Raw genomic sequence first — 72,089 nt, 5'->3', positions numbered from 1 at the left:
AGCAGCGACTCGGCGACTAGAAAGAGGCAACAGCATTTAAGGGGCTGGCCGTGTGCGGGTGTGCAGTCTCCACTGGACCCTTGCGCTGTGACAGCAACCGCGTCCTCCCACACGGCCACCTCCTCGCCTTCTGCAATAAACCATCACCTCCACGAGCCACTACCGTCATCCACAACCACCCCGGTCAACTGCGACGCTCTGCCAACAAGCCCTGGCTTTTAGGCAAAAAAACACGCCGTCTCGCTGCAGAGGGGGTTCTCAGCGGAACGATTCATCGAGCAGAGATGACAACTGCAGGCGGTTTGGCTGGAGATCACCACGCAGAATGCCTGCCTCTCTGGGAGGGCGCTGTGCATCTGAATTGTGTTACGATTTCGAGACGAGACGCGCTCAGCGACGCCGTTAACCATCTCGTCGGCTCATCTTTTCTCGCGAATCATACCGAGGCTCTCACGATGATCACAACGGTGCCGTGGTGGTTAATGAAGCAAATATAAAAACGGAGAGTTTACGCCTCAAAATTGTGACCAAAAAAATAAGGAGACATGGACGTTGGGGACACCCTGCTGTCGCTGTTCATCGTCGTGGTACTGATCGTGTCTTTCCTGTCGAACCTCGTTGTGTTGGTATGCTACGTGTACAGCTCGGAAATTCGCAGGCAAGTGCCCAGCATATTCACCATTAACCTGACCGTGTGCAACTTAATAATGACGCTCTTCAACATGCCGCTTACACTGGCCGGGGTCATCACTCAGGAACAACCGTTCGACGACTGCCTGTGCCAGGTGCTGGGATTCACAGAGACCTTTCTGACCACGAACACCATGCTGAGCATGGCGGCGCTCAGCCTGGACCGCTGGGTCGCGGTGGTCTTCCCCCTGAGCTACACCACAAAGATGAGCTACAAGGACGCGGCCGTCATCATGAGCTACACGTGGATCCACTCGCTGTGCTTTCCCTTGGTGGCCACATATTTCAAGTGGTTCGACTACCATCGGAACTATGCCTCGTGCACCATGTGGGCCAAAGACAGCGAGTGGCTGCCCTTCTCGACCATGACGGTGGTGTACCACGGCACCACCTTCCTGCTGTCGCTGGTCGTGCTCTGCGTCACCTACATGAAGGTGCTCAAAGTGGCGCGTTTTCACTGCAAGAGGATCGACATCATCACGATGCAGACCCTCGTGCTGCTGGTGGACATCCATCCCAGGTAACGGCTCGTCCATTCGCCCCACCCCCCTCCCCCCTCCTTCCCACCCACCCACCGTGCGTAATAATACAGCGAGGACGTCACCTCAAGTCACCACCTCGCGCGCGACCCCAGGCGAACGCCAAGTGCGCGTCCAGGCGATGTTTGGTATTGGGGTCAATGTTTTCTGTGTTACACAACGTGTTACCATTGTCTGCGGGCCGCATTGTTGAATATTGAGTGCAACCCGACGCGACACCGTCACAACGATTCAATCCTCACATCTCGTGGTTCCATTCCAGTAACAAGCAAAATAACCGCATGCTTCAAATAGGCCTTCAGTGCAACTATTTCAATGCTCTCAATTATTGCATAATGTGGGATTTAGAAAATACAGTACAAACGTAATCGAAAGCCGGCTTAACCAACTTTTATTGGCTTGAGCTTTACGCTTCACGGAAGACAAATTACCCTCTTCACCGATTATGAGGAACGTATATTTGAGGGTTAGCGCATGGCTTCAAACAATGCAGACCTTCAAATGGACCCCTGCTCCTATGAACGAAACCCATCAACCTCCGGGTCATAATTGTCGGAGGGAAAAGTTCGACGCATTTTGTTTCTTTTCGGATGTGTCTAGTTAGCATAAGTATGATGTGCCACAACTAACAACTTTATAGATATTCCACAAGTAACATTGACATCAAGCTACACATTTACGTCGGTCATTTAACTTAGTATAAATATTCAGCCTTCGACGGTATGTATAAGACAAAGCACATATGCCCTTTGATTTGCGGTCAAATAAATTCCCTTGTCGATCTCATTGTGTCGGATTAAACGTTTGACTCAAAGCATGGTTTCGTTTGAAAATGCACGTACCGACGTCACCAGCAAGTCAACTTCCATCGCCGAGATTTAGTTTGATAGGAAATCAGATACACGGGCAGACCAAACAAAGAACACAATCACGCGTTATCTCACAACAAGCGTCACGGTGCACATCAATTAGTTATCAATAAAGGTGGAGCCCTGCATTTGCTTGTTCACGCTACTGCTGCCGAAAGGGCCTGCTCTAGGAATCAGCTCTCAATAATCCCTCTTTAGGGCTCCCCTGTGGAGGATATTTTGCTTTGGCTTTCTCTTTCACGCTTTCCAGAGAGGTCTTGGAAGGAGGTGGGGGAACCCACGCTTTACCCCATCACCATTACGCGACCTGCCGATTGACCAACTCGTTCATACTGCTGGGTGGACAGGCGGGGTACATAACAAACAAAAACACACGCATTGTCATAACTGCCGCGACTGGAGGACGAATACAACAACCGGCGAACTCTGGATTGCACGTTCATTACGCTCACAACCATCAACACCACGGCAGCGTCCAACAGTTAATCATTACTCATCTATCAAACCTCACATTTCTCAATACAGCGAACAGGTGGGCGATTAAGAGTGCGTTGAAGCAGGGGGTGGGGGCAGGAGATTGCGCGCGCGCTAACGACTGAATGCGTGCGCAGTGTCAAGCAGCGCTGCCTGGTGGAGCAGAAGAAGCGGCGACAGCGCGCGACGAGGAAAGTCAGCACCTTCATCGGCACGTTCGTCCTTTGCTTTGCGCCCTACGTGATCACCAGGTTAGCGCGATTTCACACTGCGTATCGCACCACCGCCCCCCCTCCCCCCCCTCCCCCGATGAGCACGGTTGGCTTCGTACGGCGCGTAAGAAGTTCAGCATACGTACGTGTACATGTTTCTCTTCCACATGCGTTGTGTTCACGCTTATCAATCGCCGGCGGGTGATGGTTGCCACCCGTTCTGGTTTTCCCAGGATCGTACCATCCCCCCCCACCCCCACCCCTTTTTCTGTTTCAGGTGAATAATTTTTCGGGTAATATTTTCATTGGCAGGCGTGCATGAGCACAAATGACAAAAAAACCACATTCGTCAATAGCACGGCACTAACAGGGGGAAAACATGTACAGTATAATAGACTTTTCGGCAATGTCCCTTCATTGGACATATATCATGTGTGAAAAAAAACCCGGTTTACGTTGGGAATGCGTTCCTGAAAGGTGGGACGAATATTGAAACGAAGTAAATTAAAGTCATGTTTCCACGAGAGTCCAACAAAGATAACAGAGGGTACGGTGAAGCTCGTGTGTTAATGCGCGCATCTTCATCCAATACGTATCTACAACGTTACATTAATTATATGTTGTACTCAACAGTACATTACATTTCTTTAAGAGTCTGCATGTTCTCCCCGTAGTTGTGGATTTTTCTCCGGGTCCTGCGGTTTTTCCCTCCACATTTAAAATCAACGTGCGTGAAGGGTATTTTTGGCTGCTATAAATGTCCACGTGATGAGCCACTTCGTTGAGCTATCATTTATGACCAGGTACCTTACGAAAAACAAAAAAGCTATATAGCTCAGTGGACCTTACCTGGTGAAGTATTTCGTGTCCAGGGCAGATGAAGGCAAAAGGCGAGAAAGGAGGGATGATGCCGTCAGTGACGTTTCAGTTTTCAGTTTCATGTATTAGGTATAACCCTGTGAGCCATGCGGCTCTTGACTCGGGTGCAACCGCAACAAAACAAAAACATGAACAAGAAAACATCTTAAAGTGACTACACGCAACAGAAAAATCCTGGAAAAAAACAGCAAAGTCTTCCAGGAAAAGCACCTATTTCAACGCTGCGTGCAATCCCAGTGGGATGCAAGTCTAACAATAACAACCATAAGACAATGTAGATTAAAGTTATCAGGCTAACTCTGTACTACAACAAACAAACATGGCTAAATCAAAACGTTTTCAAAATCACCAAAATGAAGCTATAAAAACAATGTAACATTGATCATAGGAACTGTGATTCAAATTTAACAATAAACAGTGACATAAGTGTGGAGACGAGGCGACGCTAATCAGGGAGTGTGATTTAAGAAACTAACGACGCATTCACGAAACGACGTAAACGGAGGGAGACGTGAATCGTGGTGTTACTGTAATATACATTTGGGAGCAGTGCTATTGACGAATGCGTTGAGTTTTTTTTGTTACTGGTCATTTTGCGGGAGCTTTTCTGGGAAATCCCACGTCTTCCAGAGGTGTTGAGTCCTTTGTCATACGCGTAAATCATCCAACACTCGGGACGATGCCTGTTTTAGATGCGGTTCTTCACGCTTCCTGTCGTGAGACATCCTTGTTCCCCACGATGCATCCCGCTTTTTGTTCCATCGCTGGTGGCAAATCCCACGGCAAGTCCACCCACGTGATGTACACGTGTGCCGGGGGAAACGTTTCCTTCCCCGATAGCACGTCTTTAGTCGTTGCGTCATGAATAATTCAACCGCGAGAACATTCATTCCTGCGATCGATTTAATCGCTGCAAACTTTACGATTGTTTTTTTCTACCGATAAATGTGTCAATGTTATCACTCCCGGCTCGCATGAATGTCATCGGCTGCGTTTTTAACAAAAATAAACAAATAAAAAAATCACCCCGATAGCGTGTTCTCTCGTATTGCAATAACAATACTAACAGTATAGAAATGAGGGCATTTGGCCACGTGTGTAGATTAGATCACTGGAACACGTCTCCCTGGTGGACTGACCCAGCGATGGATGTATGCGGCCTCGTGTCTAAGCGAGGCAACAGAACGGACACTCTTGGGCCCTACGACGCCCATCCCCCCCCCACCCCCCGGGACACTCCACATATCTTTCAGGCGATAACTAGCAGCTCACTTTAAACATGTAGTCTTTCGCAACCAATATTATACAGAGGTTTTTTTCTTAGGGTTAGATTGCGTAAATATAAATGTGTCGTTAAACCCGCCACCATCCGACACAGCCAATTTGTAAGGTTTAATCACATAAACAACACATGACAATGTATGTGCATCGCGCATGCGCGTTGTGCATGCATGTTATGTATGTTGATTACCCTATTAATATGTATGTTGATTACCATATTAATGACCCAACCGGTAATGGACTTCCATTTTAATTTATATGCATCGATTACCCCCCCCCCCCCACCTGGTCTGCGCACCTTATTAGCTCGCTAATGAGAACACCACATTTATCCCTCTATTTAAGACCGAGACAGGAGGATTGCTCCACAACTTTGGCTGTCACCTGAGGATGCTGGTTGTAATTACCGGCGAAACGCCGTACTCGAATTGTCAATGTTGTGGGTTTACTCTCTAACACACCGGTGTGCTGCGCTAGAAACGAATTCCCATATATTTTGTTTACGTGACAACCCTTACTAATTGGCTGCGTCGGGTGGTGGCGGGTTTAACAACACATTTCTATTTACGCGATCTAAGCCAAACCACCCCTCCCCCCTATATTATGGATAGATGCTCCCTCGAGATGGAGGGCCCGTTCCGCCGGCAGTGACGCGAGCAAGACATTGCGGGGCTGAAACTTCGCGCTGTGACTTGTGTACCGTCGCTGCTTTTGTGGTCACGCCGCAGGCTGGTGGAGATCGCGCCCTCTGTCACAGTGGGGCACCACTGGGCGCTCTTCAGCAGATGCCTGGCGTACAGCAAGGCGGCGCTAGACCCCTACGTGTACTCTCTGCTTCGCCGCCAGTACAGGAAGGTGTGGGAGAAGCCACTCGACAAAGTTCTGAGGCGAGAGCGCCATAAGTGCCACGCGCACCCAAGCTCCCAGGACACGGAGAACGACAGCGCCTGTCAAAGAGCAAACTTGAGATAACGCATTATTATTATTTTTTTATATAGAGTATATTTAAGAGAATAATATATATGTTGGGGTGGGGGGAGCGGCGGGGGGGGGGGGTCAGGATCAAAGATAACTGCAGTGCCATGATGACACATTGTAGAGAAGCAAGGGTTTTTCAATATTCGGGTCCTCGCGACCCAGCACATCGTGGGTGAGTGCACTGTACCACGTGGGACCCTCGCTACCCCCACGTTAATGATTGATACGCACGTGACGAGGAGCGTGCCGTGTCAAATAAATGAGGATGCGTGTTATCGGTAATTTCTATACCACGTGGGACACACGTCCAGTCGCATAACGGTCGATCTTGGTTTTGAATCCGCTTGTTTACCCAAATGAGACGCGTGCAGCGTGTAAAGACTTCGTCTTTGTAGTTGGACGGAAGAGGCAGGGCAAGGTGAAGAGGTACCGTAGAGGGTCGTGAGTTTTGAGACGCCACGATGTAGAATAGCACATACGAACTACAGGCGATGGATGGATCACAAACGGACATCAGTGCACGCCACGCAACTCCGTGCATTATGCTGAATGGTCAGTGGCATAGCTATCGAGTGTGCAGGCGGTGCAATTGCATCGGAGCCCAAGACTCTTAAGGGTCGGGTTACGAAGAAGTAACATTGGACAGGATGTACCATAATTCATTCCTTACACCAAAACCCATACCAACCACGCTACCCCACTGTAAACGAGTGTCCATAAATGGGTCTGTGGCACTGGTGGGCAAGGATGGCTTTGCATTATCATTTAGACACACACCACCAGAATGAATGAATTATTTATAGGGGCGTTGGCCCCTCGCCTTGTGGTGCAAGGGGCTAAGGCGTGACGCGTATACCTCTTGGTGTGTTGAATGTGCCTTGGTTTGGATCCCAGCATTAGGTCTACCGAGGACGTTACACACAAGGGCTTAATTTCCCATGGGATACTTTCCAGGGCTTAGCCCCAGGCGGATTTGGATGAACTTAAGCCCTGTTATTCAGGTGACTTCATGTTGTAGAAACCACACGTCCAAGAGGAGGAAATGTATCCTGTCGTGGCCAAGAGAGGGGCACGCGATTCGTGTGGCCGCGTGGCTCAGATTGCAGGCGACGTGCGATTGAGATTATGGAGGTGTTTTGCGCACAAAAAAAAGCCTTGCAATCAAGCCTGGGACTGAGTGACTTTCTGGGGAGTGGGGGGAGGAGTGCTGGATCATGCTATCACCACAACTTGACACGACGCGTTGCTGCTCCTTTCAGTTCGTAAAGACGTTGCCAACTAGATGATATACCTTTTATTATTTAGACGGCTGGATCGTCTTTTGTTCTCATGCTCCCGAAAGCCGGATTTCACGGAGCCAAAATGGTTCAAATCCTGCCCTAGAAATAGACGTTAAAGACCGCCACCCCTCCCCCCCCCCCCCCCTTTCATAACATTCCAAAAATACGACTCGGGCCAATTTGTACCAAGGATATATATATTTTTTCCAGAGAGCCAATGTCACCCAATGCCGAAAATCCAAAATTTCCCAGAATGCGTCCGATCTTTGTCACATCTCGGAAGCCAAAGCAGAGTTAAGCCTGGATAGCGCTTGGGTGAGGATGGAGGAGGGGGTCAGCAAACACAATAACAAAAATAGTATTTTTTTTTCAAATTTGGTAACAACCACGACAAAAATAAAAGCTCAGTATTTCAAGAACCGCAATGCATGCGAAGACGAAATTTAAAAAAACGTCACGAAGCGGTCCGTAAAGAGCCGCGTGACCACCGCGCATAAAACATGCGTCATGTGCTGCTCCATTGCGGGCAGTAGAGTGCAGTGCAACAAAAAAAACATTAGTCTGCTGTACTTTTATGCTCCCATGTCTTTCTCCGCCTCCCCCCCCCCTTCTTCACCATCCGGCACTGACCCATCGTAGGGAAGTTTGGTCAAATAACCCCCCCCCCCTCCGCCACAACCCCTCACCCCCACCAAACACTGTCCCTCATCAAGCAGTGGATTGACAAAACGCCCCGAACAAAACACACAGCTAAAGTTTCTTCAATGAGCTCTCGCCTGGATAGACATCACACATACAGGTAGACATTATACATACAAGTACACACACACACATACAAGTAGACACACACATACAGGTAGACATTACACATACAAGTACACACACACATACAGGTAGACACACACATACAGGTAGACATTACACATACAAGTACACACACACATACAAGTAGACACACACATACAGGTAGACATTATACATACAAGTAGACACACACATACAGGTAGACACACACATACAAGTAGACATTATACATACAAGTAGACATTATACATACAAGTGCACACACACATACAAGTAGACACACACATACAGGTAGACATACATACAGGTAGACATTATACATACAGGTAGACATTATACATACAGGTAGACATTATACATACAGGTAGACATTATACATACAAGTAGACACACACATACAGGTAGACATTATACATACAAGTAGACACACACATACAGGTAGACATTACACATACAGGTAGACATTACATATACAAGTAGACACACACATACAGGTAGACATTACACATACAAGTACACACACACACACATACAAGTACACACACACATACAAGTACACACACACATACAAGTAGACACACACACACATACAAGTACACACACACACATACAAGTACACACACACATACAAGTACACACACACATACAAGTACACACACACACATACAAGTAGACATTACACATACAAGTAGACACACACATACAAGTACACACACACATACAAGTACACACACATACAAGTAGACACACACATACAAGTACACACACACACACAAGTACACACACACATACAAGTACACACACATACAGGTAGACATTATACATACAAGTACACACACACATACAAGTACACACACACATACAAGTACACACACACACATACAAGTACACACACATACAAGTAGACACACACATACAAGTACACACACACATACAAGTACACACACACACATACAAGTACACACACACATACAGGTAGACATTATACATACAAGCAATAGGCATCACGTGGAAGACGACCCAACCGATTGGTCGGTGGGGAGCGGGATAACTGCCTAGGGACCGCGGTTAGGGGACCAGGTGGGGGGGGGGGGGGGGCTAGAGGTCGTGGGGGTTACGAACACGCGCAGCCAGTCCTTGTGGTGTACTAACTCGATATGGTTCGTGTACTCACACGCGTCGGGGTGTCGCTTTGTACAGCACAATGGTGGTTGGCTGAGCATTGCCAGCCAATGTTAAACTTTTTTTTTTAAACGCAAGCCCGTCATTCCACACTAAGTGAATGACGTCACCACTGCGCTTGTGCCAGGCTAGGTGCACACAGAGCTCGTCGTGGTCCTCCCACACTGGCCGTTTAATCGTCGTCGTTACCGATGTTGAACTTTTAGAACTACTCGTTTTACATGGAACATGTGCAATCTTCGTCGTGCGCAGATATATATACGAAATAGGTGTCGTTTATACGTGGAGTTTTATAAAAACTATTATTTTCTTTAACCGCTACCGTTGAAAGTAATAATGACTTACTATTATTATTAAATGTTTTACAAAAAGTATAACTGTACGAAGCTCAGATTCTCATTCACTACTGTACAGTATTTATATATATGGAGATGTTTGTGTGTGACTAAATGGACACGGAATAAAACGCGCTGCGTAAAAGTCTTGAGTCTCGCCTCTCGTTCAAATGTCGTCTCTTCCACGTGCCAATAAAAATCACATTTCAAGGCCACCAGCGCGTTGGCTTTCTGCACGAGCGCCTTGCAGCATACATCTGTTTAAGACTGAACCGTTTTGTTTTTAGTTCGTCGTCTAAATCACCAATCAACTGCTGAAATATGTCCACGATGCCCATCATCACGCGGCCATGCTCTATCCACCGTTTGGATGAAGGCCATCCCCACCCCCGTCCTCAACCCGCACGGCGGTTCCTCCGATGCCACGAACCATCTCAGCCTCGCACGGGAGCCGCAGTGGTCGTCCTCTCGGGGGACAATTCCTCTCCTGGCTGTCACTCCTTCACGCTCCTGCATCGCCTTAAAGGAGGCCCTTCCGACGGCGATGCGTCTCGCCCAAGTTACGTCCTACGACGGGTCAGTGTACGAAGTCCGACGCGCTCATGGAATACCGTTGTTTATTCATTGACGCAGACAAGACTATTGTCAAGACATTCGTGCCATTGCTCGACATATTTCCACCCGTCGCAGACGGATGGCCGGCGCAGGAGGAATCCTTCGCGACGGCATGCACACGAGCTGTCGTGAATCCTTGAACTTGACACGCAACGCACCGTAGGGGGCTTAGAAGAGCGGTCGCCAAAAGGAAGAAGGGGAAAAAAAATCCTACACGGTTCACAGGGAGGACCTTTTAAAGCCAGCTCTCAGCGACGTCACACTGTTAAACTCGACATGTAAAATTTACTGCATGCCAGAACACGTCAAATCAAAAGTGCCTCTCTGGCTAAGAAACGGCTAAATAAAGAGGCCGCCTAGAGCTCACCTCTAATATAGGCAGACATATTGGGAGGTGCGAGTACCCACACTTTAGCCTACCAGCTACCACTCACGTACCCACACTTTACCCTACCAGTTACCACTCACGTACCCATACTTTACCCTACCAGTTATCACTCACGTACCTACACTTTAGCCTACCAGCGACCACTCACGTACCCACACTTTACCCTACCAGTTACCACTCACGTACCCACACTTTACCCTACCAGTTACCACTCACGTACCCACACTTTACCCTAACAGCTACCACTCACGTACCCACACTTTACCCTACCAGCTACCACTCACGTACCCACACTTTACCCTACCAGCTACCACTCACGTACCCACACTTTACCCCACCAGCTACCACTCACGTACCCACACTTTACCCTACCAGTTACCACTCACGTACCCACACTTTACCCTACCAGCTACCACTCACGTACCCACACTTTACCCTACCAGTTACCACTCACGTACCCACACTTTACCCTAACAGCTACCACTCACGTACCCACACTTTACCCTACCAGCTACCACTCACGTACCCACACTTTACCCTACCAGCTACCACTCACGTACCCATACTTTACCCTACCAGCTACCACTCACGTACCCACACTTTACCCTACCAGCTACCACTCACGTACCCACACTTTACCCTACCAGCTACCACTCACGTACCCACACTTTACCCTACCAGCTACCACTCGCGACCAGATTGACTTACTGGCCAGGAGGTGGGCTGGGGAGGATGGTGGGGGGGAAGGAGGAGGGGGGGGAGAAGGAGGAGAGTTGGAGGAGGAGAGGGGGAGAAAGGAGGGGGGAGGGGTAACGTGCCCATTATTTCAACGGGCTCGCCAGGATATTTTCCCGGCAATTGCGAGCCCAGTGCGCCAGCCGTGACACCACCGCAGCATCCCGCAGTCAAGTTGAGCTTCTTGATCGTGGTGCTGTTATATGTTTGAAATGGCCGCAGCGCCAGAAGGCCTGTGTTTCACCCGCATAGCCATTCACAACGCGTGCCTAATCGTTCCCGTATGCTGCAAGTGCACACGATCGTCTGCAGACAAGCTCTTAAATCCTTGAGCCATTGGCCCAATAACAGGATTATCGGTAGAACCCAAAGTGACAAATGCTAACAATGATTGTCTTTAAAAAATAAAAATTGTACCTCTAGATCTCAACCATGTGTGATAGCAAGGTCATCATGACAGCTTCTTTGTGATAAAAAAATATAATGACATTAAAAGACGACCGTCATGGTTTTCTAGAGTATATGGTTTTTGAAAGAAGAGAATACCTTATATTAAAAAAAACATATGGAGTATAAAGTTTAAAAGTGTGCATATACAAACTGACAGTATTGCGTATATATTGAATTATACGTTAAGATTTCTGCCCACGGTGGACACTGTCAATGGTGCACATTACCCCAGGGTGATACCTTCCAACTAACCCCATTGGTTCTTGGGTCGTGAACGGGCTCACGTGTTAAGTGGTGCTTGGGGGGGGGGTGAACCCGATCTTTGTGTCGTGACCTCCCCCACAAACCCCCCTTTCTCTGCCCGGCTTCAAGACGATGGCACCAGAGTTGAGAATCGTAACTCAGCTGTTGGGGAGTCCAGCGTCGCTTCTGCAGTTGGTCCCAGGAGCCAAAGCGAAAAGGTCGAAGGGTGATGTTACACCAACGTCAAAGAAGACAAATCCCAGTTTTACACGTAGCAGGCTTTCGTGAACAATATCATCCATAATCTTGGTTCTTTCGGTAAAGTCACGTAGAAGGGAAACAATAAAATAATACAAATCTAAAACAATAAAACAATACCTTTCTACGTGACTTTACCGAAAGAACCAAGAATATGAATCCCTGCAGTCACGAAAGCTTTAAATCAAAATATCATCCATAATACAGGTTTCTTTTGGGGTTAGATCCCGTAAATATATAAATGTGTCGTTAAACCCGCCACCACCCGACAAAGCCAATTTTTAAGGTTTGTCATGTACACAGAACATGCCAATTCATTACTCGGTGTGTGCTGAAGCGAGTTATAATTATTGGCAAAACGTAGTACTCATACAGCACGAGGCCGAGTAGACCTATGGATGACCCAGGACCGGTTCAGATAATCATCACTGGTGTTGGCCGTGAGCGGGAATTGAACTCGGCTCGACGGGTTCGTAGCGCGGCGTAGCGCTAACCGCTGCACCACCGCTCTATCGCTCCCCACACACACACACACACCTGCAAGGAAACATCATGCAGCAGAAGTCACCGGGAAGAGACGCCATCGTCAGGCTTATCTACAGGAGCAGCAAAGAATGGTGTCCGTCGTACGGATAGCGGCGAAATGGGTCGCCCACCAAACCCGAGGCGCCCCATCGCAACGGCACGGAACCGCTCGATTTCTAGAAGTGGAGCAGGCGGCTCAATACGCGACCCCCCACCCCCCCCCTACATGGAAGTTTTGAACTGAAATAGTTTTCGATGGATTAAAATAGACGCATAAATACACTGCGGCTCCCACAGGTGGCACGTGCGCATCATTATCGGGTTGCTTGAACACCCAATAATGTGTAGACGATTCCATTGAACGGCTGCATTGCAGCAGGTGACGGTCACAGCTTGTGGTGGTTCGATGAGAAAGGGCCCTACGAGATAACAGTTTACCTTGTTTGGATCTGAACGGGCAATCGTAATATAAAAGGGCTGGATCTCGTTATAGTATGAAATCTGAAAGATAGATTATGCATGTTGTGCGTGGCCCGGTGGTTTACAAGCTACAAACCAGGCAACCTGAAGTCGATTCCCCGCCACGGCTAATATCAGGAGTGAGTGACATCTGAATCGATATTTTTCTCAATCTCCCACCACTTCACCAACCGCACTGATCAGAATGGTGAAGTATGGTCAAGTTACCGCTATGGCCGGTTGCTTTACCTAGGGAGGTTTTCAACCAACAGTCTACTGACAACGAGCTGTGATTTTTGTAATTAAAAACAATCTTTTTCACATGAGCAGGACATGTCCGTTGTGCAGCTTTATGTAAACAACCACAGGTTTTAAAATATTGGCGCACATTCAGCTCCCTTCAAAATTGCATAATTCCGTGATATTCCATGTTAAGCTTATTAATCTTAAACGTTACAGCACGGAAACGTATAATAAAACGTATTCCGCACCACCTATTACATCGCGGTTTTATTGCTTGCAATTCAGTGTAATTTAACATAATTGCTAAAGCGGCCGCTGTGGCTCTACAACACAAACAACGTGTTCCCAAAAACGAAGCAAGCCCCCTCCACGATGATAGGCTCTGTGAGTAATCACGACGAAGAGGACACATTTATTCGTGCTGTATTCCACAGCTACGTCTGTGACCAAATGAGCCAAAATTCACCCAAGCTCGAGAGCTAAGCAGGCTGGAGCCTATGCGGTGTGTCGATGAGTGCCCGCAATGCACGCCAAGTTGTCATAGGCGGCTCCTGGTTCCGCGGGATTACGCGACGTGGTGATCAACAGGGGACAATGCAAGAATTTAAAAAAATTGTTGTACGGTGACTTTATCCTCTCACGTCTATGCCTCCCCCCCACCCACCCCCCATCTTGACCAATCTGTGTTAACCGGCGTGGTGAAGTATGGTCAAATAACCACCACACACAAACGGCGTGGTGTTGGGAGGACTTTATCCAGCAGTGGATTGACATGTGTTACTCTACAGCTTTGACCTTTAAGGGTTAGGTGGAGAGCCACGCTTTACACACTTTAACATTGCAGATGATAGGGTGAATTGCCTTAGGGGGGAAAGTCTTTCATCAGCAAAGCGTTCTGAACCTGGCCAGCCGTGAAACGTTAGGGCGAATAAAAGTCAAAGTTTTCATTGTGCGTTTGACACTTTTAAACGGTTCCTGTATGGAGAAAAAAATTCCGCTTTAGGAAAAAAAAATCCGCATACCCTCCTGAAAACGAGGCGTGTAATTTCCAACGCACGGCTTTCATTAAACCCAATCCGCGGATAGAATGCAATGGGCAGGCGCACGTGCGACATCAAAGCAAAATGGACCATTAACATGTGAAGCACGTTAGATCTTGCGCCGAGCCAAGTGTCTTAATGGAACGTAAAACAAAGAGAATGTTTGGCTCTTGGCAATATGTGACACTGCTTACGTGCCGCACAATAGCCTATTAGTGCCATATGACCGCGGTGGTTTGCATGAATACGGCGGTGGCTTCTGTCCCAAGCTGTTCCGAACGGGCATTAGCGTACAGACACCGAGAGAGGCACGCACATGATGCCGAAACGGGCCATCACCGCGAGTCTGCTGCGCCTTAACGCGAAAGCGGCCTGCAGTGCGACCCTAGCTCTGGTCCTTCTGCCACTGCAGCTGCTACTGCTGCTGCCGGACCTCGCCGTTTCCTCCCCCGCGGACGAGCACTTTGACTACTACCTGCAGGAGATCCGCAACAGGGAGCATTACTACGCGCCCGTGCAGGAGACAACTGACAACTCCCTGCGAGGACGCCCGGCCTCTCGGGGCGCAATCAGCTCCGGCCAGGAGGATCTCATTACCGCGGCTGCCACATCCACGGGGCTCCGAGTCGGCGCCTCGCGTTGGCCCGCGGAGGTGCGACCAGCCGCCGTGATCGGTGGTGCCAACGTGGCCAGAGAGCGGCACGATCTGTACTCAATTAAACCGGTGCGTCCTGCTGCAGAGAGCCCGGCCAAACGGCGCGCGGGCGCCCAGGGAGTGGAGGTTGTGAAAGCCATCAAGAAGGGTAGGTGGAGGAGCGTGGCGTGTGGTGCAAGGACGATTGGTGCGGGTAGGGAAATTTAGTTGTTGTGCTCGTTTTCTTTAGATTTTCGCATCATCATCGTCAACGGCATTAGAAGCCATGTTCAATGGCTGGTGCTACGTAGCACGGTTGGCTTCGTACGGTGCGATAGAAGTTTAACATACATACATCAATCTCCTGCTGAGTGAAGGCCTCCCCTAGCTATTGCCATCCCTTGCACGTCCCGCGATGCAATAATTCACTGTGCACCTTTGGCAAAGTGTTACCGCATCATAATGTGGCTGTGTGCGCACAAGGGTTAGACGCTGCAATTTAGAGCCTTCATACAAAGTTAGCATTATTTTAAAGTGCGAATGACAATTGTTTGTTCATAGGAAAAGATGCGGCTAAAAGGCAAACGACTTCGAAACCTGCATCGCCCACCTGTAAGTGATGCAAAACACACTCACACACTCACACGTGTAGCCTACACTATATATTGTAGTTATAGTGTGAAGATATAAGCCATTATATTCGTGCTCGTACTTATTTATGAAAGCCGTGGTATGCCTTTACCAAAATCACTTAACATGACAATGAATCACAAGATTGTAATGGCTTGTACCTTTTTCAAAAATAGCCTAACCCGCCTTCTACGTGTCTCTCTATGCAAGCGTGACACGATGTGTAATCTATATTAAACATTATTTTAATTTATATATATACCCCTGCAAAAAAACATTTCAACACCGAGTTATTTTTGGCCTGCTGCTTATCGTCAAATAAAGTACGTAGCGGAAAGAACATATTATATTATAACTCCTACACTGTATATATAATGTGTATATCTCCCATTGATCTTTCTTCTCCCCCACCCCCCCCCTCTCTCTCTCTTCTCTCCCGACTGAAGCGTGCCCGCCGCTCGGGATGGAGTCCATGCGGATTGATGATTTCCAGATCCACGCGTCAACCATCAGTCGTTACGGCTTGGGGGCTCACAGAGGCAGGCTCAATATCCAGGTGCGCCCTCTCGCAGCAACGACACTTAGCGCACACGTGCTCACGGCGGGGGGTGATGTGGCCACTATTTAAATGGATGGGAATATTCATCGCGAGCGAGTCCATGACTCCTCCGTGAGGATTGTCTCAAAGTATCATTGACCTGGCACTCTGGACTAGGGCGCAATTTACTAGTTAGATTCATACGTATGGCGTCTGAATACAACCGCGTCTAAATCTGGATTTGGACATTGACAGGGAGTCGGCAGCACGGATGGTTGGGGAAGGGAGTCTAGACAATGAGGCAGTGGAAGAGCGTGTATTGATATAGGGAATCTATGCACGTCTTAGTGTTTAAATGTTATTCATATGACGCAATTTGTCAGTTGCGTAAAGCAACTTGCAGTGATCGGTTTTAAATATTAACATTGTACTTTTAGTCCTATAAATGACACTTCAATGTAACGTATGGTGATGTTTTATGCAATAAGTGGCAAAACTGCACGGTTGAGGAAAGAGCCCTTTAATTTGATTGTAATATATCATCTTACGTTATGGCGATGTGCTGTGCATGATGATGCACATAATCATCACACTTCATAACCGTAACGAAGATAAATACAGTATCATTGGTGATTTTCTTGAGTCATGTCAGAAATGATATTGCGTCATCAAAATGATTAAAATGTTTGTATGTACCTTTATGAATGGCAACAGGGAGGGAGTTAGCGCACTGCACTACAAACCCAGCCGCCTTGAAGAGTTCAATTCTTTGTCACGGCTAGCATCAGTGGCGACTGACCGGTCCCGACAATTCTCAATCAGACCTGGCCCCTCCCCATCAACAACTCACACTGATCGGTGAAGTATGATCAATAGCAACACAGCTGCGATGTGACAAGTAACTGTAAATTGTTGGTATGACTATTATTGTACCAATGGCAATGTTTGTCGTACCAAATACATCATCGTGCATATACATATATGTCATCATCATGCACATGACCATCATGATCATCCTCGTCGCTGGCGTCATCATGAACATCACCACCATCATCATGCATATCACATCATTATCATGCACATCATCATTATAATCCTCGTCGTTGGCATCATCATGCACATCACCACCACCACCACGATGCGTATCACATCTTCATCATGCTCATCGTCACCACCACCACCAACATCATCATCCTCGTCGCTGAAACCATAATCACGCACATCACCATCATCCTCATCGCTGACATCATCATGCACATCGCCACGAATTATCATCCTGATCGCGGACATCATCATCATCATGCACATCATCATCATCATGATCCTCATCGCTGGCGTGCTGCTGCTGTGCAGGCTGGCATGCTGGAGGATGATCAATATGACGGGGCTTGGTGCGCGGGTCGCCACGACGCACAGCAGTGGATGGAGGTGGACGCGCGTCGCATCACCAACTTCACTGGCGTCATAACGCAGGGACGCAACTCCCAGCAGACGTGAGGACAGCACTGCCCGAGACACAGTGCAGGCAATACACGCGAGACACGGGACAGAAAGTACACGCGAGACACGGGACAGGCAATTACGCGCCAACCAAACGAATCAATGTGTGAATTTAATCGTTACCCCTAAGCGTGCCAGTTCATCGAATATAATTACTGGTCATACGCCCAACATGCTCATTTTACACGAATTGTATACAGACTTCAACGTTGTCTATACCTTAATGGTAACCTTGTAAATGCCATACATAAAGTGCATACTGCTTACGGCGCATTAAACACCCAAGATCCGGCTAACATCAGTGGCGAGTGATACCAAAACGTGTCCTGTCTCATGTCTGCCACCCCCTGTTCACCAGGCCAGACGGACGTGTGTGACAAAGTATGGCAAAAAAAAACCAGCCACCATGACTTGACTGACACATGGGTGGGTGGTTGGGTGGAGAAGCCTTCACCCAGCAGCGGTTTGAGAGAGATAGAGGGGTGGGAGGCCTCCGTGCATTACCACGCGTTATTTAATTGGCTTGTGGGTGTGCTATGCACGTGGCAGTGAAATGTGAAACGTATTTGGAATTCCACGGAATTCACTAAAACCTTTAGGATTAACCACGGGTATGTGTTGTCTTGTTTAATGAGCATATTGTACCGGGGAAAAAGCTGGTCCATTTTCTTTACGTCATTTAAATGTATACCATTAACAGATTACATATCTATACTTCGAGGCCGTAATTATAATATATATTGGGGGGGACACATTGGGGGGGGGACACATCCCCCCCAATATTCAAATATGCTCAAAATGTCCCTCCCCCAATATATTTCTATAAAATAGATTTCTGTTTATATGATTGTGGTTATGGTTGTACTTTATTAATCCCTAATCTCTGCCATTACATACACTGAAACAAGAAAAGGTAAAAAAGAAAAAACAGAGCAATGTAATACAATACACTATTATACATTATTGTAAAAAAAAAGTCCATCCTATGTGTTAGGAATATTTTTTTATATTTTAGGCAGAAAATGTCAGGAAATTAGTTTTCAAATTTAGATCATTTTTTTCGGGGGGGGACTCCCAGACCCCCTGGAAGATTTGGTCCCCCCCTAATGTTGACGCCATGGCTATTAATAACATACAATTATTTTTCAATACAATTCTGCAAGAGAGCCTCCCTCTGCTGTGACAGTGAGTCGTGAGGATTTTGCCATATTTCACCACGTGGGACCGTGGCGATTGATAACAAGGAGGCGGGGGTTAGGGTGAGGGCATGACCAGTCCAGAAATATCGCTCTGATCCACCGATCTTATACGTGACCGTGAATTTGACCCAGGTTCACATCTTCTGCCTTTAAATTGGTTCAAATTGGTTGCAATTTGTTTATATTTTTAAATCATATGACCTATTCCTTTAAAGTCATTTTATTGCTTTCACTCGTTGATTCACGAAACTATGCACGTGGCCAATCATGCGTGTTGACGATGGGCGTACGTGCATTCGTTAAATCTATTCTCATGAATTTCAGCTAATGTGTATACATTTTCTTTTGTGTAACTTAAATTGTATTGATGTAATGTGATGTGCTTACTCGTGAAGACAATTTTATTTTGACGAGCTCTACATTCAATGAAGGTTTGATTGATTTTGGCTGCAACCCACACTGACCAGCAGTGGTGAAGTATGGTCAAAACAACGTTCTACGCCCGACACCGACGGTGGATTGACAAACGGCTGTAAAGCAAATTAGATTGGTTTAACGCGTAGGTTTTCGCGACCAATATCCTCCACACTATAGGTTTGCTCTCCAACACAACGGTGTGCTGTACTCGTAACGAATTGGCACGTTCTATTTACGTGACAAACCTTACTAATTGGCTGTGTCGGGTGGTGGCGGGTTTAACGACACAACATTTATATATTTACGCGATCTAACCCCCACCCCCCCCCCCAAAGAAACCCGATATTATGGGCAAATGTAATTGCTTGCAGCTATATGCAGTGAAGCGATGTGACCACCAGGTGGCGCTACTGCCCTTATGGATAACTTGGCCACTGCAGTTCATGAATCCTATCACGCCAATAAAACGGGAGCGCATCCTAACGACGTTTGTTTTAGTAGCGCGTTAGGTTAATTTCCACGTTGTAAAAAATGTAGGTGTCTGTGTAAATCAATACCTCCTCAGAGTGCCACCCCACTGCTATCAATGCTTCGCTTACATTATCATACTCTTTGGAACTTTCGGTAAAGTCACGTAGGTAGAAATAAAATTAAACAAACCACGACGTTTCGATCGCAACACAAGCAATCTTCATCAGGTGGAACAACCACAGCAAGAAAGTGCTTTATGTTATTTTTACCTACGTGACTTTACCGAAAGAACCAAAGAGTATGGATTCCTGCAGTCACGAAAGCTTCAAATCAAGATTTTACATAATCATTTTTTTACAAATCGCCGTTGCTGTGAACATAAATCTATTTTCACTTTGTGTATAGTCGCACTTTGAACAGTGGTTATTGTATTAATCCCGTGGATATTTAAGGTCAGTTGACGATGCATATTTACAATGTGCTGTTTACATTCACGTCTGCAAACTTCTTAAGGATTGTTACGTGGTGTGCACCGCATGCTTAACTGTATACACTGTATATATGTATGTGCTATGAAGAAGGTCATATGCCTGAAACGTCGCCTAATATAATTATTCCCTTTAAGGCCGTGTTGTTGACGAATGCATTTTGATATATGTGTTCTACAGTGGCTTATATAGCGTATGGAGGCTACCGCTGACAACCCGCACTGACCATCGTGGTGGTGAAGTATGGTCAAACAACCCTCGTTAGGGGACAGGATGAAGGGCTGTGCATTGCTATTTTAGTTATCATCAATCGTTGTTGTGCAGTGTATGTATGTTATGCCAATTCTTCCCCTAATTATAATCAGGCACGCTTGGATCACGTCCTATAAAGTGATGTTCAGCAATGACAGTCACTCATGGATCACATACCAGAACGGCGCAGACGAAAGGGTAAGGGGTATTGAACATTTTTGACACCCACCGCATTAATGCAAAAAAAGTGGCAGTCATTTAGACTTCGCGTTGACACATTTCCAAACGGAACTATCATTGTATTGTCTCCGAAATACACGGATTCATGCACGCTTCAACACCTGCTGCTGTTACATCAGAGAAGGTGGTGTGCTTGGAATTGCACTGGGAGACCGAAGGCGGCATGTGTACATCAGACGGCAAACACAAGTTAGAGACATCAATATCGACTGTAAAGCAGGGTGAGCGCTCCTGGGCAGGACACGTTGCTCGAAGCGTTGTTGGCCACTCGTTGAGGCTAACTGCGGAGTGGCAGACAAAGGAGTAAATTTGGCCGAGAGGACATCGTGCAAAGACATGGAGCGATGGAATCAACGCATAGTGCATACGCTAGATAGATTGTTGCGTTGTTAGACTGTGAGGAATGACAGTGGCTTGGAGATGTCTTCATCGAGCAATGGATACATGATGGCTGCTGCTGATGATTATTGTATCAGAAATAATATCAGGCACTGCATATGGTTCAACTACTCCTGCATCCATGTTTGGCAGGTATGAGATGCCTGGTATTGATATGTAAATGCGTTCAATGAATAGAATAATTATACATTCAAATCATGCACGCATCACTGTTATTCCTGCACAACATCAGCTGCCACATCAACTGCCACATCAACTGCAATATTAAAAAGATCCCTTTTCGTTCAATCGACAGCAATCAGCATATCCATTTCACAACTCCCCTCAAAAGTACATAACACGAATTTTAAACAACATATCCACTCTCGCATGTGGCTGAGTGCAATACTGTCCGTGCATTTGCTTTCGGAGCCGGTATTTATGTTTTTTTATCTCTGAAAAAACAAACTTCAGCGCTGGCTCTTTATGTGTGCTCCATCATTATGCCGTATTTGCTTAGACTGGCTCAGACAAAATGACACAGTGTGTGAAAATTTACATTCTCAAGAGGTTATATCTGCAAAATGGCAAATGCAAATCAGGCGCGTGTGCATATTTTTTGTGGCAAATAGAAAAAATAAAAAAATCGCCAAGGCCTGCCACGAAACCGTGCTGTAAATTCCACTGCGTAAATATTTCCATAACTTTTTCGCGCAACTAAAAAAAATACAGTTCAGTCGCTGGAGAGTGCCAATCGCAGACCTTGACGACGGACACGTCAAAATCTGTTCTAAAATAATGTGCTGCCACAATGAGAGCTCTGATTTACAAGGTCCCACACTGTGTCATAAATAACACCGCTAAAAATTGTGTTTTTACTTGTATTATTTCCTATTCATGCAATCTCTCTGCATATGAATGCCCAAACACTGAAATGTTCCACAGCATAAATACAGTCTACAGATGTTATATAAGCTGCACTAACGTATTTTTTTCTCTCCAGATTGTGATAGAAAATGAAAGCATTACTTGAGTCAAGGTCATGCATTACCTAGGGCAGTGGTTGTCAGAGTGTGGGACCCGGGTCCACCAGGTGGCCCACGACGGTCCTCCAGGTGGTCCACGGGATTCTGATGCAAATGAAGGTTGATGCGGACAATGCTGACAACCTTTATTATACCTTTTGTTTCAGACATTGATTAATATTTTACTCATGATATTTAATTAAACAAAATAAGTCAGAAAAATTACCCTGAGCCTAAGATGTAGAGGCCACCCCTGAAAAAAATAACCTTTCTGCTGCGTTTACAACAAAACAGTCTTCTATGTTAATAATGTTGTATAGCTGTTATTTAGAGATAGGCGAATGCCTTTTATCACCAGGGTTGGGGGGGGCGTCCGTGGAAATGTTTGCATCGGCTGAGTGGTCCACGGGCCAAACAAGTTTGAGACACGCTGGCCGAGAGGGAACAATTGTGCCTTTCCTTAATTTGCTCCAAGAGTGACATTAAATAGAGATCTATTTTATGAGCTCAAAATTGCTAAGGTCTACATAATAAAGGTTTTTGGGGTTAATTGCGTAAGTATAAATTCGTCGAAACCTTCCACCATCCGACACAGCCAATTAGTAAGGGATTTGTCACGTAAACAAAACGCAAAATAGTCACTATTTTTAGCCCACCGGTGTGTTGGAAAGTACATACACAACATTTATAATTTTGAGTACGACGTTTCGCTGGTAATTACATCCAGCAAAAAACATTTATTATGAATGATATTGGTCGCGAAAGCCTCCGTGTTAAACTTGCTGAGGTCTGTACGAGGTCTGAGCGTGTTCATGTTGTTGTGCTTTTTTTTTTAGCTCTTTGAAGCCAACCATGACCAGGATACGCCAGTGGTGAATGAGCTGGAGATAGCTGTGGTAGCCAGGTACATCCGCATCAATCCAATTACATGGCATGGAGACATCTGTATGAGGCTGGAGGTATTAGGCTGCCCCATGAAAGGTGATGTTTGCAAACATTTCACTTTTTTTTTAATGTATTTTTCTATATTCATTATTGGAGTGTAGTATCGATTAAACCACGCATATATTTACATGTACAGCTCTTTTGTCAATCCACTGATGGGTAATCACCTCTGCACACTGTGCGGGGCCATGGGAGTTATTTGACCATTCTTCAATACGCTGGGCAGTGCAGATTGTGGGGAGCATACATATTGGAGCATTGAAGAAAATAGTAGTACGTTGCCACAAGCGATGTTGATGCACTCACCCCTTGGCTGCCGAAATTTAGTCCCCACAGCCTATAACAACCTTTTTGTGCATAGTGGTTACCCATCCAAGTACTATCCAGGCTAAGACCTGTTTAGCTTCCGAGATCTTACGCATTGCAGGCAACCGGGTCGTACACCACAGTACATTTCTATCACACAACAACATTGTATTGCATATTCTAAATTGAGACATACATTTTTGCAAATTCTTCGTGACTTGTAAAGTCTCAAAGTCGCTAAAAGGAAACATGGAATAATGTGGAAAAGGTGTGGGGGATTTATAGTATTACAAATTATAATGTGTGCCATTCGTTGCTATGAAAATACCCGCAGCGCACCCAGACATTTCAAAATGGAAAAAAAACTTCAATCCAAGAAAAAAACTGGAAATAACGATTCCCTTGAAATGCTTTAAAAATTTCTATGAAAATGAATGCTTTATATTCTATTGCCTGATGGAAATACTTTTTTTAACAAATGTTATGAGTTTATGACTTTGGCATACTGACTTGAATGAGGGAGTTATGCTAAATGGGTTGAATACCCCCTTTCAGACCAATTTTCAGTGGGGATTATAACATGTTTATTGGATAGACTTCAACAAGAACATTAGCTCGAAGAAATAATGTTTTTGGCTGAACCATATTAAATTAATTTGTGCATTAGGCAAAGTACACTCTATAAATGTAATGTGTTCTGACATGTGTGCAACAGATTCCAACAATTATTACCACAGAAGAAATGAAGTAACCACCACAGATAACCTTGACTTCAGACACCACAACTATAAAGAGATGAGGCTTGTGAGTTGTTTGCCAAAGAGTAATTAAAATTACGAATTGTTTCAGTAATTCAATTACATAGCAAATTGTAAAACAAATGCTGATAATGCGTGCGTGATACATTAAACATAGTTTGTCACGAACGATCTTTAATTTGCCACATTAATTACTCGATTGAATAATAGATTAATAAATAAAAGACGTTTCTCATTAAATCACTGTATTTAATAATAATAATTTAAAAACCACGGGCACGATAACTTTGAACAATAAAACACCGCTAATGCACCCGTCTAATTCCACCCTTGTCTTGCATTAGTTGATGAAGATCGTCAACGAGAAATGCCCCAACGTCACCAGAATTTACAACATCGGAAAGAGCCACGAGGGGTTGAAGCTGTACGCCATGGAAATATCAGACAACCCGGGGGAGCACGAGATCGGTACGCTGCGGCTAGGGCGAGTTCACGCCGCGTAAAACGTGCAACGGGTAGCGCATCACAAAAGGGCCGCTTTGTGGCCGCATTCCTTCAGAGGCCAATCTCACCGCGTGAACGCGAATATTATAATCAGTGCGGTGTGGCTGTTGGTGAGGGTGCGGGTGCCGACGGAGCTTCTGCGTAAGTGGCTGAGCGCTGAGCTCAATGCGCCCAGCCGCGGCTTGCACTGTAACCATTAGGCCGAATAATTTATGCTTCTGGAGCTGAAGAAAAGTGACAGCCAAGCCCCAGCAAGCATGAAGTCGATATTCATTTGTTGTGCTCAAGGAGATAGGACGGTTGCGTGCAGTGACATTTTTTTGGTGAAGCCCTTGGATGATGGCTTTTGAGGGGCACTTGCAAAGCTTAGTAAATATTTTAGGACACCGCCCGTTTTAAAATTGCAGCGCCAATGCCGCGACTCTGCTCACAATTTTCTCATTTTCAATGGTCGGTGGGATACACAGGTTAATTGCTTAATTGGACAGTGATGGTGATATATCATGCACTGTAGCTGGGCTCCCGCAAAGAGAGCCTGTTCGTTTGGACTGCTGCCCTCCGCTAAATGAGGCACGTACGAAACAGCCAGCGCTGGCGGAGCCACTGCCATCGTATTCCAATCAATCAGTTCCTTTACTGAATTCAATTAAGCACGCCACCTGCACACCCTGTGCTAAACTAGGAGGAAGCGCATCTGCGAATGGGCGTCGCGAGCCTCCGCCACTCGGTTATCGCCCTCCGTGGAAATCCGCAGGCGAGCCGGAGTTCCGATACGTGGCGGGCGTGCACGGCAACGAGGCCCTCGGGAGGGAGCTCACCCTCTTCCTTATGGAGTTCCTCTGCCACGAGTACAACAGGGGCAATCCACGCATCAGGAGGCTCGTGGAAGAGACCCGGATTCACCTCCTGCCGTCGGTCAACCCCGATGGCTATGAGAAGGCATACGAAGCGGTGCGTACGAATGGCTGGAGCAAGCACGTGAATAGTTTGACGCAGTCACGATGGCAGGTATACTCGATGTGGCATGCCAGGTCGCCAAACCCGGGCAGGCCTGGCTGAAATTAAGCAGCCTGCGTACTCCTCCAAAACGCGTGTATTTAAAACGTCTACAGAAGTCGTCATCAGTGGCTTGGCTATCGAGTGTACAGGCGGTGTAACTGCACCATGGCTGACAGGACGGAGAAGCCCAGGCGCTGGGCAACGAAGAGGAGAGCAACTTGGACGAGGGGGGATTTTATTTCCTGCGCCAGGGCTCATGCCCAGCCCACTATGTATTTTATTGCATGTTATGCTTTCCCCCACGCCCAACTATACCCCAATTGTGCTGCCATTTCATTAGTTGTTATTTTAACTCTTGCAGAGGGTAGTGCATCACCCTGCGTTAAAGTAAAGAATTGCCCTCAAAAGATGTCACGGAAAAAATAGGTCTGAAATAATTTCAATCGGCCTCTTTATCTGCACTCGTGTCCATACATTGTAATGTCACGCGCAAAGACTGTTGCTGACATAGGCCAAATGAATTGGAGAAAAAAATAAAACCATTCGGTATGATTTTATTCGTGTCATTGGTGAACCGTGATGAGACCATCAACTCTCGCTCCACCTGGTAACTCTGTCTAACCATGAGAGGCCACCTCCATTCGAACACAGGATCGCCCCGCTTGTCTGATCCCCTGATCCTCCCAGCCACCTCCAAGAAATGTATGTAAAAAAAACACCCCCTTCAAATCAAAGATTGAACATCCGGCAGGGCAAACGTTTTCAGTGAGGATTTCAAATTTGGCTGAAGCCATTGTTTTATTCTCTGAACTGATTGAATACCACAGCTGCAATCATTGAACTGGTTCAATGTAGTTAAAATTAGGTAAAAGGAAGTGTTTTTTTTTTCATTACAACGTGTGTCCCTGTGTAAACCTGTCAGCCTATGTATATATATACACATACATTTCACAACAATGTGCTGCATTATAGATTATACTTAATAATTTACAATCCATTATCGGTCCATAGTCGGATGAAGGGGTTCCCCCTATGCTGTGCCGGTCGTTGGGAGCGGTTCACCAAAAATGATCAATCTGGTCAGTGCGACTTGGTAGCGTGCCGGCTCGGGGCCAATTCCAATATCCCTCGCCACTGATGCTGAGCCGTGCCCAGGAATCGAACTCAGGGCACCGAGTGTCGCAGTGTGCGAACCGCAGCACGATCGCTCTACCCCGATGTTGGGTAATTTTACTATTTCTGATGATATGCTGTAAGTACAAATGGTGAAGCAATAGAAACGCAACGCTGACCAGCATAGTGAAGCATGGTCAAACAACATCCAACAATGATGAAAACCCCCAGCAATTTGGATTGATTCCCAACCACGGCTATCATTAGCGATGAGTGACATCCGCACTGGTCCTGGACCCCTTGTCAATGCAGTGAAGTGTTGGTCCAGCATCCCTAATGACTTACATAGCTTTGGAGGTAGCCTTCATCTCACCGTGATTTGACAAAGGGCTGTAAATTGTATTAAATTTGAAATCAATAAATCCATGAGTAAAAAAAAAAAAATTCAAATATTTAATTCTGTAAGAAATTCACCTTTTCCACCTTTAATCAATTGCCTAGGCGGGCTGGTGCGCACTTACGATCAGTGTGTGTGACACGTGGTGCGTGATACACGGCGCGTGGCATCGCGCTCCGTTGAGCAACGATGGGATGTGTAGCGGTCCGTGACGCCAGCATGCGACGTGCGCCGTCGCCCCAACAGGGCTCCGAGCTTTCCGGCTGGACCTTCGGCCGTTGGACTCGCAATGGGATCGACCTCAACCACAACTTTCCGGATCTGAACTCGGTGCTCTGGGACGCGGAGAACCGAGGGCACGTGTCGCACGGGGTGCCCAATCACCACCTTCCTCTGCCGGACTGGTTCCATAGCCGCAACGCAACGGTGCGGTGGCAACGTGCAGACGAAGAACACAAAACAACCACGGCACACTGCGTTTGCTGCCGTGCACGAGCACTGCCTCTAAAAAAAACATTGGGTGACGTTTTTGGGGAATTGGCCCTTCTTCGTTTTTTTTATTTATAGGAAAGATATGTTATATTTAAATCCATTAGAATTTGCATGGATTATGTAATTATTCCCGAAATACATTTATTTTTGGATATGTTTTATTCGGTGTGTGAAAGCTGATAGATAGCGGATCGAGAAACGAATAATTTGCATATCTGAAAATAGTAGGGTTTTTTTTTTGCGCTGGTTTGTCTCCAAGTTCTCTAGCAACCCTTTGATCAATTTGACCGTTTTTAAATAGGGCAAGTCCCTACTAATAGCAAGACAACTTTATACTTCGGCTTGCTTCATATTGGGTTATATTTAAGAAGGTTATCATGCCCTCCCTCCCCAGTAGGTATATCCAGACAGACAGAACTAATGCATGTCTGCTTTGAACCTTTGTTGGAAAATGTTAAAAACTCATTCTATCCATCCTGCCATGATCATCACCAGCCATGAAAAATCCACTGCTGGACGAAATCCTCTCCAACCCGCTGCCACCTCTTACGATCCAGCGATGTAACAATCCACCTAGCACCCGCACGCGAACCGATTTAATCGCCTGATTTCCTCAGAGAGGACGTCCGCCGAGGAGATGGAGCGATGAAATGATGAGCATTAGAGAGTGCTATATTATGTTGATAAATGCAGGAGACAGATGTCGGCTTTCCAGGGGGGTCCACAGCACAACGATGTCTACTACTCACCGCGATGAGCCCGGGCTGGAAGAAGACAATTAATGAGCCCCATTCGGCAAGATCCAATTAACTTGCGGAAACATCATAGAGACATATTTAGGCGTATGGCTCATTGTGTTTTTAATTGTCGATCTCTGTTCACCACACATTTGTCAACTCCTCAAATACTTGTATTTGGAAGCATACTCATCATCGTCGTCATCAATCACCATGAATAAATAATCACGAATCATTGTCCAGTCATCAATCACCAACATCAATCATGGGCACCATGAATAATCATCAACTGACAATCGCCATTAGTAAACAATTATCAATCATTGTCCATCAATCGTTTCATTCGTATATTCCTCTTTTAATTCACAACGACAAATGTGTAAGCGCTGCTAATTAGCCAGTCCTGTCAATTACATTATCATGTCTTTTCAGATGTAACCATTTACTCATATTGAAACTTAATTTGCAATGTCATTGCACAAATGAACGACAGTATTTTAATTTAAGCCACTAACGTGTAAAAGACGCATACATATTATCCAGACACTCAGCAAGATGAAAGATGCATCAAAGTAAAAGTATGCATTTTAAACATGCATTACTTCAGCGCCATGTCGTCCTTGCACCTTGGACAGCTAATGAGAGAGCAATTACATCCCATAATATGGATGCTAAATTAAGTGGCCATTAGGATAAACAGATATTAAAGACATTAATATCATCAATTACCAGTGGTCAGTGGAGTTGCCTTCCGAAATAAGTGCATGGGGATCCTTGGAGATGCTCTTATTTTGTGCGAATTTATTAGCAAAATATAACCGGTGAGTATACATGCTGTTGTGTGATCGTGTCTATCTGTTTGCATAAATTTTGCATGTGTGCTAGTGATATATTAAAATATATGGATTGTTGTGCAAGTAATTAAGCGAACTTAGCAACACAATATCGGCACATTGCTCAATCTGTATTTATGATGCAAAATTAAAACATTGTATTTGTACGGTTGAACTTAGTGTGGCAGCTACTGTATGTGCAACTGGAATAAAACAACGGCCTCTATAAAGTACTGGTAGTATAATTGGAAACACTAAAATATAAAGGTTTTTTTTCTTTCAGTGAATCAGGTGTTTTCTAAAATTACTATATTAAAAAAAAACTCATTGTACCTAGCATTGGGAGAATGAGTTGCTCACCAAACATCGTTATCATCAGCCATGACCTCTCCACTGCTGGATGAAAGCCTCTCTAAGCAGCGGCCATTTATCTGGTGTCACGGTTGCTTTTAAATGATGCAGCTCCGTGAAAAACTCGCCAACGCCTTCTTTGGCTGCCATTCCATCATCAGTCTCGACCGTCGGCCATGATTGCCAAAAGCACTCCAACCAGCTCTCGTCCGCCTCTTGATTTCCGCATTCAATAACTGCCCTGGGGTATGCAGTTGAATTGACTCACAGATGCCCAGTAAAAGCGAGCGCGTGACGGAACTCGCTCAAGGAGAGGTGCGACGTCTCGGCCCTGCCGCAGGTGGCTGTGGAAACGCGAGCGGTTGTTTCCTGGATGGAGAAGATCCCCTTTGTCCTCGGCGGGAACCTGCACGGCGGCGAGCTGGTCGTCACGTACCCTTTCGACGCGGCGCGCGAGCCGTGGCGCGCGCGCGAGCCCAGCGCCACTCCCGACGAGCAGATCTTCCGCTGGCTCGCCTTCCTCTACGCCTCCACGCACCGCACTATGACCGACGCCAACCGCCGCGTCTGCCACGGCCAGGACTTCACCAAGGACGAGGGCGTTATCAACGGGGCCGAGTGGCACGCCGTCACCGGCAGTGGGTCGCTCGCTCGCCCGCCCGCCCGCCCGCTCACCCGCTCGCGACGTCAATGTCACCCATACAAAGGGCGGCAACTCGGTCGGGCTGCCGTGTCTGATCGTTTTTTTAACCCAAGGACCGATTTTTCACAACGTGCTGCTGCTGCTGCTGCCGTGGGCTTAATTTCTTCACTGGATATTTTATGGGCCCGTTGATAGAATGGAGTGTGTGGCCCGTGACTAGTAGCCACAGCCATAGCGAGAGGCATACTGGACGGGGTGTGCCGGGGATGGAAATAATTTTACGGTTCGCCAACCCGGACGCACCCAGCTGAAATGATACCCTTGTAGACAAAGTGGCCCTAGAAATATGGTGTGAATGTGATGTTTTATATATTTTTTATTGTCACGAGTCTGAAATGTTTTATCGTGTTTTTAACAGGTATGGGCGACTTTAGCTACTTGCACACCAACTGTTTTGAGGTCACGATGGAGCTGAGTTGCGACAAGTTCCCCCACGAGACGGAACTGCCCCAGGAATGGGAGAACAATCGCGAGGCCCTTCTTGTATTTTTAGAGCAGGTAAGAGCTTTGTCTGTGCCTCCCACACAAAGCTTTGAATTCTTGACATTTGCATTCCGCCCGTGAACACGTTTAACCGTCGACGCACGCCATCCAGACCGTGACATAAAATCAGCGGTGCAATATGTGTGCTGAGTGACAGAACCTGATCTCCTCCCCCTGTGCATTGTCCATTATGCCCTGAACGTGCCAACAGGGCCGCAGAATAGCTCACCCTCCGTCTGCCAAACTAAAGGCATGAAGAAAACTGCCAATTGCATCAATGAACAAAACCACCCCCTAATTTCACAATGTATAGACGTTTGCCAATCCACTGCTGTATGCTCTACGCCGTACTGACAGCGGGGAGCTGTTTGACCATACCACACTGGACTATACCACACTGGTCAGTGCATGTTGGCTAAGAGGGAGGTGGGTGAGACCCAGGACCGATTCAGATATACCTCGCCACTGATGTTAGCCTTGGCCGGGAATCGAACTCAGGGTGCCAAGTTCATTGTGCGGTGCACTCACCACTGCACCACTTAACAATACAACACGTCACATATCGAACTCGTTGGGGACTGAGGTGTAGGCAAGGTTGGATGAGGGAACGTATATTGAAATTGTCAGTTACTCCATGCACAAACACTACAGCGGTCCATTGGTCAAGGCAAATATGCGATGGTGGGATATGCTACGTTGTATTATACATTGTAACAAAAAGCAGCACATGCAATGCGTTTTGCCCCTCTCTGGCGCTGTCTTGCAGAGACAATGCCCAATGCCCCATCTGTGCACAGCGAACACGAGCTCCGATTTCGCTCTTGCTCGTGAAGCTGTTTGTTTTTCCCCTGCACGCAAGGTCCACCGGGGAATCAAGGGGATCGTCACAGATGCCGATGGTGAAGGAATCCCCAATGCCATCATCTCAGTGGACGAAATCAACCATGATGTGACAACAGGTAGTGAGGGCACGACATTAATATCTTATTCACTCCATTGAGATATCACACTTTCGCTTTGAGCAAGTCATAAAATATTGCATCTGTATTCTCACGGGATGCATGTCAATAGTGTGCGAGCAGCTTTTCATATATATAGCTTCCTGTGCACAGCAAGGGTTAAAGCTCCAGAGATAACATTTATGGGCATAACAATGAAAGAGCCAAGAATTTTTATTTATTTATTAATTCTACGTAATACTTTTTAACAGTCGCAATTTTTTTTTCTCTCCCTCTCTCAAAACCGCCAAAACCGAATCTTTAAACTGAAACTCGAAGCGAGCGGAGGGGATTACTGGCGGCTACTGAACCCAGGGGAGTACCGCGTGACGGCTCGCAAAGAGGGCTTCGTGCCAGCCGCACAGAACTGCCAAGTGGGGTACGACATGGGCGCCACTCGCTGCAACTTCACGCTGCACAAGACCAACCGGCAGCGCGTCCGCGACCTCGCGGGGCTCTTCGGGAAATCGCCGCCACGCGGCTCCAGCAGAAGGTTCAGCTCGCAAGTGAAACGACGGACGTCGCGAACGTAAACACGGTTGGCATTACACCAAACAAAACGACAATACAATTGCTCGCTTCCCCGCTGTGGCCGGCTAGGGTGGGGGGGGGGGCCCTCCTTTGAACGAGTGTTGGCTGCTCCGGGGTATACAAGGTGAAGCAGCCGAGTTGTAGCTTGGAGGTAGGAAGGATCGGGACAGCGTCTGCACGTGGAGGTTTGCTTGCTTCTTGCTGTTTCTGTTAGTTGCCGTCGTTCTATGAATGAAAATCCTCCTCTTTATCCTTGTTTTAAAATCCTGGTATTTCAATGTGTGCACATGTAATGTATATACTACCAAATAGTGTACTATATGTATACAATTGGTGATATATGTATAGATACCCTGCTTTGCTAACAGGGAGACATCATACAGAAGAACATTTAACATTTAAAGCATCTTCTTGTCTCCCACTTATTAAGTCATTTAACTCTTGCCTGGCATACATTGTCCAACACAGCCGATGTGATATGCTCACAGCATTCAATGATGTGTAAGCTAAGGTCAATTGATATCTCAGTGGGGTATCTATAATTGGATAATTGGATCACCCTCTGCGTGTGTGTATATATACACACAAGCAAGACAAATATCCTCCGTGTAGCCTTAACAGACTTTTGGGGCAAGCGCTGTTAGCGAGCACCAATGAAGGCCGGTACGGCACACGAAGGGATGAGAGGCCAGCACCATACACACACATTGGGTAGAACAAAATAGGAGTTTGTCAGAATAAAAAAAAACAATAACACAACAACCACGATATCGGTATAATGCCGCCTATTATAAATAATTCAAATAATGCATAGGAGATGATTGATGGTCTTTTAACATCAATATTTTATCGCAAACATAAATCTCCATTACACCACGGCAACAGGATTTCTATCGTTTCACTTGCACACAGATCTGGAACAAGGAAACACCCGAGCACAGCACACACAGCAGCAGGCAACATGAAGATGCAGAGTACGCTTATTTTTCACTTTATTAAGCAGTCCTGGTTGGCATTTGATACTTAATTTTATGAACTAGCCGAGTTAATTGTCCACATTCTACTTAAGCGCACAGCAACAGAAGGCTTTTATAAAACACCTTGCATGTTGATGAGCCGATTGTACCCTGGTGCCTTGTTCTGAAGAAAAGCAACAATAAAAGGAGATATGTTCCACTGGTGGAACACTTACTCCTACATGTCGCTATCAGGCATACCGTTATTTCTCGCATTGTGTGTGCTTAGGACGTACGAAAGTCATTCTGAGTGCGAACAGTTTTTTTTTTGTTTTCACGTGGTGCAAAAGCATAGTATGAAACTGTTGTGTTTGTGAATACGCCGCGATATATATTCCACTTCTTAGACGTGTATCTACTCTTCCGCGATTAATGCGGCTCTTAAAAACTAAATGGTGCATTAAGGAGCCGACGAAAAGAAAGCACATGTGCTCAGCACGAGATTGTCTCTTTTACATTCGTTAATGCACCGCAGTGCTTAACAGAATTAATCTCACTTAGTACTGAGTGACATCCTCAAGTATCCATATTGGAGGTTTTTGGGTTGGATCGCGAAAAATATGTGTCGTTAAACCCACCACCACCCGACACAGCCAATTAGTAAGGTTTGTCACGTAAATAGAACGTGCCAATTCGTTACTAGTGCAGCACACCGGTGTATTGGAGAGGAAACCCACAACATTTACAAATCGAGTACGACATTTCGCCAGGAGTTACAACGAGCATCATCAGGCAACAGCCAGAGTTGTAGAGAAATCCTCCTGTTTCGGTCTTAAATAGAGGGATAAATGTGATGTCGACACTTGTGAGCCAATCAGGTGCAAAGGCCGATGGCTATGTCGGGAAGTGGCGGGTTTAACGACACACTTATATTTACACAATATAACCCAAAACCTGTATTATGTATAATATTGGTCGCGAAAGCCTACATGTTAAACTGATCCTCCAGTATAATCATCATTGTCATTATCATATCTGTCATAGGCTGTGCATCTGTCCTACGTGGTGTCGAGCAGAAGACAAATATCAACGTTGGACTGACCAGCGAGCTGTGCTCATACAGTGAGGGAAAAAAGTATTTGATCCCCTGCTGATTTTGTACGTTTGCCCATTGACAAAGAAATGATCAGTCTATAATTTTAATGGTAGGTTTAGTTGAACAGTGAGAGACAGAATAACAACAAAAAAATCCAGAAAAACGCATGTCAAAAATGTTATAAATTGATTTACATTTTAATGAGGGAAATAAGTATTTGACCCCCTCTCAAACAGAAATATTTCTGGCTCCCAGGTGTCTTTTATACAGGCAACGAGCTGAGATTAGGAGCACACTCTTAAAGGGAGTGCTCCTAATCTCAGCTTGTTACCTGTATAAAAGGCACCTGTCCAAAGAAGCAATCAATCAATCAGATTCCAAACTCTCCACCATGGCCAAAACCAAAGAGCTCTCCAAGGAAGTCAGGGACAAGATTGTAGACCTACACAAGGCTGGAATGGGCTACAAGACCATTGCCAAGCAGCATGGTGAGAAGGTGACAACAGTTGGTGCGATTATTCACAAATGGAAGAAACACAAAAGAACTGTCAATCTCCCTCGGCCTGGGGCTCCATGCAAGATCTCACCTCGTGGAGTTGCAATGATCATGAGAACGGTGAGGAATCAGCCCAGAACTACACGGGAGGATCTTGTCAATGATCTCAAGGCAGCTGGGACCATAGTCACCAAGAAAACAATTGGTAACACACTACGCCGTGAAGGACTGAAATCCTGCAGCGCCCGCAAGGTCCCCCTGCTCAAGAAAGCACATATACATGCCCGTCTGAAGTTTGCCAATGAACATCTGAATGATTCAGAGGACAACTTGGTGAAAGTGTTGTGGTCAGATGAGACCAAAATTGAGCTCTTTGGCATCAACTCGCCGTGTTTGGAGGAGGAGGAATGCTGCCTATAACCCCAATAGCACCATCCCCACCGTCAAACATGGAGGTGGAAACATTATGCTTTGGGGGTGTTTTTCTGTTAAGGGGACAGGACAACTTCACCGCATCAAAGGGACGATGGACGGGGCCATGTACCGTCAAATCTTGGGTGAAAACCTCCTTCCCTCAGCCAGGGCATTTAAAATGGGTCGTGGATGGGTATTCCAGCATGACAATGACCCAAAACACACGGCCAAGGCAATAAAGGAGTGGCTCAAGAAGAAGCACATTAAGGTCCTGGAGTGGCCTAGCCAGTCTCCAGACCTTAATTCCATAGAAAATCTGTGGAGGGAGCTGAAGGTTCGAGTTGCCAAACGTCAGCCTCGAAACCTTAATGACTTGGAGAAGATCTGCAAAAGACGAGTGGGACAACATCCTTCCTGAGATGTGTGCAAACCTGGTGGCCAACTACAAGAAACGTCTGACCTCTGTGATTGCCAACAAGGGTTTTGCCACCAAGTAATAAGTCATGTTTTGCAGAGGGGTCAAATACTTATTTCCGTCATTAAAATGCCAATCAATTTATAAAAATTTTGACATGCATTTTTCCGGATTTTTTTGTTGTTCTGTCTCTCACTGTTCAAATAAACCAACCATTAAAATTATAGACCGATCATTTCTTTGTCAGTGGGCAAACGTACAAAATCACTGTATAACACCCACGACCCACGCAGCTTGAGGCAGACCCTCATCCAGAAGTGTTTTGTCAAAACGGGCCGTATATGTGCACAGGGGACACGTATATCTACCATTGACGAGAACAAAGCCGAGAGCCACTCTCTTTTGAGTGCAGCGTGCACGAAGGCAAATTTGCACGTTCACAAATGGGTTCACCTCGACCTTGACGTTCCTTTGCGTGCATTGGGAGGAGACACTGCTACAATGAGGCCCATCGTCCTCCAGCCTGCTTGGCGCTCTGACAGCAGAACTCAGGGCTCAGATCAGGCATGGAGCCAAACGCCTACTCGGGTATTATTGGCAAGTTATCTCCGAATTATTTTGCCAATTAAAAAAAATGCTAATTACAATTGGCTTTCTACAGCTTTCACCGGAGGTGATTGATATGCTGATGGTACAATGGCTGGCTGAGATATTGTGTCAATTTAGCTTTATATAAAAAAACACATAAGTAATACAATGTGTGTTTCTTTTTAATTCAGCAAGAAAAAGGAGAGCATGCAAGGCTTTAGAAATATGTTATTAAAAGTCGCTCAGATGCACCGTAAGGTTTTACTTAGAAACCTCATACTCATGCATTAAACATAAAATATGTGCATGGAAGTTGGGGCGGGATTCTATATTGAAAATAAATAACGACAAATATGCTCAAACTTTTAATATCCTGTTCTTAAAGCAGGATATTGTCTCCTATGTACACCTTCCAATGCATTATGTTTTGAATCAGGAAGCAAACAAAGTAATTTTTTTAATGAAATGATGGAAAACTAATATTTTTCTTTACAGATTGCATCACGCTGCTGCATACCACAGTGAGCCGGCACTTTGTAGAGCGTGTCACACAAGGTAATGAAACTACAGTAATTAAATGCATTCATCCTCCCTGATTAAAACAAATCACAGTAACCATTTCATCAGCACATTTCCCATGTGTCCTCCGTGCATGTTGGTACAATTCGCAGGCGCACAAGCGGGGACATCCTGACCTTTCAGATTATCAACGAAAACAAAACAAGACCACGCACAGCCCAGTGGTGCAATGTGCTTTGCACGGGCCATTGTGCAAATAACATCTTGCCACGGTAGCGAGATGTTAACTAGCTCACCTGGTATACAGGAGGTTGTGAGTTCGATCCTGACCCTAACGCCTGTTCGCATGTTCTCCCTGTGGTCGCGTGGATTTTTCTCCGGGTCCTCCAGCTGTTCCCTGATTTAGAAACATGCGTTTAGAGTATTTGGCTGCAATACATTTCCACATAAGCCACTTCGTTGAACTAGAATTTTTGACCAGGTCGCTTTTGAAAAAGAGCCTTAAGCTGGTAAAATTTAAATAAAATGTTTAGTTGAAAGGTTCAGTTTAATGAATGAAATGGGGGCCTCCGATCAAATTTCACCCCCCTCCTCTTCATAGCGCATTGCCTGAGGTCGGCCCCTCTGGTCCATGGGCCCCGGTGCAGTTTCACCCCCTACACCCTCTATAGCTACGCCACTATGTGCAGGCTTCGCCACGCAAAGCGAACGAAGAGGCGTTATGGACAGCTGAAGCTGAAGGAACACTGCAGCTATTTTTCCTGGTTGGTGATTCCAAAGTTCGGTCACGTGGGACAGGTTTGAAGTGCAGGGGAAGAGAAATATCATTAACAGTTGCAAACGAGATGAAACATTAAAATATTCACTGATTCTTTTTATAACACAGTAATGATGATGTGAGTGGAGCGGTGGTGGTGCGATGGGTTGCGCGCTGAGCTATGCATCCAGCGACCAGTGTTTAATTCCCATCCACAGCTCACATCAGTAGCGAGTTATATCTGAACCTGAACCAGCCATGAGCCCCCGACCCCCACTCCCCCCACCCCTTGTTGTTGAGCGTGGTGAGAGTTATCAAATAACCTCCACGACCGATTCGACGTCGGGAGGCCTTCATCCATCAGTGATTTGTAAAAGGGCTGTATATTACCAATGATGTTGGTGATGATGAATCGTTGAATGTGAGCACATGCAATGAAATAGGCAAGGGTCGATTTATTTGAAGAGCTGAATGTTACACAGTTGGTGGCACAGGGATTTGGACAAGCCACGCCACATTACAAGCCTGCTTCTCGTGGGCACAAGTACACAACAATCCCCCAAAAGGCACTGCAGGCTCACGATCCCACAATAAATACATCTCAATACAAAACAATCAACCTCAACTGTCAAACAATGAAGAGAATACTTCTCCTGTTTGCACTCGCCAATTATCAACATTGCATTTATTTCTTCTAACAACTTGAACAACAAAGCATTTCGAAGGAATCGTGTTCCAATAGTGCAAGCACAAGTGTAATAAAGAATAAGAACATATCCCAACAGGTAACAAAAGGTTAATGACCGATGAACCATGCTGTATTTACACAGTAGCAGAAGTGTCGCGCAGTTGGCATGATTAACTACCTCGCATGGTAAGCAGGAGGTCGCGGGTTCGTGTGTTCGATCCTGACCCTGATGCCTGCTGTATATTTGGAGTTTGCAGCTTCTCCCCGTGGTCGCGTAGATTTTCTCCAGGTCCTCCGGTCTTTCTCCTCCACATTTAAAATCGACATGCGTTTATTAGTATGTGGCCCCGGTATATTTCCACGTAATGATAGGCCACTTCATTGAGCTTTATTTTGTGGTCGGGTCGCTTGTGAAAAAGAACGTAGAGCTCAGTGGGCCTTATGTGGCAAAATAAAAATAAAAAAAATTGTTTAGTTTAGTTTTAGAAATTGGGACCCCTATGCAACTGCCCTCCACCTTCTCTTGGCAGCCTAACATGTGGGCCCCTCCGGCCAATGGTCCCCGATGCAGTTACACTGCCTGCACACTCGTTCGTTAGCTACGCCACCGCACAGTAGACTTGCGAGAGTAGTATTTTTTTTTGTAATCATGTTTAAAATAAAGAAAATAATTCAATAACCATTAAACAATCGTTTAGCTCAAAAAAAGCTAAAGTTGTTTGTTTTTTTTCACATCAGTTTTCCCATAGGAAAGAGTTATCATTTTGTAGCTCTGCCAGTTTCTTGTTGAAGGGGGCATACACGGCATTAAGGATGAGCCTCGTGGCTGGCAGCATTGGACCCAGGATTTTGTCGGACAGACGCCTCGAGTTGTACGGCGGGCTAGCGAACATTGCCGCTTCAATGTGCTTGGGTACTGCCCCTGGAGGAGGGAGGAAGAGGAAGAAGAAGAAGAAACATCAAACATTACGACAACACGTCAAAGGCAAAGATGCAGCTGTGTAATTAATGCCCCCCATCACTGCTGTCACTAAGAAGTGACTCCACTAAGGGAATTCCAGAGATCCTCTCCAGGAGGTATTTGGCCTCGTCTTCCACGCTTGCCAGAAATCTTGGAAGATTGTGAGAGACTGACGAAGGCTTGGGAATGCCTTCATCCACCAGTGTATAGATCACGGCTAGCCATTGAACAAAGATGGTTACTGCGTCGTGTGGCACTTTCAGATGCACGTCTGCGACCGTCTCGAATGCTCCTTCTGGTATTAGGAAGTTGCTGGAGCTACTCACATTTTAAATCAGAATTGAAAACTAATTTCTTTAGAACTGCTTTTTGTATTTAGTTTATTGTCCTTCCTCCGCACCTCTGATTAACACGGTTGGCTACGTATGGTGCAAAAGAATGTCAACATACGTACACACAAGTGGGAGTACCCACACTTCACCCCACCACAAGCAGACTGCCGATTGACTCAGTGTGATGTACCCATTTATACTCGAGGGTGGATGGCAGGGTGGTGGAGGGGATTTGATGTACTTGTTTTTTCAACTGCCACACCTGGGTATGAAATCGAACCGGTGCCCTCTAATATTCCAAGTGCAGTGTGGGAACCATTACAACCACGGCAGCATCTACTAACGATGCATAAACAATGGGCAAAGCAAGGTCATTTGTAACACTCCAGAAATAGGCTGTGATGTCAAAAGAACAGCACATTCTCTGAAATCATATTTAATCACCTGAAGATCCAGAGCGAACAAGAAGAACATAATTATCTCATTATTTATTATCTTTATTTTCAGTTTCACATTTTATACTGAAAACATTTGGTGTTTTCGGTTCAGCTGCACACCTCTGTTTGTTAGGACATGAGTGCAATGTTTGAATGTGCTGCGATGAATTGCTTAGCATCGTTAGTGCCAAAAAAAATAATGACTGCGCATTTGATCAGTCTTATGCCTAAAAGGCAAAAATAAAGATCTCCCGTATAGCCTTCAACAGACTGTTACGGCAAATGCTGTTACAGGATAGCCATTAAGGCCAGCACAACACACGAGGCGGTCATGGGGGCAGCACGTACAAAACCCGACCGCCTTTGTCTCCTCAGTACTGATGTTATATGGTCCACACCAAGTACTCATTTAAGGCTGAGTCGGCTCAAGACCAGTTCTGATATTGCTCACCACTACTGTTATCCGTGATCGAGAATTGAACTCGGGCCACAGTGCAATATCCACTCGACCCAAAGCTCTCATGCACGCATTTACACATCACATCACGGAGATAAAACATTTTAATGAAAACTTTGCTTGCATTCCATTTGCTTAAGTATCACATCTCATAAAAAACAAATTACTTGGTTCACCGAAGATGGGGATCATATATTATTAAGTGTTTAGCATGTGCAGTCAAGTAATGTAGGACATTAACCTGTCGCTGCCCTATGAATGAAACAACTAACCTCTGGACCATAATTTTTGGGCAACCAAATTGAAAATGTTGGCTTTCGGACATTTTTAGTTATAAAAAGACTCAATTATACATTTGGGCCAAATTTCAACTTAAAAATCCTTGCAGAGCATCATTATAATTTACACCAGTCACTCACTCAGCCAAGATGTAGTGGTGGTGTAGCGGTGAGCACAATAATCACGCTTTAAACCTGGATACCTATGTGTGATTCCTGGTTACGGGTAACAGTAGCGATGGTTCCTCCCTTACCGACCGGCGCTGACGAGCGCCGTGAAATGTAGTCAAAACAACCTCTACGACCCACGCTGCGTGTGCGGAGGAGGCCCTCATCCAGCAGTGGATTGACCAATGCCTGTAAATGTACGTAACTCAGTTGGTCATGATCGTCGTCATTGTACAAGCAAATAATTAGCAGCACCCACATGAGCATGGGGGTGGACTCACCGAGCCCCAGGAATGAGAAGACCTTCTCCATCGTGACGCTCGGATGCCGAGCGTGGTCCTCCAGCTTAAGGATGAGGATCTGGTCCTGCCTGAAAACGCTCAGCCACTCCAGCAGGTACACCACGTAGAAGCCTATCCTCAGCCGCACCTGCATAGGCACACACAATTGCGTCCCATTCACAATGCTCCCTGCAGAATCCTACATTCCAGGCTGCAGAATACTCTATTATGCTGTGTGCAGAATAATAGAGTATGTGTGTTTTTGTTATGCTGTTTTGTATGTTTTTTTTTTAATGCATCCATAAGGGGGAGTGGTGGTGCAGTAGTTTGTGCACTGCGCTATGAAAATGAGTTCAAATACCGACCATGGCTAACATTACTGACAAATGATATCTGAAATCATCCTAAGCCATTTTCCTCCCACTTCACCAATCTGCACTGACCAGTGCGGTGAAGTATGATTAAACAAAACCCCGTGAGCAACATGGCATGGGGAGGCGACCATTCAGCAGTGGACTGACAAATCACTTCAAATAATTATTTTAATAAATTAATGTGTCCACGACAGCATTCGACAGCCTGGTCTTGTGAAGAGTGTCACATGGGAGTCGGCTTGCTGCGGACCGATGGGACAGTGGACCTTATTATCACGTTCACTGGAATGACATTAATGGTGATTCTGACTGCAGCACTGCACGTGCACGCACGAGGATGAGCAAAAATTATTTTAGGCAAAAAAAATCGGAGACATTTAGAACTGACGCTTTTGAGAGGCCACAAAAGAACAGTGCAATGAACACCAATGTAAATGTAATAAAATTAGCATGAAAATAATTACACATCATTGCAGCAATGTGGGAGAAAACAAAATCCTTTGGCTATTTTAAAGTTTATTTTGAAAATAATATTTTAAGAAATATATACACTCATTTAAGTTTGGCAAGGCCCAACATATCGTGCTAAAAATTAAAACACATTCGTGGAATCTGTAGATAAATTGCAGGTACCGGCATGGCGAGGCTGAGGTCATAGTTGTATAAGCACGCCCTGAACGAGATGGATTGTGCACATGCCAAAAATAGCTCCACAGACTCCACGACTTTCTCATGGAATGCCTCTGCTGACTTGTTGGTCTCCATGAAGTATAAGTAATCTGAATACAGCCTGAAAAGGACAAACAAAACCATTACATGTGATCATGCCCCGCAAACATAATAATAGACGCCATTAGTATGGCGTTCACGTCGATGTGGAACAACGTGCAGCCCTCAGTCAACAACAACTACCGCACAGGAGGCCTACCCACTCTGTGAGGTGTCGTGAGGTCTATTTTGGCCATACTTACCCACGCTAGTCACAACGGGTCGGTGGTGAGTATAGACACAGGAACATAGAAGTATAGCAGACCAATGGATGTTTGTGCATTGCCCTCCGATGCTCACCCCATAGCCCCATAGCCTAAGAATGTGAATGCATGTTGATCGCCCATCCATGAACTATCCAGGCTGAATCCTACATAGCTTCTGAGATCCGACGAGATCGGGGCATTCTGGGTGGTCTGGTCATAAACATAGCACTCATATGCATACATGCATATGATGTAGTATGCATGAAGCGTAACATGGGCTTCAAACTTAAACAATAATGTGAGATTACTTCATTTGGGCATTTGTGACATTCCATATCATCCCATGCACAGTCACTGGCGGAGCCAGTGGGGGGGGGGGGGGCACGTGCCCCTCCAATGATCCGATCTAAATCCATAATTTCGATCGGATCATTGGAGTTTATTAATCATAGGTCGGCATTTTGCGACCCCCACTGCCGCTGTGTAGCAAATTATTACGTGCAAGGGACTCTATGAGATGATAGGACAGTAGTCTGAGTTCATAATTGGCAATAAGTAACGGCAAATCAGTTATAAGTGACTCAGAATTGTGCACAGTTGCGTATACAGTAGACGACTTCCCTGAAGGCATTCACCTTCAGCGAGCGCGATGCAGATCACACAACGCGGTTCGAATTCGACACCTCGATCCATGGCTGCGTCATCGCCGCACACGCGTCGAATAAAAATCAAGGGACAAGTCCTTACTAACAACTATCAATTTTCATTGCTGGAGGGGTTGCCCCCCCTACCTGAAAATCCTGGCTCCGCCATTGCATGCACTGTTTTGTAATTGCAATATAAGTGTATGAGATACAGCCTGAGCAACAATCACAGAGAACACAGTCTGGAAGAATCACACATTAAAACCGATTACTGGTAAGGAAATGGAACGGTGATATAGTGGTCAGTGCCTACACTGTCAACATAATTTCCTGAACTTGATATCCAGCCACGGTTAACATCAATAGTGAGTGATATCTGAACTGGTCCTGGGAGCCTCCCCACACTAATTCATCAGCCCACACTGACCAGTGTGATAAAATATTCTATCACTAACTATTTTTCATTTTACCAGGTAAGGCCCACTGAGCTATGCAGCTCTTTTTCAGAAGTGACCTGGCCACAAATGATACAAATTGAGCAATTATTGAAAGGATGTTATTAACCAGGTAAAGCCTTAACTGGTTGTGGTTGTTTCCATCATACCTGCCGGGTACTCGTAGATTTTTCCGAGTCACTTTCCCCCCGTGTCCCCAGCTTCCCACTTCTAGCCCCGCCTACTTCCCCCCCCCCCACAGCCTCACTTATTCCCCCCCAAGCGCTCACGCAGCCCCACCCTCTCTCCCCCCTTGCTCCTCCCCCTTTCTTACCTATATAACCTCTTGCCACGGCAGCTCTCTCGCCTACTTCAGCATTTGTTCTTGCTGTGGTTGTTCTGTCTGATGAAGATTGCTTGTGTTGCGATCGAAACGTCGTGATTTGTTTTATTTTATTTTATTTCTACCTACGTGACTTTACCGAAAGAAACAAAGAGTACAAATGATAGCTCAACGAAGTAGCTTATCATCTGAAAACGTATAGCAGCCAAGTACTCTAAACGCACGTTTCTAAATGTGGAGGCAAAAACCGGAGGACCCAGAGAAAATCCACGCGACCACGGGGAGAACATGCAAACTGTCAGAGTCGAGATCGATCCCACGACCTCCTATATACCAGGCAAGGTGGTTAAGATTTCGCCACCACGGTGCCCTTGGTCAAACAACCCCCATGACCAACGGTGTGGGGAGGTCTTTAGTATTGGATGGTAATTTACAAGGGGCTGTGATTAATGTTTCAATATTACACGTGATGGTAAGAAACAGCTCTGCATGAATAGCCGGATGCTTGGAGCTACACCGAGACAGAGGAAGATGAACACATGGATATAAGCACATACACATTAAATACATAATTTGGGTTGTTAAGAATAGTACGTTTGCTTGGGCAGGGCACTTCACTAGATAAGAGCAGCTGCCGCCGGGAGATGGAGCAATTAAAGAAACGTGCATGCAAAATCTAGATAGATAATTGCATGCTGAGATGGCGAGAGATGACAAACGAATGGGAATGCCTTAATCCAGCAGTGTATAGATCATGTCTAGCATTGCGTTCTTTCAGATGCACTTCTGTGGCCGTCTGGAACGCTCTTTCTTCCGATTTTAGGAAGCCACTATAGCTATGCACTTATAAATCTAGATTGAAGACTACATTTCTTTAGAACTGCTTTTTGTGTTCAGTTTGTTCTCCTTCCCCCGCACCTCCGATGAGCACGGTCCGCTACGTACGCTTAAAAAGAAGCTCAACAAATACATACACACACACACACATAGGACACGATGGTAACTAGCGGCACACATTGGAGTAATGATCTCTCAGCTGCAAGGCATTACCTTTCCGTGGGATTCCGCAGCATCACTATGAGTTTGGCTTCGGGCTGCACCGCGTGGATGAAATCCTGGACCAGAAACGGCGGTTCTCCATTTGATGTGTTTCCAAACGCAGTTTCCCATGCATTGTTATCCCACATTGTAGAAGCACTGGCTTCCCCTGGAATAGCCAAACATCAGCGATTATTTCTGCATTCTTAGTAGTAGCAGGAAATACATCTGGAGATTATCATTTTTAAAAAAACATGCATTTGTGTAGATGAACAAAAAAAATCTCCGGTTGCTTTCGACAAAATATGGAGAGCATCAAAATGCGCAGATCTCGGAGGCAGTTCTGTGATATTCTATTCTGTGGGCTGTTCTCAAACACGAAAGGTTTTATTTGTTCGTGACATGATGCTGATAGCACATTCGAGATAGAATTGGGAATTTTTTTTTACATATATACAGTGAGGGAAAAAAGTCTTTGATCCCCTGCTGATTTTGTACGTTTGCCCACTGACAAAGAAATGATCAGTCTATAATTTTAATGGTAGGTTTATTTGAACAGTGAGGGACAGAATAACAACAACAAAATCCAGAAAAACGCATGTCATAATTGGTATAAATTGATTTGCATTTTAATGACGGAAATAAGTATTTGACCCCCTCTCAATCAGAAAGATTTCTTGCTCCCAGGTGTATTTTATACAGGTAACGAGCTGAGATTAGGAGCATACTCTTAAAGGGAGTGCTCCTAATCTCAGCTTGTTACCTGTATAAAAGACACCTGTCAACAGAAGCAATCAATCAATTAGATTCCAAACTCTCCACCATAGCCAAGACCAAAGCGCTCTCCAAGGATGTCAGGGACAAGATTGTAGACCTACACAAGGCTGGAATGGGCTACAAGACCACTGCCAAGCAGCTTGGTGAGAAGGTGACAACAGTTGGTGCGATTATTCGCAAATGGAAGAAACACAAAAGAACTGTCAATCTCCCTCGGCCTGGGGCTCCATGCAAGATCTCACCTCGTGGAGTTGCAATGATCATGAGAACGGTGAGGAATCAGCCCAGAACTACACGGGAGGATCTTGTCAATGATCTCAAGGCAGCTGGGACCATAGTCACCAAGAAAACAATTGGTAACACACTACGCCGTGAAGGACTGAAATCCTGCAGCGCCCGCAAGGTCTTCCTGCTCAAGAAAGCACATATACATGCCCGTCTGAAGTTTGCCAATGAACATCTGAATGATTCAGAGGACAACTGGGTGAAAGTGTTGTGGTCAGATGAGACCAAAATGGAGCTCTTTGGCATCAACTTAACTCGCCGTGTTTGGAGGAGGAGGAATGCTGCCTATGACCCCAAGAACACCATCCTCACCGTCAAACATGGAGGTGGAAACATTATGCTTTGGGGGTGTTTTTCTGCTAAGGGGACAGGACAACTTCACCACATCAAAGGGACGATGGACGGGGCCATGTACCGTCAAATCTTGGGCGAGAACCTCCTTCCCTCAGCCAGGGCATTGAAAATGGGTCGTGGATGGATATTCCAGCACAACAATGACCCAACACACGCGGCCAAGGCAACAAAGGAGTGGCTCAAGAAGAAGCACATTAAGGTCATGGAGTGGCCTAGCCAGTCTCCAGACCTTAATCCCATAGAAAATCTGTGGAGGGAGCTGAAGGTTCGAGTTGCCAAACGTCAGCCTCGAAACCTTAATGACTTGGAGAAGATCTGCAAAGAGGAGTGGGACAAAATCCCTCCTGAGATGTGTGCAAACCTGGTGGCCAACTACAAGAAACATCTGACCTCTGTGATTGCCAACAAGGGTTTTGGCACCAAGTACTAAGTCATGCTTTGCAGAGGGGTCAAATACTTATTTCCCTCATAAAAATGCAAATCAATTTATAACATTTTTGACATGCGTTTTTCTGGATTTTGTTGTTGTTATTCTGTCTCTCGCTGTTCAAATAAACCTACCATTAAAATTATAGACTGATCATTTCTTTGTAAGTTGGCAAACGTACAAAATCAGCAGGGGATCAAATACTTTTTTTCCCTCACTGTATACGCACACGAATAAAGTAAAAAACAAAATGGTATCCCAATCTTGGAATGTAACTTAGTGCATTGGGAGCTACGGATGTAATGCACCTTACAAATGTAAATTATCAATATTATAATGTAGGTGTCTCGAGAATGTGATCCACATATGTCGCATAGATGTAAAGAATCACTTAGGTTAGAATAAAAATCATATTGGCTTTTTGGTCATAAATAATTCTGTGCGATTGCTATGTTAAAATGACCCTGTAAGGCCCTCTCCATTGCAATGCATTGCAACTATCAGCGTGGCTTTACCATTAATGATTCTGTGGTACGTATAGCCGTTTTCTTCGGTAAAAGTGTCTTTGATTCGGCGCGTTGCATTGTCGAACAGATCCAAGTAATCTTCAAATGTGCACTTGTACTGCATGTTTGGAAGATCGTGCTTATTTACATACCCTGTAAGCAGAACATACGCACGCACACACATCGAATTAACCAAAAAAGACTGCACCGATAAAAGCGACACATTTATGCGATTGAACAAAACCATTACAAGCAAGTTTCGCACATGACGATGCAAACGTACACTTAATAAAGTAAAGGCGTGACACTTCTTATGAATTCATACAATAATGGTTGCTGCCACCACTCCTCCCGTGTTTTATATTAAAGCTCTGCCAGCCTGGGGGTGCAGCCGGAGTGGGAGTCGTGGGTGACACCCCCCAACATTTCTAGATACGGCCAAGAGGGTCCCACAAAATGTGGGACAAAATATTCACCGTGCAGTTATTTTTTAGTCCACATTTTTCTCCCATCAGCAAGGTGATGTAATAGCTGATTATGCTGATGACGAATCCTTTAAATACACAGTAATCACACGGACCAACAGCAGGGTCATTACTGAATCAGTTGCAAGCAGACTTTTTGTATATCGTTATCGTGAGGGTTGGTGTCGGATTGGGGAGGTGTTCATTCAGCTGTCTCTTGTCCACAACAAAGTAGCCATCAAACAAAGACGGTAACTGCATCGCACGCTTTCAGATAGCCTTCTGTGGCTATCTAGAACGCTCTTCCTTCCGATATGATGGAGCCACTGGAGCTATGCACTTTTAAATCTAGATTGAAAATCCATTTCTCTCGAGCTGCTTTCTGTCTTTAGTTTGTTGTCTTTCCCTCGCACCTCCGATTAGCATGGTTGGCTATGTAGGGTGCGAAAGAAGTTCAACACACAAAGTGGGGAGAAGAGCTCTGTGGATCCTATCCGTAATCTAACAACTAACCACCAGGAACCATTCACTCATCGCACAACGCCAACTTACAAAGTTTGGCAGTGCACCTGCTGCCACCCCCCCTCGCTGTATCAACAACTAGGATATGCGATGCGCCCGCAACGTAATGACGTATCGAGGCACAGCAACGCACTCGGAGACAGGAGGGAACGCGAGGAAGACTTTAAAATGACTACATGTCAGAACGTTTTAGATAAAAGTGATTCTCTGGCTCAGGGATACTTGCAGTAGCCGATGCGTAAATGGTAAAGATGCAGCCCTGCTCACCTCTGGCAAAAGGGCCACCACAGAGATAGAGCTCAACAGAGCCTCTGTAGGAGGTAATTGGCCTATTATTCCACCCTGGCCAGATGTCTTTGGCGAGGTAGGAGTATCCATTTTGTTGATTACTAAATTTAATTTAAAACTCGTTTCTTCAGAACTGCTTTTTGTGCTTAATTTGTTTAACGTCCCCTGCACCTCCGACTAGCACTGTTGACTACATACGGTGCAAAAGAAGTTCAAAATACACACAAGCATGCCCACATTTTACCCCAGAGGCGGACAGGATTTAAGAAACTCAACGGTTGTTTCAACTGCTGCAACCAGGACATCAAATCAAATCGAACCAGCGACGCCTGCATTACAAGTCCGGCGCAACCGGCCAATCACACCCTCGACAACTACAACAGGAGGAAAAAAGGAGGCGATTAAAGCACATGCTCACCGTATTGGTTTCTCGACCACCAGTGTGGCTCCTTCCGTATCGCAAACGTCACCTCTGGGTGCATCTTGAGGCGCTCGTAGAGGTCCGTCGTCCCGCATTTGGGCTGCCCGATGATGTAAAAGTAGGGGAGGCAGCGCATCCTGTACAGGTGCTTGCCCTGCTGCAGCAGGTGCCTGTCGAATGTCTGGAAGAGCTGGCGGAAGAATGGTCGCAGGTGAACGGAGAGGACGTAGTAGACGTTGGCGATGTACGGGTTCTTGCCGCCGCCGCCACTGCCCGCGCTCCTATCGTACGGCTGCCACCAGCACGGGTTTTTGAAGTTCAGCAGGAAGTCGTTGGGGGCAGAAGAAAATGTCTGCAGAGGGAAGGTTCAAAATGTTATATGTTTATTTAAAAAAAAACACAAAAAATGTTAAATGGCGCCGAATACAATGGCTCAAATTTAAGCCACCAAAGCTGTAAATCTACAGGTTTGAGTATGATGATGATGATGCTGCTGCTGCTGTTGTTGTTGTTTGGAAAATTACCTTCCTCGCATATCTCAAGAGTTCTTCCTTATTCGGCAGCTTTCGTGCAGTATAAACAATATCCTGAGTATAATTATCAAAGGTCACGACAAAATGAATGTCTTTGAAGTTAATCCGCCGGCTGTTGCCAGTAGCAGGGGCACCCTGTTGTTTATCAGCTGCTAAAGAGCACGGAGGGACGGTTGCGTCGCTGTGGTGTTCGTTGATTACAAAATGTCGATTTTGATTTAGGAGAGAGAAAATGGACAATCCGTTCTTCCCACTGAGAGGGTATGATGCCAACAGAATCCAGATGCACACGAGCGCTGACAACATGAAGCATACTCGTTTTATGCAGAGGTTTCCACGCATCGCGATGCTGTTTCCATTTTGTGACGGACACTGCACATATGATTCCATCAATTCTGCTAGACGGGTAATTGGTTAATGCTCGCATGGGCCTGCGCAGCCACTGTGACACACCAGCAATTAGCATTAAATGTGTACGACATGTGTAAATGCCACTAATACTTTGCGATTGGGAATTGGATTGTCCTCATCAACATTCGTCATCTCGATTCATCCTCGTTACGTTGGTGAAATTCATTGTTGCATGATCTGCAAGACAAAAAACGAGAAGGAATAGGAATGAACAACGTTTTTTTTTTAAAAAAAAGGCAGCATTGCAGACATCTTTATCTGTGAAGTATCTGACACCACAGCAACCAAGTTTACTAATAAGTGCCTCCTTTGAGAAACCCATTAGAGGAAAGTGGCGTTTTAATCTCTGTTCACTATAGTGCTATTAAGTCAACGCTAGAGTTCCATCAGCGTGTCCGCAACATCACAACTTTTTGTAACGTTCACAATTTATTATCGGAAGCACCCATATGACCCATAACGAAATTATTGCAGGAATAGTAATTTATTATATTCATTTAAATCATAATGATTTGTTTTTTTATACAGTGCCGTATCTGCAGCGGGGCGTCTCAAAGCGCTTTACATCACAGGGCACCCCCGGTGGCAGCTCTCCCTGTGAGCGGCACAAGGTGATTCAGAACTCGGCCTGCAAGCAGCGAGGGGCGATGATTGTCATGCATAATCTCCATTGAGTAATTTGCAGGTAATGATTATTACATTTTGCTAAATTTAACTCTGATGCTAGTACATAATCGCCTGATTTTGCCAAAGCATACACTGCGTGTATGATACACATGGCAAAGCAGAGGGGTTGGTGGACCATGCTGGTCAGTGTGGCTAGTGAATGGAAGCGGGAAGCGGGAGTGGGGGCAGTGGAGAACCCAGAATATCACTCGTCGCTGATGTTCACCGTGGCAGAGAACCAAGGCAAGATCAACATGTTTAAAGCGCAGTGTGCTCACCACTGCACTCCAGCCAAGGTATTGATATTGTCATATGAGGGTGTAATATGTTATTAGGAGATGGTGATTTGCATGCATAGACTACTACAGTGGTTTGTTTGATGTCCTTTAACGCGTTATTACAAACCGAGGACACTCATGGCAGGGAAGAGCCAACTCCCACTGTGCACAATTTAATTAAAAGTGAACAACGGTCATTCCAAGTTTACTTGTGGTGCAAGGATATGTAAAAATGATCGTGACCTGTAAAATTATATTTGTAGTTTGATTAACACTTTTCTTTTCAAATTAGGCCAAGGCTGTATTTTTCTGACCTACTGACCAACGCAAGTATAAGTCATAATTTTTAAACACCACCCAATGTACAGGCAGACATAAGCAACTTGCAAATGGCAGATTATTAACAATTCAAGGCAGCTAGGCTCTGCAATATTTAATACTCTTGGACCATTACGAATTAACATTTTATATGGAAATATTGGAAAAAATAGATTTAAAATATTCCAGGGTGAAGCAAAATCATATGTGGTTTAATTGAAATTCTCACATTAAAGAAATATGTGCTAAAATAAAAAAAAGAATATACATATCGCAAAAATTAACTGATTTCAGTTGTCCATACACAAAAATAACATTGTGTCACTTTATAATCACATCATTCTAAAACAGAGATTTGACACCCTCTCTCTCTCTCATGCGCACGTGTGTGCATGCATCTGTGTGCACAGCGGCAATGCGCGGCGTGCGTATTGCAACGCTCTAGGCAAACAATACCCTGAGAAAACATCGACGCAATATTTCCGTACATTATGTTTCTAATAAACGCACGCCGTGGACACGCAGCAGCTCACCGAGTGCATACCTCCCTTGACAAATCAACCATAAAGTGACCTCATAACGTTGCCAAGCACCTGCCTTCAATAATCCCGACTGGAGCAGGGCCTCACCGAAGTCAGCCTTTTTATCGGCAGCCAGTGGAGGTGGCTCCCAGACCCGGGGTTCCCTTGACCACATCCGCAATGCCCTCGCTGGTTTTTTTTATCGCACACAGCCTCTTGGCTCAGAGAGGCGGCCGGCTGCTACCAGTGAGAGGTGGGGAGGTTCGAGACGTAAGAGCTAGTAGGAAAGGGGAAGTGTCCCTCATGCCTGGACAGCCAAAGGGTGGTGGGTGGTGGGGAATGCAGAAGGTCAAGGGGGTCAGATATGCATCACAACAGTGACAAGAATTTTAATAAACAGAGCCAATCTGCTGCAGGAGAAAAAAATAGTTACGAATGTTTTTAAAGCCACAACCATGATGATAATGTCATTTGCAGTTTGAAAATAGGAATTCTAACGTTGTTAATTACGAATGCATTAAAGCAGGATTTTCCATAATGCACCATTGATTTTTGGTGGCACATATTAACAAAAAATCTCATGAATTTTGCTCATTTGGAAATGTATGGTTTATATTAAATTTGCTTAAAATCAAATGAAATGCATAAACTACACCGTGACCTGGCAGGAAGGTACAGCTGCACCCTTTATTAAACAGCTCCACAGTAAATTACATACATCAATAGACATTGTAAGCCAAGCGAGCTGTACCACGTTATGATCCCATTCTTTGAATATGTATTAACATGGATACAATTACTCACATTACCACCCGTTTTCATTTCAAAGAAAATTATACGTTCCAGAAAAATAGATATATATGTGAATCCATCGCTGCCCACAAATACATGCTATCCAGTGCTATAAAAAAGCAATTTCTGTACTAATGGTTAAACTTAACCCAATAAATGCATATTTGATTAAATTGCATAAGTAGACATAATATATGGTGGTGCGTTGTTATAGTGCCAATTATCTATGTTCTATCTATGTATAGCCCTTCATCAATCCATTACTGGATGAAGGCCACCCCATGCCATTATAGTCAGGGAGGTTAATTGAAGGCCAACCTTGATTTTTTTTTTAATACATCACCACGTCGGTCAGTGCAAGTTGGTGAAAGGAGAGCCCAGGACCGGTTGAGATATCACTCACCACTGATGTTAGCCGTGTCCAGGATTCAAACTCGGATCACCAATCTAACGGCGCAATGTGACAATCACTGCGTCACTATTTCCGACATGCAGCTCCAAAATAAGAGGCCAAAAGGATAAATAATACACCAGTGCTTCTTATTGCACCAATTTCCAAACAAGCAGTGCATACGGAGTAATCAGTATAATATCTAATTGTGTGAATTGTAACATTTCATATTCTACCTTTCAGAAGTTGTCTGTGTGCAGTTCTCATCGATTCATACATTCTGCCCATCGCCGCTCGGTATTAATGCACACGTGCCAAGAGTCAGCGCGTTGTAATCACGGTTAATCCTCACGCTCTTCTGGTGAATTTGGTAATGCTGACCCCATTCCACTGCCACGAATATCAAGGGGCAGCCATCCAAAACCAACATCCTCCTCTGCAGCCTGAGAGAACAAATGTGGGGCCATACCCCGCAGCATGTGCATTCAAAGGGAGGGTGTCTCCATCACGGCCACCCACACAACACAGCGCAACATTTGAAATCCAAACAAAGACCCAGGATGGCATGCCCACAAAGGTGCATGCTGTAACGAGCACAAATGGTATTGTCTTCTACAACACGTTTTCACTACACATCGACCCACACAATGGATCTAAAATTAGAAGTAAATAAACGAAAAAAACACGTGATAAAACAACATTGTATTTCCTGCATCGTCTATTACAGTGCATTTTAAGTATGCTTGCGCATCACCGTGTACGCAACTGTGTCATAAGTTGGTAGAAAAGATTTAAGCGTAGCTTGAAATAAACACATTCCTTGTGAGCAAGTCCGTGTGTTTACATACGAAGTAATGTGCTTGTATCAGAAGTTGTCATGTAATGTAATGTAAGCGTGTGTTGCTTATATCTATACTGTGTTTCTACAAAGTGTCCTTACATCCAGCGTCGGCAATATCATTGGCTGCATTTTAAAATGTATAGAAAACAAATGGGACAACTCCACCAGTGAATTTTTAACGACCAAGTTCATGTTCATATTTTGAATACAGAATTACAAGATGCTACTTTGTGGTAGCTTGGTGTGATACGAAGAAGAGTGAACAGGTGTTTGGAGGCTATAGCTAGAGAAATTTCGTTTTTTTTTTATAAATGACGATGAAAAGGATAGTGTCATATGTGAGACATCACATCCTCCGAGGGTCAGTTGGGAGACATGACAAAAATTATTCTGCAGCAAAAAAAATGCAAGGGAGGAATGAGAAGGGAAGGGATCATCCTGTGGGACAATGCAGGCAATGATATGGGATTTATCACGAGACAGAAGATCACAGAGGCAGAGGTCATCTGTCACTGGGCATCAAGCCGCAGGTATAAGGCTGCTACGAAACGTATTTTTTAGCACAAAAAAACAGAATGACACAGCATCATTCATGTTTGGCGTTTAATGCAATTCTTGTTGAATAATTGTGCTCTATTAGAAGCACGCGGAGTTAGTAGTCAGAACACAAATTTAATTAAGCCATTAAGAAAAAATAACCACGGTACTACCAGTCCCATTAAAAGCGTCGCTATTTTCCACGACGATGTTTTTTTCACTCTCTCTCTTCTCTCTGGCTGTTTGTTTGGCTCTTGGGAACACTTACCATTGCAATCAACCTGTCAAAGGTCTGAAATGCAATTCACGGCGCTTCTCTCGAAACAAAAAAAATCCCAGTCGAACAAAATAAAAGGGGAATGTATGTACCTGTGGATTTTTTTTCTTCTGCCCCCCCAATCTCCCAACGACCCTGTGCCACACAACTAGCGCGGCGTTGCGCGTGAGCGCATTCCACTACTGACTTTAGAACCCTTAATCAATTTGGGATCGCAGAGCTTGAGCGATTACAAGAGCGTAGTGTGGGACAAACCCAATATACCTACCCGCCGACTCCATCATCTGCATGGAACGGCGTATAAAAAAGCGCACGAAGCTTTGCGAGAAGCTGTAAATCGTTTTGCGGGCGAAAGTCACGCGAGGCTTGCAACAACAATGCAATCTTAATCCGTCACGGCGGCGACCGCAAGACTCACGAAATTGCAAACAGAGTGATGATTAAAAGACGACGGGGAGATTGAGACTCGTGTTGGGAGAGGTCACTCTTCTGTTCTGCCTTTGTAACGTCAATGCGTTTTCTTGTTGTGTTTTTTTTCTGTTCGTCTCTTGCTTTTAGTGTTTTTTCTTCTCCCAGCCCAACACAGCAAGAGTTGCACAATTTTAGAATTTTAAAAAGCTTTCGTGTTTGGTGCATGCGTGTGTGTTTGTGTGTCTTTGCGTGTGCGTGCTCACAGTGATGCGGTTAAAAGGGAACTGCGTGTTTGTGCGCGTGTGCTCTGGGTCTGGGTACAAGGCGGCTATCTCCCTGTAGCCTTTGATCATACATTATTTAGAGCAACCGGCCTCGTGCTGACAATATCCATTTGCTTTATTTTACTATCTCCGTATCATTTCTCATGGCCGTGGAAAATTCAAGGAAGAATAAGGGAGCATCTTGCCCCCAAAGTCAATTGCGCACGTCATTTATTATTGGGTTGGCTTGGGGGGGGGGGCAGGAGCCCCCACTGAGCTGACGATATTCGAGAAGGCGACAGGTCAACCCTTCTTACGCGGACGCCGCTAATTGATTTAAGCGATTGATAATCAGCGCCGAATGCCCGAGACATGACTCAAACGCTGGCACACAAACACACACAAAGGTAAAGATCCCCCCGTATAGCCTTGATAGACCTTTGAGACAAGCGCTGCTGTTATCGAGCACATATGAAAGCCGACACAGCGCACGAGGGGGTGAGTGACCAACACCACGCCTGGCCGCCTTTGTCTCCCCAGTGGTGATGTTTACAGACCGCACCAGGTACTCATTTGAGGACCGGTTCAGACAATCGTCGCCGGTGCTGGCCGTGAACGGGAATCGAACCCGGTGCGAGGTTGGGTTCGTCGCGCGGCGCGCTAACCGTTGCGCCACCGCTCCCCGCGCGCGCGTACACTCGTGCAAAAGAAATGCAAGGAGGAAATTGTGTCTCATGCTGTGAGGAAGTGAAAGGTCACGGTCTTGACTGACTGCGTGGCCCTCCTCCCCCCCCCCCCCCCCCCCCCATGAGCAAGAACAAGTTGTCTCGACGTTGTTATCGAGACAGTCGCGTGATTGAATCTCCTATTACTATCAGCAAAGTGGTGACAAGCGGGTTGCAAGGTGAGTGATTTCACGCCATCCGTGTGTGATCTCCCGACGCAGTAACGGCGTGCGGCACCGCGCACTCCCACGTTGGAATAAGATGAAGCGAAATAACTAAACGAGCGTGCCGCGTTCACGTCACACAATGTTTCCGCGACACTGCGTTGCCAGCCGCCAGAGGCACAGCTGGCACAAACTCAACGCATTCCGCGGTAACACTGTGGCCCTTAAAGAAAACAAGCATATACGTGACATAGGCAACGTTTCAGGCAGTTGCCCTTCTCGATCTGTTTGCCACGAGGAAGGGCCATTGCTCGAAACGTCGCCTGAAATCTACGTACAGTTTTTTTTTTCGCGGGGGAGGGCGCAGTTTCGGGCAATGGATCTTCACCTATCTGCTGTGAAGTAGGGTCATTACCCGAAACGTCGTTTTTTTTATTTTAGGTCAGCGTTACTGACGAATGTGATGAGTTTATGTCTTTACCATCGCCGTACGTATTGGGCCGTAACCCGAGATTGCAACAAGCCTCCGAGTTTAAGAATCAGTCTGTCGTTCTTGAAAGCTGCTTAACGCTTTACTTATTGACTAAAACACAATTGTACAAACAACGCTTCGCGATGTATTTTTGTAGTTGTCCTGTGCTCAACAAAACGCCTGTCTGCACGTAACGCAACGGCATGCGATTACCGACGAAGAAGAACGAACATTGGCCAAGAAAACTAAATCGCATCACACGCGGTCGCGGGTTTTTTTTTCCCTGCCGCTGTCGTGATCTGTTACACATATCGTTAAAGGCTAGGGTGGTCAACCCCCAGTCACACGTGCTTCAAAATACACACACAGCAATAAAAGTTCGAGTTCTCATGCATAACCCACGATGTTCATTCAACACGTGTAATGATGGGTGCGCGCTCTCGAACTAAGTACCTTGCGTACGATACGCCGAAACTACTGCGAATATCAGTCCGCAAATATACAAGCGATTACGATAGCGATGATGAGTTGATGATGATGATGATGGTGGTGGTGGTGGTGGACTCACTCAAGCGGGTATAATCCGTGGATGTGCCAGGGGTCCGATGCCAGGGAGGAGTAGGACGGTATAGCAGCAGCAGCAGCGGCAGCGAGGATGTAGACTATAGATTCAATGAAGCACGCGCGACCACGCGCGCTATGCGGGCGCGTGCGCACAATGCGTGGTGGCTCCCTCCGAGCGCACAGAGGGGAAGGGACGGGAGAGATGGAGGAAGGGAGGGAGAGAGGGAGAGGGGGGAGACACGGGCGGAGAAGAGGGAGGGGAAGCACAGGAGGAGCAAAAATACAGGATCACACGAGAGAGAGCGCGCGTGTGTGTGTGTGTGTGAGAGCGCCTGGGTGGCTTGGGCTGCAGCCAGCCAGGAGGAGTGGCACTCGAGCTACACGACACGTCGTGACTGCAAAATATATCGCGCGGCACAGACCACGCGGGGCAAGTGTGTGTGTGTGTGCCCCGCTCGACAGCGCACAAGCGACGCCTTGTGCCGCCAGCGACATCGGAATCAGCATCTTTATTTAGACTGGAGGAGTCCGATGAGTTATGAAGCTCTTTTTTTTTGTTCACAGATGTCCATTAGGGGCCCTGGGGAGAAAGGTGAGCGCTGCTCTCAAGCCGGCGGGATTTCGCTTCCCTTCTCCCTGCTGTTGCTGCTCCGACTTGTCGTCGAACGCGAGCTTCGGATTCCCGCTGAACACACGTACATCACACACGTACAGTACTTGCAGGCGTTATCTATAATAGCCACGCACGTGCATTGCACACGCACCAGCGAGCACGTGTGCGATAGGAATCACCGTGCATATTCACGCACGCACACGCGACCCAAACATGTACACGCAGCGTTACAGGTCTCTATAATAGTAGCCTAGTGTGAGCATTCAACATGTGCTTCTTAATCATTCAGAATGATTACATATCTGTAAAATAAACTGTTTTAAATTGACCACCAAAATATTAACAATTTTTTTCAAAGGCGGCCTGGCCAAGCATGATGATAGCTCATCGAAGTGGCTTATCATGTGGGGAATTTTAGTAGCAGGCAAACAATCTACTAAATGTGGACGATAACACTGGAGGCCCCAGATACAAATTCACGGGAAGAGAGTTCGTGCGAACTCCAAATATACAGGCATCAGGGTCAGGATCAAACCCATAACCTCCTGCATACTAGGCGAGGGAGATAACATGTCGTTATCGTGGAACGTTTGTGCGCATGTGTATGCAGTTGTGGCTTAAAATATGCGCTGGCTAAAATATAACTTTCTTTCGACTAAAATTTTAAATCACATTGTTTCTCCTCTGTGCAAAATCAGCTCCAGATTCGCACCCCAGCACGCAATGTTCACACGATTACGACTGTCCGGGTTAACCACTTGGGAAATACAATACAAGCACAAACATAGATAAACATTCATGAGCCGACTTGAGCCAAACGCGTAAATATTACTTCTAATAAAATATCTTAACATTCGTAAAAGTGTCACGTGAAAGGTAATTTGTAGAAACGTCCATTATATATGGTGGCCCAAAAGTCAGGACGCATAGGGCTATTTCATTTATTTTAACACTGCCATTCAAACATGTTTTATTTGTATGTAAGTTAATATTGTATATATTACCATTACGGTATGTATGTATGTTGAACTTCCTTCCCACCGTACGTGGCCAACCGTGATTTTTTTTGTAAAGATGGAGTTAAATTCGTTTTTACGTATGCTAAAGGACAGCTATAATCTGTTTAAACCAAATCATGAATTCATTTCAAAAGATAATGAATACATTGAGCAATGTTAATGGAAGTCGTGGCGAGACGTTATTTCATATACTGCAAGTACTATCTCGCCTGATATATAGTAATTCGTGGGTTCGATCCCGCACCTGAGGCCTCTATATCTGGAGTTTGCAATTTCTCCCCGTGGCTTGTTAAAATAAATATAATCACCCGATGTGTCCTGACTTTTGAGCCACCCTGTGTATCCTTTTAGAGCAGTATTACTGACGAATGTTTTTAGGTTTCGTTGTTTGTGCTTGTGTAACACTGCTCACGTGCTTTCACATTTTTTTGTTTTATTATAAGTTTCAGGTAAGACATTTCTTAGATTCATTGTGTATAGCCTCGAGCCACAATACCTAATACACGCAGATAACATCTCGCCCCAGTGGCGAGGTGTTATTTCAAATACTGCGAGTACTAACTATCTCTCCTGATATACAGCAGGTCGTGGGTTCGATCCCGAACCTGACGCCTGCTGTATATTTGGAGTTTGCAATTTATTTTAGTGGCTGCGTGGATTTATTTCCACGATATTGTTCCACGCGACCTGCGTCTAGAAAATGTAGCTTCTATGAATTTCCACGTGATAAGCCACTTCATTGGATCATCATTAACGGCCAGGTCGCTTCTGGGAAAAAAAAGAGCTATCGACATAGCTCAGTGGGTTTTCCCTGGAGAAAAAATAGTTTATTCATGTAACAGACTGTGTACATTGCGCATCACCCGTCTCTGAATATAATCTAAGCGACAGTTGCTGAGTAAACAAAGCACGCGTGTTTGTCTCGCGGCGCCTGGGAGTCTTCGGGACGACGTATGATGTTGGCACTGACACCGCGCCGCGTGTGGGTGCCTCACACGTGCTATCACTTCGTCGACAGGACACTGGAAGTGAGACTGGCCGGCTGGGTGGGTGGGTGCATGGGGGGGGTGAGTGTGGGTGAAGGACACACGTTGTTAATTTGTCTTTAATAAAGTAACTCTGCATACAATGACGGCTCCGCCTAGTTGTTTGCACATTCACCATCACACCTATCGTGTCGGTAATGGGGATTGTTTGACCATACTTCACTACACTTGTCAGTGCAAGTTGGTGAAGTTGGAAGGCCCATATCCGGATCAGATATCACTCACCACTGATGTTCACCATTGATTGGAATCGAACTCATTTGCCGGGGTTCATGCATTGCGCATGTGACCCAATGCATGCGTTCTGAACTTAAGAATCTAAGTTAATCGTTGAATCGATATATTTACTCTTTGGTTCTTTGGGCGAAGTCACGTAGAAAGAAAAAAAAGTAAATAATAGGTCACGACGTTTCGATTGTAACACAAGCAACCGTCATCAGGTGAGAACTGTATGTAAAAGCAAGCTCGGAGAGAGACACATACACAGAGAGAGAGAGACACACAGACACGGAGAGAGACACATACACAGAGACACAGAGAGAGAGAGAGACACAAGAGAGGGAGAGAGAGACACACACATAGAGGAGAGACACACATAGAGAGACACACACGCAGAGAGAGACACATACAGAAACACACAGAGAAACAACGCCTCTGTGACGAGGTATTATATAGATCCCAGAGGTGGAGGGAGAAGGGACTGCAGTAACAGCAGAGATCGGCGGCATGGGGGGGAGAGAGGGGGGGCAAATGTTGGTTCAAGATGCACTCCTGTTTGTATGTCACTCAGATTTGTGTCTATGGCCAAATCACGCGGAATACGCCCGATCCAGTCCAGACCTCGGATAATAAGCACGGTTGAGCCTGGATAGTTTTTGGGTTGGGCGACCACCATGCTAGAAACAGGTGCTATAGGCTGCCGTGGGCAGTAGAGGGCAGCAAAATAAATTGTATACTCCCCCCCCACCTTCACGACTGACCAGCGTGGTGAAGTATGGTCAAATAACCATCATGACCCCCCATGGCGAGGGGCAAGCCCTGATCCAGCAGTGGTTGACAATCACACTCGCTACCTTGTAGGCTCAGAAGCCTACAAAGGCAAAGCAGCCGGCAACAGCGAGCAGTCGTCATCATCAGCCAGGATCTATCCACTGCTGTCTCTCACGGTACTGCTACGACGCAATACTGTGGTCAATCAAGCACAAGAGCTGATTTAATTGTTCGATCTCCATGGTGGATAACATCATTTCGGGAACGTTTCATCCATTGTTGTTGTTGTTGTTCTTGTGAGCCTGTAACTTTCCAATGCTGGGTAAAGGCCTTCACCCTAATTTTCTTCCATTCCTTCCGTTATTTTATTTGCTCCTGTACAGTAATGGTCTCCCAACTCCTGAGCTCATCTCGCTGCTGCCATGTCTTCCGCTGTCTTCCTCTGCTTCTCTTCCCTTGTCTCGGTCTCCACACGAGTAGCTAAGTACTGTGCAGAGTGAACATATACAGTGTGTATATATATAGGGCTTCATTTCTCATTCGACATTTTCTGGAACTGCTGCAATTCTGGCAATTGCCTGATGAAGCTGGTTGTAATCACCAGGGAAACGTCGTACTCAATTGTAAAAGTTGTGGGTTTACTCTCCAACACACCGATGTGCTAAAGTAGTAACTAATTGGCACGTTTTGTTCATGTGACAACCCTTACTAAAAGGCTGTGTCAGGTGGTGGTGGGTTAACGACACATTTATATTTACGTGAACTAACCCAAAAACTTTAATTTATGCTGCAAGGATGGCATGGAGTAGGACTTATCAGCATAAGGCTCTACTACAAGGGTACAAGGTACGCTTTTGCAGGAAAAATTATCCTATATTATCGTACCCCATAATCCTACAATTAAATGAACAGGTTTATTTTTTCATAATTAGAAAAAAATAGCCAAAATAAGGTGAGATGAATGCAGCGTGGCACATTAATTCCAGGGAGAGCATTGAGGACCATTCCAATTAAGCGCTGATTACACTGTGTAACAATTATTTATTTATTTATAGCTCCTGCGTGGTAAGTGTTATTTAATAATTGCTTATACCTCAAAAGTACAGAAATGGCTATTATTCCCCACAAACTTTGCTTTTGTGACAGGACAGTGATATTTAGAAATGTACATCTTTTCCAGAACATTCCAGATAGATTCAGTGCTGAGTAAACTTGGAGTAACTTCTATAACATTCTAGAACTTTCCAGAAATATAAAGAGTAGTATAATTACAGGGGCCTTAAGCCTACTAGTTCAGTTTAATTCCAGCTGCTAAGTGGATACATAGCTGGATTTTTCTGAGATGGCATCAAGAGGCTGCAAGCATCCGGCAGACGCATTTTGCTATGTCTGCAGCTAATTTATCAAAACAAGAGCGAAAAGTACTCTGTGGAAGCATCTGCTAAGATGTGTGAGGCCTACAAGGCATATTTCGGCATGCCTGTCGGGGATAAAGACAAACCCTGGGCACCTCATTTCACCTGTGAGCAATGCAAACAAACTTTGGAAGGTAAGATGGACAATTGTTGCTCGGAATTTACAAACTGGCCCGATTTCTGTCTGAGACGTTACAACCATTCACTGGTAAGACTACCTCAGATGTACTTAACTCAGCTCACTTGGTGTCGTTAATTAAGGACATCTCACTATCTCCAGGTAATTTGCTTGTCAGTCTCGATGTAGTATTTTTGTTTACCAAAGTTCCTGTTCCTGACACCATTGCAATCATTGAAGATGTGGTCCAACAAGGATTGAATGCTGATGTACCAGCCCTGGTTAGACACTGCCTCACCAACACTTACTTTAGCTGGAATGGAACATTTTACAAACAAGTTGAAGGTACTCCAATGGGTTCTCCCTTATCTCCAGTTGTCGCCAATATTTTAATGAAAATTTTGAGCCAGATGCCATCCAGACATCCACCCTACGTCCATCCTTTTGGAAGAGTTATGTAGATGACACGTTCGTCATCTGGCCACATGGCGTACCAGTTCTGGACCAATTCTTCAACCACATCAACTCCATATACCCAGCCATCAAATTCACCATGGAGGAGGAAAAGGATGGCAAGTTACCATCCTTGGATGTTTTAATCGAAAAGAGACCAGATGGCTCAATGGGACACTCTGTCTACAGGAAAGCCACCCATACGGATGCCTACCTAAAACCTGACTCCCACCACCATCCATCCCAGAAGAATTCCCTCATCCAAACTGTATACCATAGAACTCGATGTATTTCTAACCATCACCTCCTAGCCAGTGAACTGGAACACGTACACCAAGCCCTCGAGATGAATGGATATTCAGACTACATAATCCGTAAAGCTTTCGCCCCAACCATTGGGAAAGAACCATCTGAGGACCCAATCAAAACCATCACCTTGCCATACATAGCAGGGGTCACCAAAAATATTTCCAAGATCATGAGCAAACACAAGATCAGGTTCCATTCAACACAGTACGTAGCATTCGTGATCTGATCCCATCTGTGAAGGATGTGATCCCTGACATGCAATACCCCGGCGTCTACAAACAAAGCTGTGTCTGCGGCAGTAATTATATTGGGGAAACTAAGCGACATGTCTCGGACCGTGTTCGTGAACATAAGGCAGATCTGAAACACGGTAGGACCAATACCTCAGCCGTGGCTGATCATTGTTTTAATGCTGTGGGCACACAATAAACAGATTTTTCCAAGACGAAGGTACTCTGCAAACCCACTGGCTATCCGCAAAGATTCGTTCATGAAGCCATCCAGATATATAAACACAGCCACAATTTCAACCGAGAAGATGGGTACAAACTGAGCAATCATTGGAAGGACGTTATTAACCAGGTTAAGTCATAACTGGCTGTGATGTTCGCATCCTACCACCTTCCAATGTTAGTTGTTATTTTCGACTCTCTGGTATTACATTAACAGGTTAAATGCCTTTACATCAACAGGTTAAATGTCTCACTAACACAGACACCATTGCTCGTTTTCCTTGATGTGGTGGTGGCTCTACAATCTTACATTGACATGCTATCTCTCACAATACAAGGGCCACCTCCGCAGCTTCGTCGTCGTGGAGTTGCCCAGCTCTCTCCGATCTTACATTTACATGCAAATTTCTTCACTAGCCCCGCCCACTTTGCTTATGACCCTTGGACTACAACCATCTCAGACCTTTATAACATCCTTGCTCAGCAGCTCTCTCGCTATTTTTTCACCTGATGACGATTGCTTGGGTTGCGATCCAAACGTCGTGATATTTTTTTTTCTATCTACGTGGCTTTACCGAAAGACCCAAAGAAAATGAATTCCTGCAGTCACGAAAGCTTTAAGTCAAGGAAAAAAAACGTGTAAAACAATGTTAAATTGGAAAAGTGTTTTATTTTAAAATGTTTTACAATATTCAATATTATTGAAAAAAATATCACATATGAACAATGTTGCGAGAATCTCTTACACATTAGTCATGGGTGAAGTAAATGTATTTTTGTAGGATGGTACAGAGGGGAATAGATAGCCATGAATTCCGCTATCCCAAGAATTTGGCGGGAACCCACTTGACCACTCAAGCAACTGCTACTTCTGCATGGTGGACCCTTCCAAGCGTCGGACTGGCAAGAATGCACCTGCTATCACGTATCCGGACCTTCCTTCATCCATCGCCCCGGTGCCACACTGCCACTCCTCCGGAGAGAGAGCAGCCATCTTTAGAAGAGAGCAGCAAGTCAGAGAGCGAGGAAGACGTTGTAGATTCAGATGACAATTTCAGAGGTGGAGCTGAGGAGAGAAACCCATACTACCCCAACCAAAAAGACCTCAACGACTGGATCAGAGATCTTGGTCTCACCAAGTCCAATACCGAGCTTTTGACATCTAGGCTCAAGCAGTGGAACTTGTTGGATGAAAGTGTGCAAGTTGCAGATCAGAGGAAGCGTCACCAACCTTTATGCAGCTTCTTCACCCATCAAGATGGGCTCTGCTTCTACCACAATGTGACCAGTCTGTTCTAGGCAATCGGAATCGCCTGTTACCAGATTGAGAGGCGCCTTTTCATTGACAGCTCATCCAGGAGCCTCAAAGCCGCGCTGCCCCATAATGGTAACAAGTACCCGTCTCTTCCCCTGGCTCACTCGGTGCACCTCAAAAAGGATTACAACAGCATCAAGACCTTGCTGGACGCCTTAAAGTATGATGAGTGTGGCTGGGAGGTCATCGGAGACTTCAAAATGGTGTTATTCCTGATGGGTCTCCAAGGCGGTTTTACCAAGTTTCCCTGCTATCTTTGCCTTTGGGACAGCAGGGACACCAAGGCGCACTACCACAGGCGTACCTGGCCACAGTGGACCGACTTCTCTGTGGGAAGGAACAACGTCAAGTGGAGCCACTGGTGGACCCCCGGAAGGTGCTGATGCCACCACTGCACATCAAATTGGACCTTATGAACAATTTGTCAGAGCTGTAGCTAAGGAGTCGGCAGCCTTCAAGTACCTTCAAGGCTTCTTCCCTAAGCTGTCTGAGGCAAAGGTCAAAGCCGGTGTCTTCTCGGACCACAGATAAAAAAGATCCTGGAGTGCAATGAATTCCCCTAGAAGCTCACTAGTAAGGAGAAAGCGGATTGGAGCAGCTTTGTCGCAGTGGTTAGTGGCTTCCTGGGCAATCACAAGGTCGAAAACTATGTGGAGCTGGTTGATACTCTGCACAATGGGCTGTAGGATGTCCCTCAAAGTCCATATCCTTGATGCTCATCTTCAGTGACATAAAATATGGCTCTAGATTTTGGTGTTATAATTTATTTATGTAGTTTATTGTTAAAAATTCGGTCACATGTTTTTGTTTATTGTAGTACGGAGTTAGACTGGTGGCTTTAATCTTAGTTGTCTTGTGGTTGTTGTTGTGATTGTTATTTGACTTGCATCCCACTGGGATTTTTGCACACAGCGTTGGTGTACGGTGCTATTTCAGGAATATTTTGATATTTTTTTCCTGTATTTTCTGTTTGCACAGTCACATAATCACTTTAAGATGTTTTTCTTGTTCATGTTTTTGTTTGTTGCGGTTGCACCCGATTCAAGAGCCGAATGGCTCACAGGGCTATACCAAATAAATGAACTATGAACTATGATAAATTCAAGGAGAACATGGGAGCGTACTCGGAGGAGCAAGGCGAGTGCTTCCACCAGGATATATTGGATTTTGAACGCCACTACCAAGGACAGTATAACGAGAACATGATGGGAGACTACATTTGGGGGCTGATTCGTGAAAGTGATTTACAGTATAATCGTAAATCTCAACAAACGACTCACTTCTAAATCTTTTGTAGTAATTTTTTATTACTTCAGTATAAACACATGTTAATTTGATTAATATGTAGTTTTTTCTGACTTTATGTGAACGAAATTTCAAAATATCACTGTCCTGGTCACAAAAGCAAAGTTTGTGGGAAATAAGACATTTTCTATACTTTTTAGACATAAACAATTACGAAATAACACTTACTATCCAGGAACAAGAATTGTGTTACATAGTGTTACATAATATATAGACAAATATACCCCATATAGCCATAACAGACTTTTGGTGCAAGTGCAGTTAGCGAGCACCTATGAAGGCCGGCATGGCACACGAGGGCTTGGGAGGCCAACACCACGCCCAACCGCCTTTGTCTCTCCAGTAGGGATATTAACACACCACATCAGGTACTCATTTGAGGCTGAGTCGATCTAGGGGAAGCCCAAGACCAGTTCAAACAATCGTCAGTGGTGTAGGCCGTGAGCCGGAATCGAACTCTCTTGCCCAGGTTTGCAGAACGGTGTGCTCACTAGGGCTGAATTATTTGGGGAAAATATCTAATTGCGTTTTTTCTGACAGATATTGCGACTTGATTTGCGATTAAATATTTTTTAAGTCAAGCTTCAGTTCAATATTCACTGTGTAATAGATTTAAAACATGTGATAGAGCATTACCACGTGATACCATCAAAATATGAACTGCTCTATATATTATAATGCAAGGATGAGAACTTAAAATATATGAATTGCTTCCAACATGTATTACTAAAATGTTTTAATTGAAATAGAACAATCAAACATATAACAATTGTTAAGTTAAATAAATAAAGTTATAATAATACAAAATAAAACAATTCCAATAAGCAAGTAATGGGACTTTTCAAATCGCAAAAAAATCGCAGCCTTTGCGATTTGCTAATCGCATTGTTTCAAATTGCGATTTCGATTTGAAATCGATTAATCGTTCAGCCCTCGTGCTAACCGCTCCACTATGCTACATTACCGCTCCCCACATCTATATACAGGGTGCTTCAAACAAAATGTTAACACTTCAGAGAATTTTCAACAACACCACAAGAAATGTGCCTCCGGGCTCTGGAGACCACCTGGAGAAGTTTCCAGGCCACGTGTTGACAATGATGGCGAACAAGTGGAGACTCTATTAACATAACATTTGTTATCATGTTACAGTGTATTATCCGTTCTTTTTCCATTAAAAACGACAGTTCTATATCAGTTTCAGTTTATTTCTTTTGGTATAGCCCTGTGAGCCATTCGGCTCTTGAATCGGGTGCAACCACAACAAACAAAAAACAAAAACACGAACAAGAAAAACATCTTAAAGTGACTATGTGTGACTGTGCAAACAGAAAATCCAGGAAAAAACAGCAAAATATTCCTGAAAAAAGCACCGTACACCAACGCTGTGTGCAAAAAATCCCAGTGGGATGCAAGTCAAACAACAACAACCACAAAAAATCCCAGTGTTAACATTTTTTTAAGCACCTCGTATAGCCTTGACAAGTATAACACACACACACACACATTTTCTATGCACACACACGATATGCATTATATAACATTAAACTGTGACACTGAATGCAGTGTGGGTCACTGAGAGCAAACTCGACGTGTAATTGCGAGTCAGACTGAGCTCAAGCAGATGTGCCTTGCAAGCATCGGCTTTGCTCACCGCGTGTGCACATGCTTCGCATTAGCGCCTTCATTAGAGGTACACACGTTCCCAGGTGACGGCAGTTCTGTGGCAGGATAAGGTTATTTATCAATTATCTCTTGTAGTTTGTTTTTGTAATTAAAATGTAAATGTAGCATATTGTTGTGGAGGATCAAGGAAGCTTTGTTCAGTCATTTCACCCCATGTTTGTTTTCCTTGCAACTCCAGGGCAGTTCCACAGTTTCGCACATGCATATGAGATGCATATTTTTTTACGTGGGTAACCATTAGTATAATCATCAAGTGTTTTTTTTTACTTGGGCGCAGTGTTTCAACCAATTAGGGCTGTAATTCAAATAGGAATAATTTGTTCATCTTTCTTAATAAGGAAGAAATGCTCGTAAAAATATCACTGTGTCGAACGCACTCGGACAAACTGTTTCATCCACCCTGGTATGGTGCATTTATTTATATGTCAGAGCAGTGACGTATTCCTTATTTAAGCCATATGCTTTTTACTCTTTACCGTTACCCTCAAAATGACACCCCGTAGGTATTATTTCTATGTTTATTTTTTAATTATGAGGTTGTCCAATTTGTGGAAATGCCCTCCAGTCTTCCTTGAAATAGAAATACATTGCCTCAATATATTCTCACCTTGTATGATGAAGGTTGCAGGCCGACATGGGATGTACAGAACCTCAAGTTGAATTGGGTCATTGGTGGTACTGGCCTAAGTAGCAGTTTCACAATGTGGGTGCCCAGCACTCTACAGCATACTACCACGTGTGCTATGATGTCGGCGTGATGTCCGACGTTTTACTCCATGTGCTGGGAGCTTTTTTAAGTTCCTGAACACACAGTACAACTCGATAACGCATTGGCAAGCTACAATACAGCGTGTTCCCTCGACGATAAATTGGTGGCTAGAGAGAGGACATGATTGAGATTACGTGTAGGTAGTTGTCAGACACCCAAGAGGCAGTGATTCTATGAGAAGTAACTGCATAGCACTGTCAATGGCTATAAATAGTGCTATTGGAATGTGTGTAATGTGGCAAGGCAGGAAAAGACAGACAAGATGTTCATGTCATGGATAATATGGGTCGATATTAAACCATGATTTATTGAGGTCAAGATCATTAATTTTAAAAATGTTGCAACAAGAATTTTTAATGAGTTTTTAAATATACAACAGAACCCTATTTGTATTGTTGAGGATGCAAAGTGACTCATCTTTGCAAGTGAGAGAAGACTGGCCCTTTTCTTTGTCCACAAGGTAAGGTCTTCATTTCACGGCACGGGTCCACGCCTTCATCCTCACTCTCTCCTGCAACGCCCCGAACTCTGCCTCCTGCTCCCTCTTTTAAACTCTTCCTGGCTCCGCTCCTCGTTGCACTCCGTCTCACCTGGCCTAACAGTCCCACCTGACGCTCACCCAACCCTCCAGCTGTATTCCCTATTGAATGATCTGGCCAATCCTCTTGCTCCCCGTGCCCTAACCAATCAGAGCGTGGAGTGTTTGCTCCAACCTTCTTGATTGCTCTGTCCCAGGGATCGTGTGGGACAATTACTACACTAGTATGAGACCATAATAATAGGGGTTTTCCCCTTTTTTCTGGCAACAAAACTGAAACCTTTTTACAAGGATTCATGTCTGCATTAACCACAATACCTGCAGTCAAAATGCAAACAAAAAAACATACTATTCTTGGTTCTTTCGGTAAAGTCACGTAGAAGGGAAACAATAAAATAATAAAAATATAAAACAATAAAATTATCACGACGTTTCGACTGCGACACAAGCAATCATCATCAGGTGTGAAAACCACGACAAATTCTTTCACATTTTCTTGTTGTGGTTTTCACACCTGATGATGATTGCTTGTGTTGCAGTCGAAACATTGTGAGCATTTTAATGTTTTTATGTTTATTATTTCATTGTTTCCCTTCTACGTGACTTTACCAAAAGAACCAAGAATATGAATCCCTGCAGTCATGAAAGCTTAAAAAAAAATACTATGATAATATATGCATTGTCGTTGAAACTGATTGGTCCACACCAATCAGTTTCAAGGACAATGCATATATTATCATAGTATGTTTTTTGTTTGCATTTTGACTGCAGGTATTGTGGTTAATGCAGACATGAATCCTTGTAAAAAGGTTTCAGTTTTGTTGCCAGAAAAAAGGGGAAAAACCCTATTATTACATTTTGGTACTGGCAAAGGAGGTCTAATGATGTAGTATGAGACAGTTCTGGACTTTGGAACACACTGCATGTAACCATCAACAACTCGATGTGTGTTGTTACCTTCGTGATGAATCGTAATACAAAACTCACTATATTGTCCTCATTGTATTTCCAGAAGGATGTATATTCAACGGTCGTGTTGTTGTTGTTGTTTCATTGCTTTACAAGTTTCTGTTCACATCATTACATTGCAGCGTGTTTGTATCTCAATAATTGGTCTCTGAGAGTTTGATTAAAACGCGGAGCACACGGTGAAGAATAAATTGATACTATTAATTCCATTTCAAACCCGAATTGAGGTTAAGATTCTCCTACGTTTGCTCAAGGCTTTAAATGGGCATGTTGCAGCCGTACATTCCAGGAGGTGATTCAGCCACGCGCTCCTCCACTGACATCCACCGATCATGGCCCGACTCAGCGTAACCGCGTTTCAGGCTTTGCACCTGGGGTGATCACGGGGCTGTTGTCTGCACAGCGCCGCAGGCTCTGGAGGTCCCTGGGGGCCGTCCATAAATGACGTCACGCGATTTTTGCCGAGTTTTAACCCCCCCCCCCCTCCCCGGTCACACGGCGTCACAAAAAGTCAGACCCCCCCAAAATATGACGTTACAAAGCTCTGCCACCCCCCCCCCCCAAAAAAAAAAACATATTTCCATTTTTAAACTAAAACATGCTTCAAATCGCTTTAAACTATTGTCATTGTAGTGCGTATTTAATTTGGCGCTGCACTCTGATGTTGTAGGAGTGTTGTTATAACAATTAGTGTTGTAATAATAATTCTATATTTATTTAGAGTTGCGCATTTCGATGTGACGTCACATTTCTCAAACACCCCCCCCCCCCTCGTCACACATCGTCACAAATGTCTGATCCCCCCCCCCCAGGTGCGTGACGTCATTTATGGACGGCCCCCTGTCACTTGGTGGTGATGAACTCGCAGTCGACAGACTCGTCCTGGTTGAAGACCCCACCAGCCTATCTTGATTTGAAGCTTTCGTCACTGCAGGAATCCATACTCTTTGGTTCTTTCGGCAAAGTCACGTAGGTATAAAATAAAATAAATCACGACGTTTCGGGCTCAAGACAAGCGTCCGCTTCCTCTCTCTAGTTCTCTATCTTGTCTCTTTAGTCTTCTCACTCATTATCCTCCTTTATATGCACGCTGCTCTGAAATCCATTGTTTAAGGGCGGAATTTACATCTACATCGTTCGTAATAATTTGTGGAAAACTATTAAAAGAAGGTAGCATATAGGGACCGCAGTGATGCATTTGGGTGTAAGATATTACCTGTTAGATTTGTGCAAACGTGGAGAACATTCCAAAATCATCTTGAACATCTCACACATTGTATTCTCAGAGTTTAACTATGTGTAGCTGTCAAACCAATTTGTTTTAACAAAAGCGCAAAGTGTAGCATAATACACAGGGTGATGGTAAATTCCCTGTCTGCTTTTAAAATAATGCATCTTCGCAAAAATTCTGGAGATTTTAAATACTCGTCTGTAGGGCTTAATTTTCCATGGAAAATGTTTATATCATTCCCCAACCATCCAACCTCAAACCTCCCAAAACCTAGCCCCAGACAGCTTGTATCCCAGCCCTGCTTGTATCCCATAAAACGTAGGAGTACTTAACACATTTGTAACTTTCATGCATAGCCGCATCCACACACCAATCCCACATCCTTTGTTAGCTTCGCATTTTTTGTCACGTTTTCTTGGAAATGTTAAACAACTGATAACATTTCGACAGTCAATTTTTCAGCTGCGGCCCTTATATTTTGTCCGTGTTGTTCCATACTTATTTACTGAAGTTGGGACTTTATTGAACGCCAGTTCAACATTGTCAATGTCATCTGACAACGTTGAAGACCGACCAGTGTGCTTCGCACCATAAGCACGACT

The 72,089-nt window shown here is 45.1% G+C and overlaps 3 protein-coding genes across 9 annotated transcripts in view; 2 read left to right on the top strand and 1 right to left on the bottom strand.

Annotated features, from left to right (window-relative positions):
• Positions 1 to 8,528, top strand: part of GPR26 (G protein-coupled receptor 26) — a 9,124-nt gene extending 596 nt beyond the window's left edge. The window contains exons 1-4 of one of the 2 annotated variants that reach the window (XR_012941309.1): positions 1 to 1,210; positions 2,710 to 2,823; positions 5,673 to 8,297; positions 8,371 to 8,528. The exon at positions 1 to 1,210 is cut by the window's left edge and continues 596 nt beyond it. Coding sequence is in view for 1 of the 2 variants with exons in the window: in XM_032950579.2 (XP_032806470.1) it covers positions 546 to 1,210; positions 2,710 to 2,823; positions 5,673 to 5,916 (1,023 nt within the window). In the remaining variant the exon portion in view is untranslated. Of the gene's footprint in view, positions 1,211 to 2,709; positions 2,824 to 5,672 lie in introns of both variants that reach the window. The other variant, XM_032950579.2, reaches the window with a different exon arrangement.
• Positions 8,529 to 14,156: 5,628 nt separating this feature from the next.
• CPXM2 (carboxypeptidase X, M14 family member 2) lies at positions 14,157 to 33,608 on the top strand. Of its 2 annotated transcripts, XM_032950580.2 has the most exons (14): positions 14,158 to 15,282; positions 15,675 to 15,725; positions 16,190 to 16,299; positions 17,635 to 17,774; positions 20,722 to 20,806; positions 23,088 to 23,232; positions 24,218 to 24,306; positions 24,605 to 24,728; positions 25,519 to 25,715; positions 27,520 to 27,699; positions 30,027 to 30,324; positions 30,748 to 30,887; positions 31,732 to 31,831; positions 32,150 to 33,608. In XM_032950580.2, the coding sequence occupies exons 1-14, from the start codon at positions 14,796 to 14,798 to the stop codon at positions 32,401 to 32,403; spliced, it is 2,400 nt and encodes a 799-aa protein (XP_032806471.2). In that variant the 5' UTR covers positions 14,158 to 14,795; the 3' UTR covers positions 32,404 to 33,608. The 2 variants fall into 2 exon arrangements, with proteins under 2 accessions (XP_075921997.1, XP_032806471.2); XM_076065882.1 differs by lacking the exon at positions 27,520 to 27,699 and having other exon boundaries at positions 14,157 to 15,282.
• On the bottom strand, positions 33,227 to 57,679 carry CHST15 (carbohydrate sulfotransferase 15). 5 transcript variants are annotated; one of them, XM_076065884.1, is made up of 10 exons: positions 57,264 to 57,679; positions 53,242 to 53,448; positions 51,931 to 52,129; positions 50,130 to 50,216; positions 49,093 to 49,447; positions 47,410 to 47,553; positions 45,064 to 45,220; positions 42,252 to 42,408; positions 41,245 to 41,392; positions 38,083 to 39,252 (listed from the first exon to the last, which is right to left on the bottom strand). In XM_076065884.1, exons 4-10 carry the CDS (start codon positions 50,169 to 50,171, stop codon positions 39,065 to 39,067), a joined length of 1,191 nt encoding a protein of 396 aa, XP_075921999.1. In that variant the 5' UTR covers positions 50,172 to 50,216; positions 51,931 to 52,129; positions 53,242 to 53,448; positions 57,264 to 57,679; the 3' UTR covers positions 38,083 to 39,064. The 5 variants fall into 5 exon arrangements, 4 of the variants coding, with proteins under 4 accessions (XP_075921999.1, XP_075922000.1, XP_032806472.1 ...); XM_076065885.1 differs by lacking the exon at positions 51,931 to 52,129; XR_012941308.1 differs by lacking the exons at positions 51,931 to 52,129; positions 53,242 to 53,448; positions 57,264 to 57,679 and adding an exon at positions 33,227 to 37,282 and having other exon boundaries at positions 38,509 to 39,252; positions 49,620 to 50,216.
• Positions 57,680 to 72,089: the final 14,410 nt, after the last annotated feature.

Source organism: Petromyzon marinus, chromosome 9 (assembly GCF_048934315.1).
Source record: "Petromyzon marinus isolate PM22_M1 ecotype Great Lakes invasive population chromosome 9, UKy_Petmar_22M1.pri1.0, whole genome shotgun sequence".
NCBI classification, from domain to species: Eukaryota; Metazoa; Chordata; class Hyperoartia; order Petromyzontiformes; family Petromyzontidae; genus Petromyzon; species Petromyzon marinus.
Note: the sequence above shows the minus strand (reverse complement) of the source record. Positions and strands in the feature narration are given on the sequence as shown.

Bases quoted from the DNA above. Each gene is read 5' to 3' on its own strand.
- CPXM2 (XM_032950580.2), top strand. From the start codon at position 14,796: ATGATGCCGAAACGGGCCATCACCGCGAGTCTGCTGCGCCTTAACGCG. The intron at 24,729-25,518 runs GTACGCTGCGGC...GGAAATCCGCAG, and splicing joins CCCGGGGGAGCACGAGATCG to GCGAGCCGGAGTTCCGATAC. The intron at 27,700-30,026 runs GTGCGGTGGCAA...GCCCTGCCGCAG, and splicing joins TCCATAGCCGCAACGCAACG to GTGGCTGTGGAAACGCGAGC.
- CHST15 (XM_032950581.2), bottom strand. From the start codon at position 50,018: ATGGAATCATATGTGCAGTGTCCGTCACAAAATGGAAACAGCATCGCG. The intron at 49,448-49,619 runs GTAATTTTCCAA...TTCCCTCTGCAG, and splicing joins TCTTGAGATATGCGAGGAAG to ACATTTTCTTCTGCCCCCAA. The intron at 47,554-49,092 runs GTGAGCATGTGC...TTCTGCTTACAG, and splicing joins GTGGTCGAGAAACCAATACG to GGTATGTAAATAAGCACGAT.